Here is a 72,089-nt window from a genome sequence, read left to right as displayed (position 1 = left end):
TTCAATGATTTTTTTTTTTCAGCTGTTACTAATATACCTAGTCACTATCATACTCTATTTATGTATATTTCTGTGTTCCTACCTCACCCTGCTGTCTGGAACTAAGGAAACAGGTGAAATTCATTGTTTGCATCCTTGTTTTTCTATATTTCTTCAGGAGATAAAACCAACTTGAGGACTGTAAAAACTGTTTATTCCCACTAAGGCATCCGTTAAACTGCAGTTGAACTTGCCATTTTATTTAAAATATCTATTACAATTATTTTTCATTATGGACGTAATTTAATACTGACTCCATTACATAATATGGATTTAGAATAGCTTTTCATTAAAAAAAAAAATTAGTTCCAGTGGTTTGAAATTGTTCATCTCTGTCATTCATACATATATCAAAGGTGTCACTAGTGTGTCTAAACACACCATCAGATTCCACAGCTTCCCCTGTGCACCCCAAGAAAAAGTGGCTAAAGATCTCAGAAACACAGCAGTGGTAATGGAACCCCTGAAGTTCATAGGACCTGCATACCTCATTGCATGTAGCAGTTGAATATTTATATTTACCAGTTCACTTCCTGATGCATGTGTTTTTTCCACTCCTTCTCCACTGACTGCTCTCCTTAGGAAAAAAACAATCTGATTTCCAAGGCAGAAGCTAACAGCACTGTGGTCTTCTAGCTGCCAGAATGTAACATAATGGCTATCTGAGCATCTCCTTGGCCATTCCAGCAGGTGTTGATGGTGATCCTGCTTCATTCAACAACTTCGTGTTTCTCTGGAAGAAGCTTACATCTGCTTGTGCAAATTCTGTCATCACTGCCATTTCATTTGCAAATACCATCTGCCTTGGAACTCCCTCAGGAAACAATCTTTCTTATCTGGCTCACAAGAGGCATCCACATCATTTGCACTTTTCGAGCAATGCTTTCTTGCAGCACTATATGTTATGCAAAAGTGTCACCTCCATCCCAAAATTAACAGATACCATTGTAACCAACTTCACCACTCCCTGCTTGCAACTCTGCACATCTGCTTAATTGACATAAAATATCTTTCTAGGGTAGACTTAACAAAACAAAACAAAACAAAACAAAACAAAAAAAAAAAAAAAAAAAAAAAAAAAAAAAAAAAAAAAAAAAAAAACAAAAAAAAAAACCAGAGCTTTCATGCAAAATTTCTCCATTCCTCTGCCTCTGGAAAGACCCTTTCTGAACCCGGCGCCAGATTCAAGCTGAGGGTGGTAGATTTCCCAATCTGTTTTTAGCAACATAGATAAAACCTTGAGAAATAACTTATTCAGTGTGCTCAAACAATAAAATTGCCTTATAGCTGGCACGCACAAGCACCCCTGGATTTTTATTATTTCCTCATCCACGTCTTTGGTCAAAAAAAGAGAAGAGCTTTGTCAAACGCTGATAAAATCTCATGTTCATGTAACTTACATGAAAAGGTCTTCTGTCATCTTCAAGAAAGTGTCACTAACAGTGACAATGAGGCCCTCAGATATCAGAACTTGGCTGTCTTCTAGGCCTATATCTCAAAGACAGCATAAACAGATATCATGTAAGCAAATTGTAAATATGTTTTTGGCAGCACTGTGCTGATCGTTGCAGTTCCTTGCTGCTTTGTAGACATTTCCATAGCTCTCAAGCAGAAACAGGAAAATGTGCATTTGGACTCACTTAAACACTGTGTCAGACAAGATTAAGATTGATTTAGGTTAGCCTGGGATTCTGTAGCTAATGTTCTCCACAGAGTCAGAAATGAGATGACAACCAGTGTACGACTAAACAAAAACAACTGAAATAATGTCTTTATTTCCACTGTGTCAGACTAATCTGTGATAGTACTTGCAAATGCGAAACATTCTTTTCCAGTCTCTGTTGAAAACTAGCACTGAACATCTTCTGGAGTGTACAGGAATGTTTTTCCTTTTCAAACTAGTGTCCACAAGAGCACAATAGGCCTAAATGCCAATCTTATGGCTGAAGATAAAAACTATAACAAATTGCTAATCTTCTGCTGTGCATAAATAATATTTATTAGTCCATATTTTTGCTTTTAAACAGTCAGGATTTTCTGTCTGGGCAGTGGGAAATAACTGAAGGTACAAACTTTTTCAAAAGGAAAGAAGGCAAATTTTGAAAACCTTTGATGCAAATTAAGTTATTTGGTTTAGCAGTAAGAAAAGGTTGCCGATTACTTTGTAATGGGCAGAAAGTAGAAATTATAAAATTATAAATTTATGTTTTTGTAGTTTTTGTTCTTGTACCTTTGTAAATAAAATACCAAATTTCAACTCTAAAATTATACACCCAAAATGAAGTAGCAGAACATATTGAAAATATACCTATATATTCTGTACTATAAATATACTAGACAAAATATAAGGACATTGGCCTGAATCCAAGTTATGCCAGTGATCCCAGGGGCTTGCTTGCAATGAATAAAGTTGCACAAGTGTTTGTTTTGTAGATTCAGCCTTGAGTCCTGAAATAACAATCTACACTTACTTTGGGTCTACGCCACCTTACTAATCATCACCACTTATATACATATGTAGAATTAAAAAAGAAAGGGTAGAGTATTTGCAGTATTTAGTTCAAAATTTCAACTTCTGAATGTATATTTAAAAAATTTTACCCATTCTCTACATGAGAAGACAAACCAGTGCAATTGTAGATAAGCAAGAATCTGACTATTCTCTCTGCACATCACAGAGGTAAAGACAGAATACACCATTGACCCATTCTCAGATATCAAAAGTCATTGAGAATTTTCAGAAGAAGAGGGAAGTTCAAAAGACCAATAGTTACTCTATAAGTCTTTACAGCATCCAACACATTTGTATTGGCATGAAGAAGTTGTACTTTATTAACAGCATGAGTTAAAACCTAAGTTGTTTTTACATACTTTTTCTTAAGTTATTAATGATCTTTATTTAGTTATTTAAAAGCATATAAAATTTAAAACCATAATTGTGACACTAAGTTTTACAAAACTTAGCCCTGTATACCAAATTAATCAACTTAACATTGTCTGATTAGCTCAGAAGACTTCAACTCTGCAGACTTTAAGACAGAGTTAAAATGAAAATTGGAGAACAGAGTAAATAAATCATCAATAAAACAAGTAACAATTTCAGAGGAGAACTGGACTATAAGGTACTGTTATTTATTGCTACAATTTTCTTCATTGCTTTTAATGAAAGATGAGTATTTAGTTGACAGCACATAGTATAGTCAAATAGTGCTCATAATCCTTCCTTTTGATTGTATTTCAAATAAAGTTTTCATCTTGATTAAAAATGTTCTATTTTTGTAAGCACAGTCATAATACTTATTCAGCAGTTTTTCAAATCTTGTGTAATCTCACTAATAGAAGAAACTCTTGATTCTACTTCAATTAGTAATATGTGTGTCTTTTCATAAGAAATTTTAAAGTATTTTTCCATATTTCCTTTTATTTTCAGGTTTGATCAATTTTCATTTGAAAAGATAAAGTCCCATGCGTCTCAAAACCAACACTAATTAGATATTAAAACACACATTCAACGCAAAAGATTTACCAAGGAATGCTAGTGATAAGAACATCTTTCTGTTTCTGAATACATTGATTGTCCTAATTGCAAACTGCAGAAAGTTAAAAGAATCCCACTGTCTGTAATTTAGGGTTTTGTTTGTTTGGTTGGTTTGGTTTGTTTTTTCTTCTGTGTTAATTTTCTCTTTTATGAGCATTGACTGTATTTTAAAAAAAATTCTACTGAGGAATAGGTTAGAATTTATATTTTCAGGATAACTAGAAATTGATTAAACTACAGCCAAATATAATTTATACATTTGTAATCTGTTGAGAACCTCAAACTTTAGCTATTTTGAATTTTCGCCACATGGCTGTGTTTAGCTTTTTCTAATACATCATCATGTTATCCCAGACGTTAGTTAAGATGGGAATCAAGGGCCAGTCTCTAGACTAGGTGCCCCATCAGGCTACTAGGCATAAAACATAATCATTCCTGAAATCAGTGAGCAATAAGAAAACAACATTGAATTCAAACACTTTTGACATTCTGAGGTGGAGAGCAACAGCCTGTTTACAGATAGGTCATCTCAGAGTGTCGACTTTGGCACAAATTAGCCAGGGATTCAAAAACATGCCTATAAATCTGAAATAAAATCCATGAAATACATCACTGCCACAGTCCTGTAAGCATTTGAATGAAAAGAGAAAGGTTTTTTTGGTTGCTTTCATTTGTTTGCTACTTTTCAAATATTTGCTAAATTGTAAATATGAAATCCTAGCACAAAATAAACATAGATACTCTTTTATATGTTTATCTTTCAAGGTTCTTAGGATGAATATATCTTAATCAGCAACACATTTCTCAACAATTATTTATTTGTCACAGTTAAATAGATGTCACAGTTATGTAAATGTTTAGGCAGGCAACACTTACTTTTGTAAATTAATTTTTATCTGTACATGAAAGACAAAGTAGACACCATTGTTAAAAGGAACTCCAGTTGTGATCTTTAAATGAGGCAAATTCCTTTACATAGTCAAGTGAATATTTCCTCAGAATACACAACAGAAATAATAAATGAGTTATTCAGGAAAAAAATATTCTAAACACCAAAGAACGTCTGGCTGTCCACAGACTGCTTAGTAATTTTCCTCATTTTGTCTCTTCTGAAAGCTTTCTCTGTTCTTCATATATAGAGTATAGAGGGTATAGAGTTGCACTTCATGAGCTAAAGAAACTTCTACATATTTATACAGCATTTTTCTTCTTTTTATGTCATGGAAACGAATAACCAAACCATGTCTGCTTTCTGTGGGAATACTTTAGAGATGCAGAACTGCAGGGAATCCCCTTCTGTCCTGTCCTGAAGTTCCTTCCTGCAGAAAATAGGACTGGATTTCTATGCTCCCAGAGGTCAAAGGCAGGGGACGAAGGATGCTGCTGGCAGTGAGGCAGGCATGGAAAGGGCTTGGCCCGAAGCGGGGTGCAGCATCCCCAGGAACCAGCTCTCAATTGTGGAGCCGTAACTGAGAAAGCTTGTCTGTGTGTATTTTACAGAGGGTCATCAGCATTACCCAGCACACAGCCTGCAGTGCCCTTTGAAGTTTACTTAGCGTGCTGAGTTGGCGTGTCCTTGAAATCCAGTAGAAAAATTTAGGTCTAGCTTGCCACTGGACTGGAGTAGCCTCCCATCCAACACTTCCAGCCCACCTCTAGCTCTGCTTAGGCATCAGCCACATTGTGGCTGTTTGTATGTGTGTCTGTTTTCATGCTCACAGGTGGTGCATGCCTGTCTATATGCACACTTATATGCAAAATAATGTATTTTTCTTGAAGTGAACCCTTTTCTAGCCAATATTCCTGTGAGAGGAGATGATAATGAAGTAAGGCTGGTATTTCGCTTCTCTTTTGAAATAATTGCCCAACAAAAACTTGTGATCTAGGAGATTTTGCAGGACTGGTACTCTTCCTATTACTTTGTTGTTAGAAAGAAATTAGGATCCTATTCTAAGAGGAAGAAAAAGGTTTCAATATTATTTTCACTGCTCCAGGATTTTGTCTCTAGTTTTAAAATGCACAGTTAAACAGAACAGGTTTTATTATTTTGTTATTATTAATTTACTGTAATTTCTTTCACTGTATGCTGAACATAAATGCTGAATGTAATTTATGTGAATGCACTTTTACTGATAGCTTCAAATATTCATAACTTGCCTATCATGCATACCTCAATAACCTTGGAATTGAGAGCTCCTTGTTTTCATGTTAGTTCACAGGATTTTCTTATCTCTTTCCTCATTTATGTTGCCCTAAATCTATAATTTTACCACTGGGAAAAATACCGTTAAATATAAAATTGATCATGCAATATTTTTAGTAGCACTTCATTTCAATCTTACTTTCATATATTGGGTGCAATTTCAAGCAACAAAGATAACAAGAAAAGCCTGTCTTCAAAGACAGATTTATCTGAAGAAATATGTTTCTTATGTTCAAGATGGGAATATATTTAAAATGTAATTTTGGATAGATATTTATATTAATTATATTGTTTATAATGTTTATACTGATTAAATTTATCGTCATATTTCTATTGAATACAGACCACCTTCCCCTTACACTATTATCTCAGTCAATTGCAAGCTGATTGAAGCAATGACTCAAATTAAAGTTAGGTATGCCATACTGCAATTTGAAAATTGAAATCATCTTGTATAGAAAATGGTCTAAACTGTTCAATTTATTCAATACTTTAAAGAAAGATATTTTTTAATATAATGTCCTACTTTTTTCATGTGGTTTTCAAGTGAATTGGTGAGTTTAAAGTATTTAATGTGCAGTTCTATATTTATTGCACATATTGTATTTGTAAGAAAAATAGCACATTTTTTCTTGATATGTAATTTTTCTCTAGAGGCTTTCCTGTATTTTTGCACTTTTCCTATCATGTAAGAGGTCTTAAACGATAACACAAGTAACTAACACAGTGTGTTGTCATTTCTTTCTTCCTTTTTTCTAAAGTACACTATCTTCCTTGAGCAGAAAGAACAGAATGAATTTTGAATTCTCTCTGTGTTCCTGAAAATGCTTTTGCATAGTACTTAAATTTTTTGCCCTGAATGCATGATGTGAAAGGCAACAGCAATCTTCTTTCAAGCAAAATGTTGTGATTTGTCCCTTACCAATCCGTGAGGATCTCGAGCAATTTAATCTAAATAGACTCTGCTATTTTCACACATGAGTGGGTAACAATTGCCTCTGAGGTGCAAATGTGATGAACCATTGACCGTGTCATTCAAAAAGAAAAGAAGCCACAAAAGCCATAATATATGCAGTGAACATAAGGCTAAATTGTTATCTTCAGATAATAAGTTATTGAACTTTTTTTAATGTAAACTTTACATACTCTATGATCTTTTCTGTAAACTGGGTAGGTAAAAAGACATAGAGGTAATTATTGAAAACCAATTGCAGTGCGATGCAGAACAAAAGCTATTCCTTTTTATGATGATAATTGAGCAGAGCTCTAGGCTTAGTAGGATAAAATGATTTCAAGCCTCTTTACATTGTTTTGATTAGGAGATTGAAAATGTGATGTCTTAATAAAGAGAAATGTACAGTTCTAAAAACATAGCTCCTTTTCTGCATTATCTTAAATATGGGTATTTTTTCTTTGTGTCTTTCACATAAACTGTGGTGCTAAGTGCCAAATCCCAAAATTACAGGTCCCATTTCCAGGGGATCTTAATAATTGTCCCAGTCTGGCTTTGTTAACACTCAGCCCAGTGAGCGAGATCATGTACCCTCTGCCAAGCTGATCTTCCTTCAGTGGCACACAAAACAATAGCTGCACCTCTTGCCCTTTTTTTATTCTACTCCCACTTCTGCTAAGGCTCATGAGGTAACTTTGGGCCTCAGAAACATCAAACACAAAATTAATGTTTAGGAGAACAAAGTGGCATTTTCCGTGAATGAGTTCTGTGTGCAATCTTAGGCAAAGCATCTGAGACCAAAAAAAAGTAGAACCCCTGAGTCAAGTGCCGGGTGAAGGTGGTTCTTCTGTTATTTCAAGAACATTTCAGATCACTGACACAAGAAATTATTTCCAGTAAATGATGGCCTAAGTCTCCATCCATGTGGTCTCCCTCTTCCCTTTCTCCATCTTAGCTGTGGTTGCTTAGAAAGAAATAATTAAATGTTATAAAGGCAACTTTTTATGTTTAATCATCATGATTCAGTGTGTATAATTGCTCCAAGATGAAAAATTTCTACATTTATAAATATTTTGAAAGCTTTTCTGACAACTATGGATGTCCAGTTGGTGATGTACAGATGTGAAGAGAGATCAGGTTGGAAATACTTCTGCAGTCAGAAAACTATATATTTTTTGTTTCTGCTGTTTTGGTTTGGTTCTTATCTTTCTGTTTGGAATTGGTTGCCTACAGCAATGATTTGGAAATCTGGCTATAGAGATTTTTCTTCCTATGGACTATCCTTAGGGGATTTTTGAACCAGATCCCATTTCATCCCTGCTTAAAAGCTGCTGGTACGTGAGATGTGGAACACCAGTGTCATGTAGGACAGTTCTGCACAGATGTCAGCTGTTGATAAAAGCATACTACAAAGCTTTCAGTAGTCACAGTTAAAATAAAGGGGTTTTTTTTCTGCAAGAGACCTGGCCTTCTGCTTATTCAAACACTAGAAGCTCTCTTTTTTTCTTTTTTTTTTTTTTTCTTTTCTAATGATTTTGTCATTATGAAATAACATCACTTCGTGAATTGCAACAGTTTTTCTTGTCAGAATGCAAGAGGGAATTCCCTCTTCCCATAAATATAAGGCACAACATGGAAGAGAAACATTGTGTTTCAAGTGAAAAAAGGGAGGATAGCTGGCTAAACAACATCCTTCATTTCTCTATGTGACTAAGGGCAAGAAACTTCAGACGTTATGCCATCCAGGAGTATTCAGACAAAATACATATTAATGAAAAATATTGATTTATTCAAAATAAAATTTGCAGAGAAATACATAGATTTCAGTGACTGCATTTTTCTTGGGAAGCTTTCTTTAGTTTTCATTAAAGTTTTTGTTCAAAAATGAGAAAGAGAGAACTCTCCAATTATTATTTGCCTTATGGTCAGTAAACTCACTTGAGATAAAAAATCCTGAATTCAAGTCTGTAATGACCCATAATATGCAGACCTCTAAACCTCATTATTAAAATTTGAATGCCAGAATTACTATTGATTATTTTGGCAATAAATTCACTTTTGAAAGGTCTCATTATAGTGCCACTTATGAAATGTCATCAAGTTATAAATATATTCCAATAAATGGTAAAAATATATATTTTCTTGCTTTCTTATTTTTTTTAAATGACTAGCTATGTTTATTGTATTTTGCCCCAATTCAGAGTCATGAGATTTTCCCAGCATGTCTGTCATCTCATATTGCAGTATTTGATCTTCCATTAAACAAACACAAACTATAACCTTTGTAGTTGCAAAGATAACCTTCAAACAATGAAGTGAATGTATTTGGTTTTATCAGCAATGTCTCATTTGGTCTGAAGCATGTAATGAATGCAAATTTATTTTCATTTATCACACTGTTGAATATTAATACTAATGCAATCCGATTTTTAGTGTCAAGAACTATTTCTATGCTGATCAAAGCTTTCAGGAGAAAAGATGGGAGATCCTGGTGTATGCTCTGGTGCCTCCTGTGAGTGCCCCTTGCCTCCACAGTCTTGGGGAGGTAAAGATTAAGAGGAAGAGACAAAGTTTTAAAGCAAATAGCCTTTCATATCTATCTTAATAGTAACTGAAGATCTGGTCCACTGACATCCATCTAATGTTATGGAGGTTGCACAAACATCAAAATTTCACATACGTTAAAATTGTATATCCAAGCATAGAATTAGTGCAATTCTGTTTCTTACCTTTACTGATGTGATGGAAGTCTAGTGCAAATTCTCTCCAACACATTGTAATCTCAAAAAGAAGCATCTTAAATTAATTATACTAATATCTGAAAGCTACTTCCTATCTGTCTTTTATGAAATTCTTTTGCAATCCAGGTTAGAATCATGATTCAGTTTTCACTACCAAGAAAAATGCAATGACAACCACAGTATCTAGAAAAAAGAATCCATTGAGCCTAAAAGAAGTCAGATTTGTCATCCATCTTGCCCAAATGGACTTAACTGCCAATAGCAATCAAAATAAAAAAAAATATGCCATGAGATAGATGCTCCTAGTGATGCTAAAATAAAATAAATAAATTAAAAATAATACAGATATAGTTCCATGCTTTTTGGTTTGGGGTTTGGGGATTTTGTGTGATCTCTTGGTTTTTGGGTTTTTGCATACTACACTAGACTCTAATTAGAGAAGATTTTTTATGCATTTTACATTTGAGAATTTCAACATTTTGAAAAGACATCATTCATATTAGACTGTTTTGATAAATTTATGCTGATATGAAATACTGGCAGTTCATTATTGAAAAATATAAAATTTTCTAGAGTAGAAAAAAAGATCCCAACCAAACAAACTCAACCAGTTTTTCTTAAAATTTTACGAAAAATTTGCTATTTTCTAGCATAATAGTAAATTGTGCACCTCTTAAAGGTATGAGTGGCTTGAGGGGGTGGGGGTGGTTGTTTGCTGTGGGTTTTTTTGTATGATGAAATCCAAGAGAAAGGAAACATTACCTCAAATAAAATTTTCCTCTTTTGCACTGTAGTATAAAAAATTATGGAAATGAGCACATTATATTTCTATTGTGTGTTAAAGCTGCCCATTATTATTAGGATGAAGGAAGTAAATGGATTTATTTTCATTTCATCTTTTCCTTTTCCATTCCATTGTACTCCACTCCACACATCCACCTCTTCTTCCTTCTCCACACACACACACACACACACACACACACACACACACACAATAACCAGTCTGGAACTGATGATTTAAAGTCCAATATATTTAATTTATTTTTTATTAGTTAATTTTTTTTTTTGGCTGTACAGTGGAGCAACTGAAATTAATCCCTAGTGTAACAACATGAGTTGGTTTGGGGCAGGATGAGGACAGGTGGGAGTGTCATGGTTAAACTGCATTAGCTCTACAAAAACATTGTAATATCTCTTAAAATAGACTTCAAATTTTCCTGCAGACTGGGCTATATTCCCTTTCACAGAGTAACTCATGTTTCTATTATGACGTTGATGAACTTTCATTCCCCTCATTCTATAAAAAACACCTTTTTCTGTATTTCTATATTTAATATCCAGCAGCCTTGATAATCAATTGGGTGATGAAACATTCCCTGGGTGAGTTTAAAGTCCAATATCGCTTTGCTTGGCACACGGCTGCTCCTGCTTCCAGACTGTGGAGGAGCAACTGGTATGGGGAAGGTTTTGGGTGATAGGGTTTTAGGAGAAAGGTATGAAAAATGGGGTGCACCTTCAAGGAGTATGGAAAGTCTAGCAGGGAAGTAATTGGGTACATGAGCTCTCTTTTATAATTGCCTAAACCCTAACTGAGGTCAATTTCACCTGTTTAATGTGAAAAAGGATGTACTTGCCTTTACATAGCCTAGCACATTTTCTTGTTAAGTGTCCCTGCTATAGATAGCCTTCGTTATGCTTCAGTGAGGAGCCTTTGCTTTTATATTATTTTTATCACTGTGGGTGCAACAGTGAATTGAATTAACTCAAATGAGAGTTTAGTAGGGAACTACAGTGGGGCAGGAATTCTCCCCATAATTCTGTGTTAAGTTGTCCCTAAGCTAAAAAAACCTTCCACACCACATCTGCCATTCTGCATTTCCCTTGGACAAAAGCAGAAAATGCTAACACAAAATCATTCCAATTAACAACTCCAATAATTTGCCAGCAACACAAGTTCTTGCAAACTCTCTCTCCCAGTGCCAGAAACAGAACTGTACACACAGAAATTACAGACTTCAGCTTAAGTAGGTAGATTTTCACTGAACATTTCTTTAGGTTCTTTTATTGCTTTCCATGACTATATGAAAATTACTAACAGGCTGGTTTCTTGCAAAACAATCTGTAAGCAAACTACTCGTAACGGTGATAGATTTAAGAACCTTTCTCATATGATTGCTGATTTGCTTTCTCTAGAATATAATTTAAAAATATGTTACCAATAATCTGTGCTTAATAAATGTTTGCTATGAATAAAATGGATTTGTTTTCTTCTATTTTCTCTCTTTTTCTCTTGGTCATACCAATTAGTTCTGTCTTATCATGGCTAATCAGAGCTTTAGCATGGAAGTTATTCTTTTTCATTGTATGGGTAGAGACTGTATAAAATGATGTGGTTCCAGGTTTTGACTGGTATCTCTTGAGCACTACCTAAAGAATAAAAATTGTAATAATTAACTGATATAAAAATCACATCATAGAAAAGACAAGAAATTGTATTTTTTAGAAATTTGTAATTAAAAAATGGAAGACACACCACACCCACGCACACACACACCATTTTTAGATTATAATTTAAGACATTTATGGATCATTTTACCTGACCTAACCAAATTTGCCTGTAAATACTGGCATCCTACAAGGAAGCTGGAGAAGGATTTTTTACAAGCCATGTAGTTATAGGACAAGGGGGAATGGTTTTGAACTGAAATAGGGTAGATTTAAATGTTTTTCACTTCACTGTAAAAATGGTGAGGCACAGGTATGGGTTGCCCAGAGAAGTCATGGATGCCTCAGTCCTGTAAATATTTAAGGGCAGGTTGGATGAGGCTTTGAGCAAACTGGTCTAGTGGAAGGTGCTCCTGACCATGGCAAGGGGATTGGAACTAGATGATCTTGAAAGTTTCTTCCAACCTAAAGCCATTCTATGATTCCATATGAAAAAAAGAATGTGAGAACAGTACATGAACAGAATATGTATTGTACTTCCAGAACAGATGACAAAACACTAAGTGAATTCTTGGTCCTGTGTCAGAGGTATGCTGATGCACACTGCAGGACTTGAATGCCCAGATGTCAGGACCTAGTACTGTGATTGTCTTTATAGCCTATGTGCATGTGTGCATTTTACCCTGCATAAAGACCTGACAGTGGTGTAATGAATAATGTTCTTGTCTGTCCCTGAAGAGCATGGGGCTCTGTCTAGATGCCAGAGAGCAAAAAGCACACCTTACTTCACAATTTCGATGCAGTACAGGCACTGTCTAAGCAAGAAATTCAATATCTCTACAATGAACAAGTGCTTATTTTGAGATGTCTGTAACAATGAAGCCTTTTGTTTGAGCTCTGTTTTACATTTTTTTTTGTTTTACATTTTCTCCTGATAAATAGCTGTTCAGGCAGGAGAAGAAAAAAAGCCCCAAAATTTTACCAACTCAGTTCCGCTTTTCTATAGCTACTGTTTCTTATTAATATATTTGTACTTGAACATCAAATATAGAGGACTAAACAACTTACTAATGCTCCTTGAAGAGACTTTGAAGGAATATTGTTTTGATGGATTCACCCAGTATTTCTTGAAACACCATAAGGGTAACAACATTATATGCTAAACTCAAAAATATTTCATCTTTTCAAAATTTTGAGAGGTGTTGAATAAAATGAAGGTGGAGTGGGTTTTAGTCAGTAAAGTAAGTTTGATCCATTTTACACACCCACCTAGCTACATCAGAAAGCAGATTCTTAGTATCCAGAGCAGAACTGAATGTGAAAAAATCAAGTAAAGTGACACATTTTTGGATCAGATTTGAGGTGTCTTAGTGGTATCCAGAGCAGCTTTCCAATGTAGGAAGGAAATTAAATGGCAAGTTAAACTTGCAGGCTTAGTGTTGATGATGGACAGTGGATGAACTGTGGCAATGCAGGTCAGTCTCAATGAACACAGACATATATTTGCAGCAGTGCTATCAACACATATAAAATATCGTTTCCATTATGGGTTTGCTGTGCAAAATATTGCATAATAGGACTGTGTAAATCCTCCTATTTTGCTCTCTAATCTTTTGTTACTGATGTTAGGAAGCTGACTGTCTCTATACTTTGAGAGAACAAGTGAAAGAAAGAAACTCCTCCAGAGGCGGATTCTACTCCATCTCTTAACTGTTCTGTGCAGAAATTAATTCAGTTTTAGTAAAAGGTAAGGAAATCAGCCTCCTAATTTAGGCACCCAGATGCCTAAATAGCCCAAATATCATCTTTCATCACAACCTTATCCCATAACGGCATAGTTTCTTATTAATATTATGCTATTTTCTGTTAATGCTGTTTGACCAATCTACCAAAAATCTGTCCTGAAACAAACTGTTTAATAAAAATTCCAAGTACTGCATAAAGACAGTAAGTAGTTACATTTGATACAGGACTCAACAAAACTGTTCTTACTTCCCTGTGGAAACTTGGTAGGTATTATCACTATAAAAAGTGATGATAATTAGTCATGGCTATTAAATATGTGCACCAATTGTACAAAATGAAGAACAAAAAAACCCCAAACCACTCCTTTCAAATCAACAGTCTCTTTTTTTTTTTTTTTTTTCAATCAAACTCCTGCAACTGACTGCATTGTGTCACTCAAGTTATAATGAAAGAAGAGACACTAGGAGAAATCAAATGATATGGTTTTATTATGGCACCTCTGATCAAATGATCAGTAAAGAATGGACTTCTCAAACTTAATTTAGATACATTCCTTCTTATTCTCCTTTTTCAAATAACTTCTCTGCCTAGGAAGCAGCAGTGTAACACTGCCACCCACTGCTCCACTTCACACAGGTAAAGCCACCAGGGTGAATAGCTAAATGCTCATGAACAATCAAGTCTTTCCAGGTACAGCCATGACATCTTTATTAACTTCTGAAAGCTCCTCAGGGTAAGCTGGGCAAGCTTTGTTTACCTTGTTTTGAATCAGATGGAGTATGATCTTCACCTGCTGCAGTAAAGTGGCTTTGAGCATGACAGTATCTTGGTGTGTGGGGTTTTGCTTACCCACTTTCAGATGTCACCATCATCTCCAAGGCCAAACACGGTAGTGCTTTGCTGCAGAGAAACTCTTCCCCTCAGTTATCTTCAAATAACAGGCAATCTCTCTGACAGGCACCAACCTTATCTAGCATATTTAGACAAGGAGAGCTTCTGCTGTAAAGCTGTATAGCCACAACAAGCAACATTTCAGTGAAACTGAAATACTTTCCCAAACTTTTCATTCTATCTTTCTGAATCACTACATTTGCATATTTTACAGTCACTTGAAGGAAATAAATACTTTTGCATTTCTTTTATCAAAATGACACTGTTTTCACTGTGCTGAAGCAGAAATTATTAAAATTCTAGACAGAAGCTCATAGATGTTATTTTTTTAGTTATCTATTAGTTGGAAGAAGAGCTAGAACCACTTTAAGCTCCAAACAATATGCTGTTATTTATTTTAAATTGCCATGTTTGTGTGTTGTTTTAAATCATGCATTCACTTCTGTTTAACATTGCTTTCAGACTTGGAGCTTGCAGTATCAAAAGCCAACTAGAAATCTTGCTGATTATATTTTTCGTCTAGTTTCCAAAAACCCTTCAATCACCACTGGCATTCAAAGTACATGAGGTATAGGACATAGGACATGAGGTGCTGCAGTGTCAAGATATTAGAAATTACTGTGAGATTTTCTCATTTGAGCTGACACCACCATGCCAGCTTCAAGACCTTTTGATATTTATAAATACTAAAGAGGAAAATTACTAGTTTTGCTCTCAAATACTCAGCAAATTACTAAGCACTGCTTTCACTCATGTAAAATTAATTCACGGGCGTGCTACCTGGCATTACTTTGCTATAAGAAATTGCATTGTATCTCACATGCATTGAATATAGGACTTAAGGAAAAAAAAATCAATAAAAGAAATTAAATATAGCCAGCCTCCCTCAAACAATAAAAATCAATGCTGTGTTATCAGGTACCTAAGAAGCAGGTTTATTTTCAACATTAATCTGGATAGTAGTTTCATGGTAATTGATTTTTTTATACTTAAGCTGTCAAAAACTATAATAAGCAATGATTACTTGTTATTTTCCAAATTCCTAAAAGAATTGATTCTATGGCGATTGTGGGTTGTTTTTTTTTCTTTCTCTGACTTTCTCTGGAACTTAGTTTTGTCACCAAAGCAATTTCTAATGTTTCTTTTACTGATGAAAAAATTGAAAAATAAATGGCCTTAAATACAACTGATTTACAGCTGTAGTAAATTTCTGTTTGTCAGAAAAAATAAGGCCAGCATGTTTGCATTGTTTTGATTGGTAAACACTCTTGCAGCTGTTGTTTATGGCTGAATTAAATGTTGCATTAATCATTAAATATTATGTTTTCCTTAAATGGAAAATTATGTTTTCTTTAAAAAAGAAAAAAATAGCTTAAAGCTCACCTATTTTGACCAAACATTGTTTGCCTTGCATGAAACAGACTATTTTTTATCATTGAAGAGGTAAAGCAGTAAGATACAGAAGACAGATAAAAGGTTTTTGACTCCATCTCTCTACTCAACTTTGAATGTGCTCTTCAGTATACTTAAATCAACTACTGTCCACTCTTGTTTTAAATGTCTCAAGATTTGTAATTTTCAAGATCTGCCATCCAAAAATGTTCCATATTTCAATACCAAACACTATTAAAATTTTATTCACTCACACTTTTTATTCAGACATGAAGCTTAAATCTTTCCTTTTCTTAAATTTCAAAAGTAATTATTCATAATTTTCCTTTTGTACTGATTACAGACTTATGCTAATAGCAGCTTTTTCCCTGTTTCAGCGAAAACAGAAGAATTCCTATGATGATCTCTCTCATTTAGCTTTGGGAGTCAATTTGTATTTTTATTACATTTTTGATCCCATCTATTTTAAACATTGTTACATTATCACCTTCCTTTTCAATGTTGCTAAGATATAGTATTTATTTTACTATCACTCTATTTTAAGCCTTTCTATTTCCTGATTGTTTCTGACTTCTGTTTGGGTTTTTTGCTTGCTTGTTTGGGTTTTTTTCTTTTTTTTTTTAAATGGTCAAAATAATTCATCACTACCTTTCTAGAAAAAAGATGCCAAAAGACTCAATCAACACTGCAAGCCAAAGATATGATGGAGGTTATAAATACTTGTAGATATTAAAGACAAATAAACAATGCACATTGCCACTGACATATTAAAATATAATACTATTCTAATATTTAAATATTCACTTTATTAAAAGATTGTGGAATAGCCATTAGATATAAACTGTTTTGTTTTTTGTTTTTCTATTTATTTGGACTGTCCAAAGTTCAGGGAAATAAATTTTGACATCACAAGTTAGAAGTCATGGGATTTCTCTTTGAACAGATCACACTTTTTCAGTTGAGATGAGAATGTTTTGCTTTTGACATTATGTTTTCTTGCATTCTTCATGTTAGACATTGCTGCCATTAGTGCACTGTAAGTCAGATTTTTACCCTCTAGAAAGGGCAGTAAGATTTTTTTCTGATGATGACTCACTATATGATATAATAAAATGCACTAGCAGTGCAGAGGTTATAGATTTCAAGTGTTTTAAAATAAAAAGGAAGAAAGAAATCAGAAAATGGGAAATCATTCCTAGGATGAAAGGCATAGATTGTCACAGGCAGATGTGCAGACTTTGCCAGAAACCACAGAAAATCTAAAAGATCTTGCAGAATATTCTCCATTAATCAGTCAACATTCATCATCATCTTAAAACTCAGTGCCTCAAAAGACAGGCCTATGGTCTTTATGAGTAAAAAAAAACAAACCCAAAACAAAAACTGTGGGTGTTTCTGAGTTTATGTACTTTATAGTTTTATGTACCCCAGTTCAAAATGGCCTCCAAGTTTCTTTCCCCTGGCTTCCATTTTGTTGTGTACCCCCCCTGACTATTTTAAGCATACAGTTGATACATTTCTCTCTGCTAGCCCTTGGAGACAACTCTCCATTGGTCAGCTTTTCCCGCCACCCATCCTGTCCATCACCCCTACCCCCCCATGCCAATCACCCTGAGGCCTGGGCCTAGGGATTGGCTGGGTCCTGACCCTCTCTCCTCCCCATTCCTGGTGATTGGTTCTGTTCACATGTTTGCCACTCCTTGTTACAACCTTATTGGCTGTGCTGTTCGTCCCCTCCCCTGGGTTAGCCTGGGATAAAAGTGCATGTTCTGGTCAGCTCGGGGTCTCTCGTTCCGAGGCTCCGGACGGGGAATAAAGTTTTCCCCTGTTCCACCTCCACGAGAGTCCCTTCTCTCATTTACCGACCCTATTGCGATTGTCCTTGAGTGGAGCGTGGGCCAAGACCCCACGGGACACGAGGCTGTTCAGTGCACCGGGGCTGGCCGGGCGAGGAGGTGCACTGCGACAAAAAACAACTACAAAAAACCCCACAACAACAAAACAAACAAAGCCCCCCCTCCAAAAAAAAACCCCAAAACAAAACAAAAAAAACCCAAAACACTTCAGTAGATTCTTCTGTATTTTTTTGTATTTTTACATAGTTATTTGTCACCATGGTATCTTAGGACCACAACCATCAGCAGAGCTCCTTTGTGCTGGGCCCTTTATACCTGCATACAACAATAAGAGCCAGGCTTAGCTCTGAATAAAACTCAAAATGAAGATGTGTTGCAATGTTACCTCCTAAGAGTATTGCACCAACCATGGATAATATAAGCTGTAATGTTCAGTTCATACAAAGGATTAGAACATGGAAGTAAAAGTGTTTCACTACTCTTGAGCAGTGAAACTCCATAAAAATCCAGCATCACCTCATTTGGTTTGACCTCACAGTGCATAAAAAAGTAGAAGCTTTTAGTGTGAACAGGTAGTACTTTCACATAACAGGGGAATCACATATCAGATATACCGAACATTTTCTTTAAATACTTCCAAATTTGAAAGGTTAAGTGATAAGGTTAAGTGTCTAGTTTTGCACTCTTTTTGTTCCTAGTATGCTCTGAGGTTTTCCTTAATGGTAGGATTAAATATGGTTTCCAGCTACAAACAGTTGCTTGTCGTTCCCTGTAGGTTAGCCTCTATATTTTGTGCTTATCACAAACAAAGAGGAAATAACTTTCTCAGTCTTTGAGAGTCTCTTAAAATGCACACACTTTGGGGAAATCATATTTTCTTGAAGGAAATGAGGCATGACCAATCACACAAAACGTGAGAAAATCCCTTGATAGGTGACCTTTGCCATGTGTAAAAGAAGCTGTTCAGTGGCTGAGGTTTCATGGATTTCATGCATGAAAATCAGATTTTCTGGCCACCAGTGCTGTTCAGTAAATAAATAATCCATCATTGTGTCAAACAGTAGAAACACGAAGATACTGGCATTGCTAACTGAATAGGGGTTTTTAGTTAGCAACTTATGCAAACCCTACATTTTGTCTTCAGGAGCTGTACATGTCTTTCTTGCAGTGTTTAGTTTTCATTACTTGAACTTAGGTTATTCATGTTTAGGATAAGTGTGAAGGAAGTCTGTGGCGGGGACTATAGGCCAGTTTGACTGTATATAACCAGATGCACATGTATAAAAAAGAATAACAAATAATGCTAGCATACAATACACTCTGGGAATGCTTTTTGGAGCTTTTCACAGGGGAAGAAATCCTTCTGCATTGTAGTGTTTTATAATAATGATAGATACTTTCCTGAGGTATGCTAGAGCACAGAGAGCAACATCCTTGACACAAAGTCATTTAGCTAGGTATCACTTCAGTGTGCGAAGCCAGTTTGCATGAAATAGTAAAATATAATTTTTGCATCCATATTTCCTAATTCCTGACTGAACTTTTATTTATAAACTACAAATTTTCTCCCTTATATGTAGAAGATAATTTTCTATGTTGACTCTAGTAAAAGTTGGATTTTTTTCTTATTCTTTTCCCCTTTTATTTCCTGTTCCTTCCTTTTTTTTTTTTCTTTTTAATTTGAATATTCTTTTTCATAACAAAATTGTAAGAAAACGGGTATTTAGCGCGAAATGACTGCACAAATGAACTTTAGGAGTCAATAATAACTCATTGTATAGTTTTCTCTTCCTTACACAGGAAATTATATTAGCTTTAACTTTGTTTATCTAAAAAATCTTTAATCTCTTGATAGATTTGATCTAATATCTAGGATTCTAATTCCTTTGTTTATTTTGCACAGTTTTAATTGCCATTCTTATAAAACCAAGAAACTTTAATTATTATATGGCAAAATTTTTAACCCTTTAGAGCTCAATACTGCAATAAACACGTCACTTTTCCCATTCACCTTATGGTTTCTCTGGACAAAGTGCCACCATAATTTCTTTAATCCACCACATAACGGATCCTTATTGCTGATATGAAACAAATAAATAAATATATAAATGAAATTTTAAATTTTTCTCATGACATTTTCCCTTTGCTACTTGTGTGCTTTAGGTCTTGGGAGCAAGACTTATTTATCCAGTTGGCAGCTCCTTTCTATCTATCAAATACTACTGCAGATGGGTTACTGTGCTCACTTATTTTAATATGCTGAGGTTACTGTACTCATTTTAATATGCTGCAGCATGGACTCAGTATGGCTTATCAAGAATAACAGATGTGATCTATGGTCCCATTAAAATGCATTACTAATATAAATCCATTAAAATACATTACTAATATAAATCCATGTAATTAGATATAAAAATTAAGCTAAAATAATACTTTGGTGGTTTTTCATTGTATTTTTCTTAGAACAAATTAAAATTTTTCAGAGTTTCAAACTTGCCCGCATCTTCTTTAAAATTCACACTACTTTAGCACTTCAATATGTAAAGATTTATTAGGCTTGTCCATAGTATGCACCAGACTAAAAATTCACTGCTGTCTTCCATCTCTGGATCAAGTTAAATTATTTTCACAGAAGAAATATTGGTTAATTTGTTTTCATAATCTTATATATCAAAATTTAAAAATGACCTAACCATTCAAATATTTATTGTTACAGTTTGTCTTTTTTATTACTTACTTATACTGAGAGGTTGCATCAGGACAAATGTTAGAATCAATTTGTGCATTTGTGCATGCACACACAAAAACACTGAATGATTTATTGAGATTTGTCCATCCTGGTGTGAAGATCAAGATAAAAGATTTTCTGATACTATCAGTACATATGTTTGCAGAGAAGACAATAACTTCCTGCCTACTTTTTCCCAGTTCTGTCCTCTGGTAGTTCTGGTAGACTTCTACAAGTGCAGAAGTGAGTGACAGATTTCACAGAGATGACTCAGCATTCCCTAGGTGTTTCTTCAGTTTTAAAGGAAACAACTCATGCTTTTTTCTTCCCTTTGTAAAAAAATTCTGAAAAGTATTTCATTATTTGATGGCTGGTTGAGGAAGCTGCTTGATTTTTATTGTGACTGAAAGTAGCAGTGGGCGTACGTTGTATGAATGTAAACAGTGTGACTTTTGTAATGGGAATAAAGAATGCAAACAAGTAAAATAAAACAAACAATGAGAACTCACTCAATGGCATGATCTAGACTTCAAAAGTTGTCACTGCCATAGTGTCATGCTAATAGGATATAATAAGGCAACACTTGAAAATGACTTTTCTGTTATTTTCATCTATTAGTTAGATTTCTAAGAGTTTCTCCATTGGCATGTGGATTGACTCCCTTTTATTTATCAGGCAGCAGAATGAAACCATAGCCTGTTGTTTATTATAGAATATGAAATACATAATAATTTCTTACCAAGCAGCCATAGTTCCCCAAACTTCTGGCTGTACTTGAATATAGCTATTTTATTTATTTAATTATTTGTGGAGAAAAAAAAAAAATCTTGAGTGATTCTATAAGTGTAAACTGGGTGGGGGATTAATTTGACTTAAGTTTCCATGTCTTAAAGTCTGGTTCATGATAGGTCAGTCATGCTAGACCACCCTTATAAAACCAGTGGTGAAAAACAGACCTAAAAGAAAAACGGCACCTCAAATTTTTTTCACAGCTATTTTAGCATGAGGATAATACTAAAATTGCTAAATGTTTATGCCATTTTTGTTGATTAGAGAAAAAACTCAAGTTGACTGCTTTAGACTCAGATGGTTAATTTTAGATAGATTGTCTGAGATGAATCCTATCAAAACTTTAAAGGTCTGAGTGACTTGAAATATCCATTTGATGTGTATGTGCAACTGAGGTGACATTGCAATTTGAACCTTAGTTTTATCTTCCTGATTAAAGATGCTTGCCTTCAGAGTACAGTCATCCTACATTGCTTTAATAACCCAGAGAAATACATACCTCCCCAAAGGAGTAAATACTATATTTTTTATGTGGGCCAAACCTCTCTTTGGAGACATCTTTCTCAATAGCAGCCATGAAAAAGAGAGCTAGAAGAATTAAACTTAATTTAGTTTACAACACGTGGTAAAGTTCAGGGAAATTAATCCCGGCTACATATACAGAACCTGAGCTTTAGCCAAACATGAGGGTGAAGAGAAACCGGCTGTTAACATCCACTCCAGAGTCCCTTCTTTACCCAGCAGTGTCAGCAAAGTTCCTATCACCATTTCACAGGCAACAGTGAGGCATCTACCCCGCCGCAACACTTACTGCCCCTCTCGCCAAATGCACTGGGCCCACACCGTGCTCTGCAAATTCACTGGAATTTGGTGTGAGCTCATGGTGCCTGTGACTGCCACTTTTGCACATCCTCTAAAGGCGTGGAAGCTTTTGGAGATGCAAAATCATTGTTGCACATCCTCTGTGTCCTGCCAAGTCTTCACTCAGCAGCAGTGAGGAAGGTTGTAGCAGATGGGCCAGAGGAGATGAGTGCTGAGAGGCTGCTCCTGACAGAAGCACAGCTTGCTCTGAGCATTGATGCTCTTCCTGCCCCTTTCCTTCATCTCCCCCAGATCAGTGTGGGTAACTGGCAGAAGGATTCACCCACCTACTTCCTCTACGGGTCTAAAGACAGCTAACTGTTGTTGCTGTCAATTGCTGGTGTTTATGTTGTTTTGGTTTTTTTTTTTAATATAAAGGTTCTTAATCTGATTTTAAAAAGTTAATATATATTTTTATTAACTCTTTTTATTAAGATCCTTTGTGAACAAAACAAGACATCAAGTTTTCATTTGGTTTAAATTCTAACAAAATATGTTCATTTTGTGTTGGTAAAAATTTTAAAGCCCCCTTTTTTTTTCTCTATCCTATGACTGTGCTGAAAAATATTTATGTGGAATACATGACATAGGATGACTAAAAGGAAAGGAATTTCATTGCTTACTTTTATCATATATACCTCAAACAATTAACTTGAATTTTCCTGTCAAACTTCCTCCTTTCTCCATGTTGCACAAAGAAACCACCCCCCTGTTCTTATAGAAGTACTTATAAATGAAAAAGAAAAAATTGTGAATATTAGTTTTTGAGTGGATAAAACATTAAAAGAAGAAACAAACTTTCTCCTCTTATAAGCTCTGAGGCACCATCCTTCACAAGGAACAGTTTATAAGATATCTTTCTCCATTTTTGGTAGTTTCCACTTTGAATCCAGTGATGACTATAGTACTAATTTTGGGATTCACATTCAAGCTATTTGAAAATTCTAATTTTAAATTAGAAAAGCATACACTTCCTTATAGCAATGGTAGGATATAGCTCATTCAAATTATACATTTATTTTGGTTATTATGGTCAAATTATATTTACAGATAAACTTGTAACATTTTACTTCTGTGTGGGTTGACTTGATAGAAACCTACGAGAGCAAAGCTTTTGTTATAAGACTTTGTAAGATGTTTTGCCTTAATCAAATATAACCAGATACTGACGCGGGAAGCAAAAATAAAGCACTGATGAGCTCTTAATGTAATTTTCAATGAATATTATGAATTTCAAGATTTAAATTCTGATTATGTTTTATAACATAAATCCAATTTGGTTATCTCTGTAATAGATAAAGAAGTCAGTAAAATTAAACTAACTGAAAAAAATCATAAAATATGCTGAGTTGGGAGGGATCCTCCATATCATTGAGTCCAACTCCTGGTCCTGCAGAGCACCATCAGCAAGAGTCATAGCAGGTACCTGTGAGTGTTGTCTAAAAAATTCCTGAACTCGGACCAGCTTGGTGCTGTGACCATTTCCCTTGGGAAGCTGTTCCAGCTCTCAGCTGCCCTCTAGGTAAAAAAACCTTTTCCTGATATCCAACCTAAACTTCCTCTTACTCAGCTTCATGCTGTTTCCTCAGGTCCTGTCATTGGTATTGAGAGTGAAGAGATCAGTGGCTCCTCCTCTTCCCCTTGTATCTTTAATACCACAATGATGTCTTAATTGCTCCTCTTGCTCCTCTTCCCCAGGCTGAATAGACCAAGTGACCTCAGACACTCCTCAAAAATCTTCCCCTCAAGTCCCTTCATCATTTTTATTGCCCTCCTTTGGATGATCTCTAATGGCTTGATATCTTTTTTATGTTGTGGTGTCCAAAACTTCCCCCAGGACTCGAGGTGAGGCTGTCCCACTGCAGAGTAGAGCGGGACAATTCCCTCCCTTGCCTGGCTGGAGATGCTGTGCCTGATGCTCTCCAGGACACAGCTGGGCTTCATGGCTGCTTTGTCATGACACCAACAAGATCTTTGAGGATTTTTGGATGATTCCTAGCAGGCCCCATAGATTTATAAGTATCCAGCTGGAGCCACAGGTCCCATGGAAGTTCAAGTTTGATTGGAAGTTCATGATTCTTACAGTCATGGCTCTCCATCTGAGGGCACTGAGACCCCCACAGATCTGTCATGTATGTTGAAGACAGAGGAAAAGAATGCCTTATATCCATGTCACAATGTCAGGTGACCATCCTGTAGTAGGTGGATGCTATTTTTACACTCTTTTTTCCCATTAAAATATTTGAAAAACTCTTTATTGTCCCCGACATTTCTGGCCAAGCTAATCTCCAACTATCTTTGGATGTATGATTTTTCTCCCTATAGAACCATTATGCTAAGAAATTCTGCAACATAAAATATTCTCTTATTGAAAAATATTTTGTGTGGATCCAATTTTGGACCAATGAAGGTTCATTTGAAGGACATTGTAACATTATTATAAGAAAGAGAGAAGAAAAAAAGAGTTAATAGAGATATTCTTTTATATTTCATCAGTCCAGCAGTATAGCTGGAATGTTGCCAAGATACAGCATTTTGCAAGCATTTGTACCACAACTGAAATATAATCCAAGTAAATAAACATTTACCTCCCAGGAATGTTAGGAGATGAACAATTAGTCACATAACTGCAGATAGACCCAAGGGTACAATTCAGAGAATCTGCACAGCAATACTCTACTAACAAACTCCTCATCTAAAGGAGAATTTCAGGAATTTCTGCAATTGCACTGCACAGGACTTATGAAAAAGGCTTTGATGAAGACTGTTTGGGGAGGAGATCCTCTTTGTAAATGACTGGGTAAAGGAGTATGAGATATCCTAAAGAGTTTTAGAGGCTCTATATTCAAAATTATTCTCAATCATGAAGGGGATGCAGCTTAAACATATCTGGATGTAGAGCAGTTCTGCCCTACTTCAAGCCTCCTTTTTAGATCTAGGTAGCTGTCTCAGTCTTGTATTTCCTTTCATTTACACTGTCTGATATAATAATTTGTTTATTTTAGCTTTCTAATTCCTCTGGCCAGACAGCTGAGAAAGTAGATTCTATGTTCCTCCTCCTCCCAAAATTCAAGTAATTACTTTGAAATCTTAATCAACAGCTGAAACCTTATGGTTCAGGAAAAAAAAAAACAAAGATCTTTCAGTAAATAGAGATATATTGCCTTCAAGAGTCCTTGAGACTGATATCAGAAATAACAAAATAAATCTTGCCTACTCCTGTCAGCCTTCAGCAGTGGAGCACCGAACTCAGTCTATGCCAATGGGTAGATACGGAAGCAGCAAATCTGGAGCAGTTCAGTTCCTCTGAGACAAGCAGTCATACCTCTTCTCTGAGTACAAAACTATCTGAATGGGCAGGCCCAAAGACTGGTGGTGAATGAAGCTAAATCAGTGAAGCTGAACATTTTTATATACAGGTCTCATATGACCCACCCCTGAAGGTGAGACAACTGAGGGTCTGGTTAATAGATCCTTTGGTGTGGACTACAGTGAAACACACACACATGTATATTTGTACGTATACATATGGATGGCTTATTTTAGAACAATCTAGTAGCAGTGAAAAGGAGGCATGTAGTAATTTTGGTTATTATCTATAGAAATATAACAATATAAAAATATCACTTAAGCAAATATGTGCAGAAAAGAAAGAAAGGGTAAGAGTAGATAGTGGAGAGGAAAAATATGTCCCCGTCCCAGAGATCCAGCAACAAGACTTGATGGTTGCAATTTATGTTTCCATTGGTCATTGAAAACTTGATCTGCTGGGAATGGGGTTGTGAATGGGTTAATATACATTCAAGTTCAGGTGGGAACATCCAGGTGCCTCCCCTTGGAAGGAAATTTACATCTTCTTTTGCAACACTGGGGATCTTGTGCCGTCATCTGGTGGAAGGCCCAGAAGTGTGTCTGAGGACACTTCAGGTGTCTTTGATGGTTTATGAATCTTTTGAGACAAGAGAGTGGCTTCTCATGTCGCTGAGCCAGTTATGCACCATCAGAAGGGATGAACACCTTCAGGCCTGTGTGTGAATGTCCTGATACCTTCCCTGGAGGGGATTTTTACAATTGACCCAGTTGTGTAAGGGAGAACCTTGTCTGGAAGAAAAACATTAACCCATCTCTTCAGGACCTGTTTCTTATCAGTCTTCTTCCCCATCTGGCTCAAAACAGAGCTTGCTGCTAAACAAGTCAGTTTGTCTCTTCACCATCCTCCCATTGTAGATTCAAACACCCTCGAACACCAACCATCTCTTCTTTTGGGGGGTAAAAACCTGGCTTAGCAAAACACCCTGCTTCTTTTGCAAATAGCCAATTGTTTGAGTCATTAACCTTAAGTCACTAACCAGTGACTCCTTTCTCTCTCCATGGGCTTACTTTGAGCTATAATTTTATTTCGCAAACAGTCACAGCCAAAGAATCTTCACTTTCACTGTTTATATTCTGGAAGTTGTTAGTTGTTTTTTTTTTAAGAATGGAGAATTTCAATGTACTTTGATTGACTTACTTTAAAGAAAAGATGAGTAGTTTCAATTTAAGTGTTCAGCCAGCTCAGGATTCATCATAAACACTAAACATTAAAACTGAAATGCTAGTAAGGTGCAAAAGAAAATATTTAAAATTAGTAAATATAAAACATGGGTAAGAACATTTTTATGCATTGTTCAAAAATATATAATATCAAAGTGGTTTCTGAGATCATAGTAGAAGTCCAACCCCCCAAAATTCAATTTCTGATGTCTTCTAATATATAAGTCTCAGTGCTAACTCACAAAAATGTACTAGTGGGTTTTCAAGCCAACATTTGTTTTAGTACAGAAAATCTCTGAATGTCCATAGACCACACAATACCCTTATATTCTTGGACTGATGTAGTTCTGAAGGAAAATGTTTCTATTGAGAGGTGAGAATTTCCTTTGATAGAGTGCTCACCAGCTATTTTTAAAGTACTGAGGAAGTTGTAATGTTACATCAGGATGTGATGACAGGTGACGATATTCTGTTTGTGCTGTATGCTGCACTTATGTTCTGGAGAGTGCACATAAGTGCATAAAGTTATGCATGTAGTAGGTGCAGAACTGATATGTGTACAAGTAGAGTTTTCAGCTGTTCTCATTGCAAAAGGTGCTTTAAATCTAACTGACAGATGTACCAACACATTCTTCCATGACGGCCATCAAGTCACAAGATAGTCTTTAAAAAGTGGTGACTCAAATCCAACAACTTCCATAACAGATAAGAAAGCAGTCACTTCTTAATGTAGGAGGTATTTCAGTGAAGAGGTTAGGGTTTTTGTTACCTTTTATATTTTCCAAAGCTTTTGTGACATTTATTAGTGCATCAAGAAAACAATTCTATAATCAAAAATGTTATGGAACACACAGCTGCAGTACTCTTGACATTAAGGGACAATGAAGGGATACGAAGGAAGAAAATACTTTGAAATTAATCCAGTGTCATGACATTGGAAACTCTGACTGAAAAAAGATTTTAATTTTTTTTTTCATTTTTTTAGACTGCAATGATTTATGAAGCTTCAAATGCCCACACATCTACTACGCCAGACCATTTAAAGAATCTAAATAAGCTTGCATGGTTTTAAGCTCTCTGACTTTGAATATGAGCTTTGAAGTCATGCCAAAAACCATCTGCAGCAGAGCCGCTTTAGAACTGAATTCCTGACACTGGAATTAGTGTTGGGTGTGTGGCATGCCTAATGATAATCTTGACCACGTTTGCTGCAGACAGCCATTGCACATGCTGCCTCTGAGTCAATAATTCTCCTAAGATAAGATTTGGAACTTTTTTAGTTTTTACAGACTGGTGCTTTGGACACTGTCCACTCTGCAAAGCCAGCTTGCCTAATCAAGTGACATTTTTCCATAGGACAGGAAGATTTCTTGAACAATACTTTAGTTAATTCCTGTTGAAAATTTATTGTGGGAGCGTAAGAAAAAAATTAAAAGTGAAAACACCTAATATATAGGTTATTACCACAATTAATTAGATTCTCAAAATTCTTCCATTTCTACATATATTAGAGCTTCAGTATTTTATTTATATAAAAGTTTAATATTTATTTCAGTAAAAACTGTTCACTTCATAAAATAAATAAACTATCATGCCACTTCATCTATGTAGAAGCACACAGTCAACATGTCATAATTGTTTTTGTGCTGCAGTGAAGAGCATATGCTTCTGCCTCTGAAAGCTTTGGGAGCAACATACTATGTCAGAGATAAAAAGTAAACCATACACAAGAAGATTGAGCTTTTTTCTAAAACATGTTCACATGTGTCACTGTATTTCTAATGAAAGTCTCCTATCCTGAACTCAGAAATGTTAACAACAGCATTTCCATTGAATTTAATGAAGCAGAATCAAGTTGTTCTTGTTCCCCAGGAAAAAAAACCCCAAAACTTCTTTCATTCAAACATTAGTCACTATGAAAGAACAGATAATTTACTTGAAATATGGAACTCTTAAAATGCATTCTTCATCCTGGCTAGATGATTTAATTTAACTTTTATGACATGATTAGTCATCCTATCGTGATGCAGCACAATGTAACCGAGCACATCAGGCATTTTAGATAAGAGTTGCCCTCCAGATAGAGATGTTGGCAATGATTTCAAAGCACACTCTGTCTTGAATGTGGGTGTAGATTACACAAAGAAGACAAATATCAAAGAATGGCTTATGTATTCTAGGCATTTCGAGCCCTATATGTGATTTTTCCCGCACCTCAAATGATATTCCAGCCCTGCATTTAGAAAGTATAGAGAGGGAAAAATCCACGATTTAAACATTGAATCTGTCACCAAAGCACATTTTTCAAAAAACTTTGGCCATTATATTTCTAAATTTCCACATTTCTATGAAAATTATTTGTTTGACTTTCTTTACCACTGATTTATATGTTGTGAATTTACTACTGCTTATATGAAGACTGGAAAATATAGTATGTGCAATAAACAAATTTTGTAAAAAACCATTAATCACGTAGAATTCTATATTCTAGCTACAAAAAAAAATCCCACAAAATCCAAAACATAAATTTCAATTTAAGAGGATTAAGCTAGGCATATAAATAAAAAAATTACTCGATACTCAGAAGCTAGGTTGTATTCTGTTCTTTCCACATAACCATAACAACCACTGTCTAAACTTGACTCTGATTTTCTGAAGCAAATGTGGAAGTGCTGTGTTACTACATCTTAGACTATGTGATGGATAAAAAATATGTTGAGAATTAAAGATTCTCCTGAAATAATACTTGTCACATTTTTGAAAAATTATTTAACATTTATGAAATTATTTTTTATAGCTACCCTCGCTAAACTATGTTGTGTTATTTTGTTTTAATTGTGGGGGTGCTGGAATAGTATCATAAGTTTCTTAGTTGTAGGTTTGATGTAAATTGGACTTTAACCCTAGCCAGGTAAAGCTACTGTCTTGGAATGTGCTTATCAGAGGTTGATAAGAGTTGCCAAGGCAACTCTAATCCTCTGCCCTGGGTTTCGATCGTCCTATTGTGTTTTCCCCCATCCCATTGTACTTCTCCCCCACATGTCCACCACCCCCCAGACCCCAGACCTTCAGGAGAGGTGTCTGACAGGGATTGGTGAGCCTCCCAGGGCCACATCCCAAACCCACCTGATTTGTTAATGTTGTGTATTGCATTTTGACCTTACCCACCTGGTTTTGTGTGATTGGTCTCTGTAACTGGTGTCCACCCCTGAGATTTGGGGGAACAAAAACCCCCTGTAACCGAGGCCCAGGGTCACTCCCCAGAGGCACAGGTCTGGAACCAGGGACTTCCCCCTGAGTTACCCGAATAAAACCTTTTCTTCCTGAGCCTGGAGTGTCCCCTCTTTCTAACCACGGCCGAGACAGCTAGGGCAACGGGGCTGCGGAGCCAAAAACCCACGCGAAGGTACTGTTGGCGTATCACAGCTAGCAGGGCGGCCCAGCTGGCGCTGAGCTGACCTGAGAGACAGATACGCAAAGCAACAGATTGGCGCCCATTCGTGGGGCCTGCAGACGCCTTTTGACCCGCTGTGCCGTGGGAGCTGACACGGAGGCCTGAGGAAGACTCGGACCCTGTGACCCAGAGACCTTCTGAGAGGACGTCGCCTTGTCGTGTCCCGAGGTCTTCAGCATTTCACGGAGCCACTGGGGTTGCTAAAAAAGCACCCCTGGTGGAAGAAGGGAACAGCTCCTGCCCAGAGGAGTCCCTTCAGGCTCGTGGTTGCCCCAGCAACGTCTCCAGTGTCCCGAGGGCTTGGTGAGTATATTTCCTCTAAGGGAGGGAAGGATACCCACCACAGAGGCTTGGGAAGCCTCAGGGAACCCTAGGAGGGACGGGACAGGGGGGGACCGGGGGTCCACCCGAAGGAAGCCCTTACCCCTAGGAAAGGACGCCCACAGGGATTTGGGGGGTGGTTTTGCTGGGAAGGGGTGGTGGAAAAGGATAACAGCTAGTCGGAATGGGAAACGGACTAAACACCACCCAGAAAGAGGTTTTTAAAAGTTTAATTGGAGTTTTAATTGTTGCCAAAATTAAATACTCAAAAAAGGAACTGAAAAAGTTTATTAGGTATTTGTTTTTGCATTTTCCGAATGTTAATTCGGACCAAGTGAACAGCATTTGGTTCTGGGAAAATGCTTCTAAAAAGTTGGAAAAATTAGGGAAGTCAGGAGACGTCCTGGCTGCAAAATTTGCATTCTGGCCGTGGCAAATAAAAGCTGCCTTAGAAGAGATCACAGGAATGCAAGATAACAAAGTTGCATTCTCTCAGAGCGTTCTCTCGGTCCCTTCCCCCCATCCTCCTCCCCCTGCCTCTCCCAAGTCCCCCCAGCCCCCCCGGTCCCATCCCCCGGCCTCCCCGAAATCTCCCAAACCCCCCAGGTCTCCCCTTTTCCCCTCCCCGAAATCGCCCAAGCCCCCCAAGTCCCCTAAAACCCCCAAAACCCCCCCAGGTATTTTAAAAAATGCTCCGGCCCCCCACAGTTCCCCCTCGCCAAGCATTTTGAGAATTCCTGGGTCCCCCGCGCCCCGCAGCCACGGCCGGGCTGTTCGGGGCTCCCGGGGCAGTCTGGCTGGCCAGAACGCCCAAACCCCCCCCACGACCCCCCCGATTTCCCCAGCCAACAAACCCAGAGTCCGTTTCTCATTCGCCGAGGAAAACCGCCAGTCCCCAAATACCCCGGGTGGGTCCGGCAGCGAAAACGGCTGTGAGAAACCCCCGAAGGGAGACACAGAGACCCCCCCCTCCCCAGAGAACAAAGGAAAAGGCCTCCATAATGGCGACAGCCACGAGGTGCAGCCTCTTGGTGCCCTTCCCCCTTCTTGTTCCCAGAATCCCTTTCAGCCCCCTCCTACTGGCCCCTCCCTGTACCCGCCCCCTTTTTCCTCACAAGACTTGCCTCCGCCCCTTCCCCCGCCCCTCCCCACGCCCCTTCCCACGCCCCTTCCCCCGCCCCTTCCCACGCCCCCTCAGAGCCAGGGGTGGGGTTTACCCCACTCCTACTGTGAGGGCACCGCCCCAACTCCGCCCAGAACCTTCCCCCTGCCCGCCCCGCCCCCGGAGCGGGCGGTTCCTTCCTCCGGGAAGACTCCTTATCCACCCCACCCCCTTTTTCCTCAGCCTGCTTTTCCGGAACCGATTTATCCCGAGCCTTGTGGTCCCGAAAAAGCCCTGCACCCCCCACCTCCCCCACCCCTGCCCCTGGGACCGGGAAGGGATCATGGCGCGACCTCAACAGCGTGGGGCTCGCCGCTGCCCCCGGGGCTGTCGGCTGCCCCTCCCCCGCCGGCACTGCCGGCCCCTCCTCCCCCGTCGGGGCTGCCGACTGCCCCTCCTCCCCTGCCAGAGCTGCCGGCGCCCTTCCCGGAAACGCAGCCGCCCGCTCCCCTCCCCCCACCGAATGCCGGCGCTGCAGCCGCTTTTGCCGGGTTCCCGGGACAGTGGCTGAAAAGACCGGACTCCGTGGCCCCCCCTCCCTTTCTCCCCCCGCCGCAGCAGCACCCCACAGCGCCGTGGAGCCCCTTCCCTCCCCCCCACGGCGTGAGCGAGGCGCCGCCCCTGCCCCGGCCCGCGTTCCTGCCGCCCCCCCACGGCGCGAGCGAGGCGCCGCCCCTGCCCCAGCCCGCCCCCCCGCAGCCACCTCCCACAGGGGGAGCCCCACCGGCACCGCCCCCGCCCTACCCCCCACTCGGGAACACGGTGTCCCCGACTGCACCTTTTTCGGGAAATGCCTTTCCAAGCTTTCAACGGCCACAGCCGCCCGTGCCACAGGCAGGCTGGGAGCAGCCCCCAGCCTACAACTGGGAACCTGAGGCAGTGGCTGGGGTCCAAGAGGGAGGGAAGCAGGAGCTCGGAGGTGCAAACACAGATGGGGTACCCACAGTTACTCCGGTGACATACCGAAGGAGCAGGGGGCAGGGAACCACAGTAGCCACCTGGAAAGCGTTGTCACAGACGCTTGTTAAAGACCTCATGAAGGCATTAAAGGAATATGGGCGACATAGTCCTTATTTCGAAGGCTTGTTGTTTACTTCTTTTGGTGGAATCACAGTTGTACCTTTTGATTTGAAGCAGATTTTCAAGTGCCTCTCAAGCAAAATGGAATTTGAGCTATGGGAGGTCACTTGGAGAAAACTGCTGAAAGCTGCATTGCCAGGTTTGCTAGAGGACCCAACCACAGCAACTGATAATGCAGGCAATCCTATTACCCTAAACCACCTGTTAGGGGAAGGGGATTGGAAAGCAGCCTCAGACCAGGCTACCAACATTCCCCAAAATGTCCTTGAGTTTGTAGCTAATCAAGCATGCAAAGCCTTTCTGAAAATGCGGCCCGATGGCCCCTCACAATATTACTTAGACATTTTTCAGGAACCACAAGAACCCTATGTCAAATTTGTGGAGCGACTTGCTTCAGCTGTGGAACAGCAATTTAATGGAGAGGAGGCACAGAAACAAGTGATTCAGCAGTTGGCTTTCTCTCATGCGAACGAGGAGTGCACTGCTGCAATAAATCTGATACCCAGAGAACCAGGCTCGACACCTCCTCTCAAGGAGATGCTACAAGCCGTCAGTGCCGTCGTCCCACGCTGCAGGAAACCAGCCCTTAAAGAGGGGAAAACGCGCCATAAAATCACCGCTGCGGCTGTGGAAACACCTAAAGCACCAGAACCACACAAGAAGAACGCTCCTGCACGTGCTAACAGCCAGTGTTTTCTGTGTGGAAGAAGCGGTCACTGGATCAATCAGTGTCCATTGAAGGGACAATTTGACAATTTCTTAAAACAGGAAAGGGAACATGAGGGGAGGGAGAACAAAAAGAACACCAGGGTGTCAAAAAACTGATTCGAGAGCGCGGAACTGCCCAGCGTGACGATCCCAATCGGGCAGCCCAAACAACCCAAAAAGAAAAAAGGTTACCTAAATCAGATTTGTCTCTCTCTTCACAGGACCTGACAAAACAAGGGAAACCGAGGCACATAGTATTGCCTGAGCCATCAGGATCCTTGACAACAGCGGACAGGTATGAGCCATTCAGGCTCCAGTTGGCTGAGCCTCTTCACCTGCGGGACAGTCAGTGGCAAACAGCCATGGTCTCAAAGGAACCCGGCACGTGGCACATGGTGGAGACAAAATTTGTAGTCATTGGGGACTGTAAGTTCACCCCCTCAGACATACAGGTCGCCCCTGGGACAATCACAACTGACCCAGAGCGATTTGTTGTGTGGCTCCGCAGTGAAAACCCACCCACCTTCCTACCAAAAGGGCAAATTATTGCCCAGGCCATCCCTGCAGTGCAAGGACTTGTAGTAAAGACTAGTCCAGAGGAAAGTGCCACAGAGAGTGGCAAAGGAGAAAGCGACAAAGACACCACTGTCGCTGTGGTAAAAAAGATAGGCTCAAACAGGCCAAAAGATTTCTGTAAGCTTTCTATGAGTGGGGAATCCAAACTCCTTAAAGGAGCTTGGGACACAGCTGCTGATGTGACGGTCGTCCCAGAAAGGATGTGGCCATCACATTGGGAACTGCAGGACATTGCCAAACATGTAAATGGTATTGGAGGCTTGCAACTAGCCAAGCAGTCAAAAAAGGCAGTGACAATTGAAGGGCCAAACGGGCAAATAGCCACGCTACGCCCATTTGTTTTGGATTTTGATGAACCTCTGTGGGGAAGAGATTTGATGTCCCAATGGGGAGTCACGATTAACATTCCTGACCCTCCAAAGGTTTTTCAGGCAGTGGTCACTGAGGAGCGCCCTATACAGAAACTGAATTGGCTGTCAGATCAACCAATCTGGATAGAGCAGTGGCCACTTTCTAAACAGAAGTTAAAGGCGCTCAATGAGCTTGTGGAAGAACAGCTGAAAAAGGGCCACATTGAAGAGACCACTTCACCGTGGAACTCTCCAGTGTTTGTCATTCAGAAAGCAGATAAGACCAGGTGGAGGCTCCTCCATGACCTCCGCAAAATTAATGAGGTAATTGAGGACATGGGATCCCTGCAGCCAGGGATGCCTGCCCCAAGCATGCTCCCCGAAAACTGGAGTTTGACTGTAATTGACATAAAGGACTGTTTCTTTCACATTCCCCTCCATCCCGATGATGCCCCAAGGTTTGCATTCTCAGTGCCCACCTTGAACCGAGAGGCTCCACGAAAGAGGTATCAGTGGAGAGTCCTTCCGCAGGGTCTAAAAGTTTCGCCAGTGATCTGTCAAAGGTATGTTGCTTCCCTGCTTGCACCTGTGCGTGCAGCGGTGCCCCAAGTGATAATCCAACATTACTTCGATGACGTGTTGATCTCTGCACCAACAGATGACCTGTTGGCACATGCCCTTGACCTCACCGTGGCTGCACTAGTTGATGCAGGTTTTGAACTACAGGAATCCAAAATTCAAAAGATGCCACCCTGGAAATACCTAGGGCTGGAAATTGGGAAGAGGACTATTGTTCCTCAAAAATTGGAAATCAAAACCCAAATTCAGACCCTTGCAGATGTCCATCAGCTGTGTGGAGCTCTGAATTGGGTGAGACCTTGGCTAGGTCTCTCTACCGAAGACCTGGCCCCCCTTTTCAATTTGTTAAAAGGGGGAGCTGAACTGAGTTCACCCAGGGCCCTCACCCCAGAGGCAAAAATTGCACTGGATAACATTCAACATGCATTGTCCACCAGACAGGCCAACAGATGCAAACCTGACCTGCCTTTTCGTTTCATCATCTTAGGAAAGCTGCCACATCTCCATGGGATGATTTTTCAGTGGAACAACAAAACCCTCAAAAAATCAAGGGAGGTCCAAGGCAAAGAAGATCCTCTCTCTATTATAGAGTGGGTCTTTCTGAGCCACCACAGGACCAAAAGAATGACAAAGCCACAAGAATTGATGGCTGACCTGATTAGGAAAGCCAGAATGCGCCTTAGGGAACTGGCTGGTTGTGACTTTGGGTGCATTCACATGCCAATCAAATTGAAATCTGGTCAAATTACAAAAGCTATGCTAGAGCATCTGCTTCAAGAGAACGAAGCGCTGCAGTTTGCCCTAGATAACTACCCTGGTCAAATTTCTATTCATCGGCCTGCCCACAAAATTTTCAATTCGGATGCCCAATTTCGATTGGAATTAAAAAGTGTCCAAAGCAAGGAGCCTCTTAAGGCTCTAACCGTCTTCACTGACGCGTCCGGAAAGTCCCACAAATCAGTTATGACTTGGCGGGACCCCCTCACCCAGAGGTGGGAATCAGAGGTGGTTGAGGTGGAAGGATCACCTCAGGTTGCCGAGCTGGCCGCAGTCGTTAGAGCATTTGAGACGTTCCCTGGACCTTTCAATTTGGTAACAGATTCAAGTTATGTTGCAGGGATAGTTTCTAGAGCAGAACATTCTGTGCTGCAGGAGGTTTCCAATGTCACTCTATTTAAGTTGCTTTCCAAGCTAGTCAAACTGATTTCCCACAGGAAGCAACCCTTTTATGTGATGCACACCAGGTCGCATACAGAGCTCCCAGGTTTCATAGCAGAGGGGAACAGGAGAGCCGATGCTCTCGCTGCCCCTGTGGAGGTAGCCCCTCTGCCAAACCGTTTTGAGCAAGCCAGAATCAGTCATCAGCTTCACCATCAAAACGCGCCAGGTCTGGTCAGGCAGTTTAACTTAACCCGTGACCAGGCCAAAGCGATTGTGACTGGCTGTCCGCAATGTCACAGGTATGCCATCCCATCCATGCCCACAGGCGTGAATCCCCGTGGTTTGTCCAGTTGTGAAGTGTGGCAGGCAGACGTCACGCACTTTGCCCCCTTTGGGAGGCAGAAATACGTGCACGTCTCTGTGGACACATTCTCAGGAGCGGTTTTTGCTTCTGCCCACACAGGGGAGAAGGCTGGGGATGCTATCAAGCATCTCATCCAGGCTTTCTCTGTCCTGGGCATCCCAAAGTCCCTGAAAACAGACAATGGTCCAGCATACAGGTCCAAAGAATTCTGCAGTTTTCTGCAACAATGGGGAGTGGAACACAAAACTGGGATCCCCCACTCTCCGACAGGCCAGGCGATTGTAGAAAGGACTCACCAGAACCTCAAAAGAGTCCTCAGCCAACAGCAACCGATTCTCAAGATTGAGCCACCGTCTGTAAGATTAGCCCGTGCCTTGTTCACGTTGAACTTTCTTAACTGTTCCTTTGAAACCATGAACCCGCCGGTGACAAGGCATTTCCGTGGGAGCTCACAGTTGGAGCCCCGGGAAAGGCCAAAGGTCCTTGTCAAGGATCCAGAGACCTTGAGGATACAGGGTCCCCATGATTTAGTAACCTGGGGACGTGGATACGCCTGCGTCTCCACTCCCACCGGTTTGCGGTGGATCCCCTCCAGAAATGTGAGACCCTATGTTCCCAAGGGTTCAGAAATGAAAGTACCCCAGGTCACTGTGGCCTCCTGGAGGAGGAGGAAAAAGGAGGAGGAGGATGCGGGCCCAGAGGCAAGTCCTCCCAGCCCAATTACTCTTCCCTCCTGGGTTTTCTGTCATGAAGGGGAAGCAGAAGAGCTGTTTCCCCCAGAGGAGTGTTTTCGATGGTTGTTTAACTGACCCCTTTCTTCTAAGTTACAGAACCGCAGTCCAGATGATCAGCATGGAGGTCCGCAGCACAGCAGTTTGTGCCCTTGCAGTGCTGCTCAGCTTCCTGTCGATAGCCACCCCCTGGATTGTTCCACAGCCCAAAACCAATGTATGGAAAACGCTCGCAAAGAGTCTAGGACAAGATCACATCTGCCTAGCCTCAGCAGCAGCCCAAGATCCCATGTCATCCTGCCTGGTAGGAATCCCTGTGAAAGAGAAGGAGTTTCCATTCTCACTCCTCCAGATACAACAAAAATACAACCGAAAACCTGTTGAAGCTAACCACTTTACAGAAATTGGTGATGCCCCTTCTGCCTTTGTTATAAATCCTCTTGCTTTTTGGAAAGAGTGGTTGCAGACACTCCCGCGTGCCCCCCAAGAGCCCCAAGAATTAGACCTTCTTGGGTCCTCAAAAGCTCCTTTTTGTGTTCACTTTCGTTACACCCCCCAAGACGAACACGCCAGGTCATTTTATCATTTGTTGCAAATTAAGGATTCTTATATAGCAAAAAACTGGTGCACAAAAATTGCACATGTTACCACTCCTTCCACTGATGCTCACAGTCCCTTTCCCCGTTCCCTACCCAAAGGTCTTTTCCTCATTTGTGGTGACAGAGCTTTTACAGGCATTCCTGCTCGGCTGATCGGAGGCCCATGCACCTTAGGCAAGCTGAGCCTGTTTACTCCAAACATGACTCAAATCCTCAATTGGCACAGAAAAAATTCCTCTCTCCATGTACCAATCCAGAAAAGAGACCTAACAAGTCTCGACCCAGATTGTAATTCGGAAATCATCCACTGGTCCAGGGCAAAGGCCACAGCCCTGACAGTTTTTTTACCCTGGGTCTCGATAGCAAAATCCATGGGAGAATTAGGCCGTTTGGAATGTTGGGTGGCCAAACAGGCAAATTTAACAACTCAAGCTATAAGTGACCTCCTATCAGACGAACAGATTACCAGGCAGGCAACCCTTCAGAACCGCGCCGCGATTGATTATTTACTTCTACTGAACCAACATTCATGTGAGGAGTTTGAAGGACTGTGTTGCTTCAACCTGTCATCTAAGGCTGAAAGCGTCAAAAAATCAATCCAGCAGCTGCGAGGAATGGTCGAGTCCATCAAACAAGAAACAGGGGACTGGTTTGATAACCTCTTTAAAGGTGTTGGACTCTCTAACATCGCCAGCTCGTGGATCAAAACCGGACTGTTATTTCTGTTCATCATCTTAATTGTAGCCATTGCTTCTGGTTTGGTCAAAAGCCTGATCATGAATGCAATTTTCCCCACTACTGCCCCCTCAGTGCATTCAGTGACACCTGCCATCGAATTCCCACCGGACTCTGACTCCAGCAGCGAGTGTGAATCAGATATATACACTCCAGACCAGTGACACAAATAAAAGAAAAAGGGGGAGGTGTGGGGGTGCTGGAATAGTATCATAAGTTTCTTAGTTGTAGGTTTGATGTAAATTGGACTTTAACCCTAGCCAGGTAAAGCTACTGTCTTGGAATGTGCTTATCAGAGGTTGATAAGAGTTGCCAAGGCAACTCTAATCCTCTGCCCTGGGTTTCGATCGTCCTATTGTGTTTTCCCCCATCCCATTGTACTTCTCCCCCACATGTCCACCACCCCCCAGACCCCAGACCTTCAGGAGAGGTGTCTGACAGGGATTGGTGAGCCTCCCAGGGCCACATCCCAAACCCACCTGATTTGTTAATGTTGTGTATTGCATTTTGACCTTACCCACCTGGTTTTGTGTGATTGGTCTCTGTAACTGGTGTCCACCCCTGAGATTTGGGGGAACAAAAACCCCCTGTAACCGAGGCCCAGGGTCACTCCCCAGAGGCACAGGTCTGGAACCAGGGACTTCCCCCTGAGTTACCCGAATAAAACCTTTTCTTCCTGAGCCTGGAGTGTCCCCTCTTTCTAACCACGGCCGAGACAGCTAGGGCAACGGGGCTGCGGAGCCAAAAACCCACGCGAAGGTACTGTTGGCGTATCACAACTAGCAGGGCGGCCCAGCTGGCGCTGAGCTGACCTGAGAGACAGATACGCAAAGCAACATTTAATGTTCTGATATTTGCTGATAGAATATGTTGCACGATTTATTTAAAACATGTACTTTTTTTACTACTCGCATTTCCCTGAATTAACTCTCATAGGGAATGTTAGACGTATTAGAACATAAGGCAAAAGCCCCAAAACCTGAAAATATACAAAGCTAAATATTTTTATGCATTATATTTAACATATTAAATATCACTTCCATTTTGCTAAATCAGTGCCATTTGTGCCATGGATTACATTAGTATTTTTGTGTGTGTCTACATTTCCAAAAGCAAAATAGTGTGAAATCCAGAAAAAAAGCACGTTTTCAATAATTTCCTGAAAAAAAGCCCAGAACCTATGGAAAAATAATGATTATAAAAGGCATGTACATTTTATGTTTATAAAAGGTGACAAAAAATTAAGTCTTAAATTAGTTATCTATACCATTTGGTCTGGGTTTTTTCCATTCCATAGTCTTTATGCTATATTGTAGCAAAATATTTATGCGTCTTAATAAAGAATTATTCTGTTTTCATCTTAAAGAAGAAAGGAAGCAGCATTATATTTATAGAATCATAGAATGACTTGGATTGGTAGGGAATTTTAAGATCAACTGTTGCTCCAACCAGCCTGCCATTGGCAGGAACACTTTCCTCTAGACCAGGTTGTTCAAAATCACATCCAGATTGTCCTTGAACTCCTCCAGGGATGGGGCATCCACAGCTTCTCTGAGAAACCCGTTCCAGTGCCTTACCACCCTCGCAGAAAGGAATTTCTTCCCAACATCTAACCTAAACCTGCCCACTTTCAGTTCAAACCCATTCCCTCTCATCCTGTCACCACACACCCTTGTGAATAGTCTCTTTCCATCTTCCTTGTAAGGCTTCCTTCAGGTACTGAAAAGTTGCAGTTTGGTCACTTTGAAGCATCCTCTTCTTCAGACTGAACAACTCCAATTGTCTCAGTCTTTCCTGACAGGAGAGTTGCTCCATCTCTCTAATAATCTTGGTGCCCCTTCTCTAGACTCACTCCAGTGTGTTAATTCCCTACCTTGTGCTGGGGACCCAGAGCTGGACACAGCACAGCAGGTGGGGCCACAAAGAAGTAGCACAGAGGGGCAGAATCTCTCCCTCTCCCTGCTGGCCACACTTCCTCGGCTGCAGCCCAGGATACAGTTGGTTTTCTGGGCTGTGAGTGGACATTGCCAGGTCACATGCAGCCTCTCACCCACCAGCACTCTCAAGTCCTTCTCAGCAGGGCTGGTCTGATCTGTTCATCCCCAGCCTGTCTCAATGGCAGGTCAATGTTCTGACCCAGGTGCAGCACCCTGGGCTTGGTCTTGTTAAACCTCATGAGATCCACATGGGCCCACTCCTTGAGCTTGTTCAGGTTCCTCTGGGGACAGGTATCCTGTCCTTCAGGTGCACAACCACAGCACACGGCTTGGGGTCATCTATATTTAAAAAGAGGATTTTTTTTCTGTAATTATATATCTTACCTTTTCAGTTTATATTGTAGCAGACATTTTAAGGATGTTCTTGGTTTAGTTTTAGTTGTTTTGTATTCTTCTTTGACATGGCTTTCTACCTGCATGAGCAAATTAATATTTTCAAACATATATTGTTTCATGGAGTCATATTATCGTTTTAATTATTATGATACAGGTTGAACAAATGAAAGGAAAGAGACTGTACTGATATGTCACAGATGGAGTAATGAGAAGTAAATATAATTCTAGAAAAACAGGAATTGTATGTAACTGCATAGGTAAGTAATCTCTTCATAAGCAAATAAAGACTTCCTTTTTACTCTCATTTAGCTGTAGTTTTTCTTTTGGCTATTAGATTGCAGTACAGAGAGAAGTTTTAACCCTAGTGGAAAAGAAAAAAAATATATATAAAGAAAACAATTCTCATGGAATTTTGGTAATATAAAAATTGAAAATAAATAGGGTTTTCTTTTCTTAATGCTAATGCTTTGGAAGCGTAACAACATTAATCTCAAAATGTTACTTGTGTTCTGAAAATACTGTCTGCTGAAGTCATAACTCCCACTGACTTCACTGAGATCAAGAGATCACAACTGATCTGTATCAGCATGAGATGAAAATCAGGCTTCAAGATATTGTCTGAAATTTGACAAACCAAAACCAAGCAGCTTCACTCAGGCCTACCTGCAAACAGATGTGTTCGTTCTTCCGAGTCTTACGTGGAAATGCCAAATGTCAGCTGCTTTGTACACTGCTATTCGGACAGGCTAGCATACAGGGTGTCAGAACTTCAGTTTCAGAGTGGAACAAGTGCATTGAGAAAGCAACCAGCTTCTTTCTTCATCAGGAAAATACAATGAATTCATGTAATCTTCCTACATGCACCCTAGACAAAATGACAGTCAAATTAAAAGTTACCATAGATAAGAAATGGGCATCCACCAACTCTACCTGGATAAAATGATTCTGTAAAACTAAAAATTTTCCTTTGGCTGAGGATTTAACACCAAGAAATGGGTAGAGAAATACCATTTGGATTGACTGCAGAAAAAGAGCAATGCTTTATTTGTTCTCAAATTTGCTTGATGTGACAAGAAAAAATTTCCATCAGAACACAAGAATTTTTCACTGAAATGTGGAACTGAAATTTTTACTAAATATTAGTGTGTATGTTAAATTATGAGTAAACACATATGTATGTGTATGCATATATATATATATATATATATATATATATATATACACACTGGCAAATGCAAGGAAGGCTTGTTGAGAGAGAAAATTGTTGAAGGGAAGCTATTTCTTAAGACTTGATTCATTTATTTTTTAAAATCTTGATACAGATTATTTTTTTTCAATACATTATTTTGACTTCAGTTTGCACAGCGGCATTTGTTTTTCTTTCATTCTAATTCTGTAGAGGCCATTTTTTCAGAATCTAGCATTAAAGCCTGAAATATCTGCCTTGCTGGGACCACAATTTTGGATTTCTCAAAAAATCTACCCAAACTCAAACAAAAACCCAATGCTACAACTTAGTTTTCTGAGATTATTACTTGGGATATAGAAATTATCTTTATGTTCATAGTAGGATGATGCCCTGTTTTCTACACACTGTAGCAATATGAATAAATCTCAATTATTTATCTGAGAAAAGAACTTTAAGCATTTTTGAAAGGGTATAAATAAATGTACAGTTTATGCAAATAAAACCTCATTATTTTTTCTGAGGAGGTTATATTTTTTTCAGTGATCTATAGTATTCTTTGGAGTGGAAATTCCTGTAAAAATGCTAAATATATATTTGGTGAATAGTTAAAGTCGTTATGTCAGAAAGAAGATGTGTAACTCTATAAAAGCATGGATCTCACACTCACAAAAAGTCCTCCAAATTACTTTCATGATTTTGAGGGCTGTTTTTATTTATTTTAATGGTAACAGCAATAGAAGCAAAATGGAGAATAAGCCCTATGTTTTCCCCCTTTAAACTTCCAGTTAGATAGGTTGAATCTCTTCCCTCTTAGTTTTTTCTGCAGGTTTTGAAATGGCTGAAAGTAAATCAGACAGCAAGAGCTATCCTTTACCTTCCCAGAGGTATTAGTCTTATGAGAAGTTTTATTTGGGACTCAAGAGCTAAGCATACTAGAAATTACTTCCATTCCTGCATTATCAGTAAAAGCCATAGATGTGCAGACACACAAAAGATTTCTATCAAAGCCTACAAAAAGTAGCTAATCTGCTTTCAAGTTTTGAGCTTAATTCCCTCAAGACGTAGCTCTAGAAAGGATTGTTGTTTTTCAGGTTTTTTAAGTATGTTTAAAACTAAGAAAAAAAAATATCACAGACTACAAAATTTAGAGCAGTTTTCAGTTGTCTTTTAAAGTGCTTCTTTAATTGATTTTTGTTGTTGTTGCAAATGGAGATTTCTCTCTCAAAAACAGCTGCTGTGTTTTTTGTAGAGTCTGGTAAGCATCAACGCTCCAAATGAGCCTGAATCTCAGGAGGAGGAAGCAGGGAATCAGAAAGAGCATTGTGCCTCTTTTGTCATTATTCTGTTAGCAGCCGTGAGTTAATGTATGTCTGCTTCTCAGGCAAACAAAAAGCTTGACAACTTCTCCTTCTTTGAAATGATATTACACCACTGGCTTAATTTTGTAAAATCAGTCTGCTCAGCTGTGAAAACAGACATGGTTTTTCTGTTGTTTGATATATGCAATGAGTTATCATCACAAGCCCAGTACTTGGATGATGGGATTTTAAATGTCAGGAAATAAATGAAAATATCAACAGTTTGGCAACAGGAAGATTTCTGTTTAATATGAACCTGACTTTCTCAGAGTCTTTTTCTGAGTTTCTCCCTGAAACCTAGTTAGTGAAGCTTAATTTTAAATTAAAAAATGACGGTAGACGTGAGTTTTCCTGTGTGTGATGCTTTTCCTTGAGGAAGAACCAGAAAATTGTGAGTGTCTTGTTATGGGTACTATGAGAGGAATTCTTAAGGCAAGATTAAATCTTTTTCATACTTTAATTTCTAAGGGTAACAGACATTACGAAATTTCAGAGTATTTTAAATTTTTTAGATATCTATGGGTATTTAAGAGAAGATGTGTGATAAAATGTTGTCCTGTTTACCCTCCCTAACATTTACACATACATACACTTCTGTTCATTCACTCTTAAAATAAACAGTTTTATTTTTAAGATGTTATTTCAAGAACAAAGAATACCTGGTTCTTCTTTTTTGTTATTAGATTGATCTTATCCCAGAGTTTCCACTGAAATTCAATTCCTCCTCACTTGCAGTACCATCTCCTGATGCCCCAACTTAAGACAGAATGCCTATGAAATGCATTTTTTAATATAAAATATACATGTAGATAATACTCCAGTTTTCTATGTGAAATCTGAGAAAAATTAGGATTACCGTGACAGGTTTTTGAGTTTTATGATGTCATTTGTAGGGAAAAGAGTAAAGAAAAGACATTGAGGACATTTATAATAGAGTATGTAAGTAAGACTTTAGAGAAAATAAAGGTGAGTGTAGTTTGGGTGAACTATAGGCAGGAAGTGAGGTGAATGATAATGCAAGGCCTTGCATGAGAAAAGGAATTCCCCTTTGGAAAGAATTTTGCTTCTGTTTCCACTACAGTCAATGTGAAAATTTATAAGTATCTGTCACCTTCATTGAAAATAGTGAAAGGACTATGAACACATTTCCTTTCACGAGAAATGAAAAAAAATGGCACTACTGACTTCCATTAACCTAGCAAGTTAGTTATTTGCCTCAGTGGTTTTTGTGGGTATAGCAATCTGAACCCTTGTTTTATGTGTATGTATACTTGTACATGTATGTCTGTGAATAAAATTCATTTATACACATACCAGGCAGGAATACAAGCCAACAGTGCTGCAAATATATGCAACCCAGAGATTCCTATGTTAATTTTTTATTCTGAGTTTGAAGCAAATCTGTTGCAATTTTCCCTTCAGCCATCAGCAGTCTCACTCCATTGTAATATAGAGCAGTGAAGGTCAGTGTTGATAGATTCTTAGTGTGTTTTGAAAAAGATTAATGCTTAGCAATGAACTTTATATGAAAGGTTTCCTTTCAAACAACATCTTAGGATCACTGATTCAGCATAAAAGATGAGCTTGTATCATAAAGGTCACAGTTAATACTGTATTTGGCTGCCAGGTCCCTGGTTTAATATAAATTGAATTAGATCCCATCTTTTTTCCCCATAACACAAATTTAGGACTCACCACCACTGAAGTAAGAAGCTTTTTCATTAGTTACTTAAGACATTGACAAGCATTAAATTCCTGGAGGGATCCTCTGCATCCACTACTCAACTGATAAGGAATTGCTTTATTTTTTCAGTCAAATATTTTAAAAAGTGTGATGTGGATAGAATTCAACAAGGACAAAGCATTTGACTCTAGGGTAATGGGGAGCATCTCTCTCCACATGGAGGAAGAAGGACTAAGCTCTCTCCTGTAGTTAGGCTCTGCAGGAAGCTAAAGCTGGAGAAGGGGTGGCTCTTCTCAAACAAAGCTTTCGTTCAAGAACTTTCTTCTTTTTTACAAGACTGGAGTCCAAATCCCTCTGCTGACAAGCTACAGCTGAGTCCCAGTGTGAGTTCCTCATTGCCTAATTAGATATTTGAAAGTAAGACATTTAAATCTGGACTAATCTATCTTGTTTCCCTTTGTAGTAAGTAGTGGTAAGAGGATGGGGCTTCTGCTGATTATCCCAGACAGCTATTCTGGGAGGTATCTCTGGATGCGTCTATTTCACTATGGATTACATAGTCAGCCTAGGGTGAGTACTTTACTCTTATAAATGTTTTTATCTGCCAGAGGTAGGACAGATGAATCTCTCTCCAAGTCTCTAATGATAAAATATTCTAGTACTGTTGGTCTTGGTTAAACCTGTTTCACTTTGCTAAAAAAAAAAAAAAAAAAAAAAAAAAAAAAAGGGACAAACAACAACAACAACAACAAAAGAAAGAAAAGAGGCAGAGGAAAGATTTGCTTAACAATTAAGTCACAGAAAGCTGCAATGTCAGCTCAGTACTTTTATATATAAGAGGTCAGCATGCTGAAGGCTGCAGGTGCCCACAAATCAAATTCAGCAAAGGATGATGGTTTAACCATTATAATTGGTAGTTAAAGGTACATTTTTCTCTAACTATGCACAGATAGATTAGGTCCTAGAGGTCTTCATGATAACAAAATTCTTATATTTTTGTCCAGCTCTGATGATGTTGGGATTTGACTCAGACATCACCTGTCACTGCACTGTCAAGAACATCCTGTCAATGTTCAGGTCGGCAATTAAAGTGCTTCATCCTTGAGATATTTATGCTGCTAGGAGAATCAGGAGTTACAAATATTGTGTTGCACTTTTGCAAATCTAGCAGTGAAGAGGGAGGATGTGATAAAGCAGGTGTACACTAAGACCTTCAAGGACCACCTTGATGTGTGGCACTTTAACAAGACTATTGCACAGAAACTGCAACCATAGGTTTAGCTCAATGATAACAACTTGAATAATACCTTTTTTCCTTAGTCTTTCATGTTCAATATGCAGCACCTTCCCAAAGAGTTAAAATGCTGTACCATTTCTTAACACAAACCTAAAGAAGAATTTCTTATAATCATTAAATAAACATTTATAGTTCTCCAGCTTTACACTGCAGTCAGTGCTGTGAAGTCTATGGATCCACAAGCACCCAAAACCTAGTCACAATTTTTCAAACAGACATGCTTGGTCATTGGTAGAGAGAAAGGTTCCTGCAGAGAGTGATTCATCTACCTCAACTCCAGACAGGTGTCTAAGTTAGTTGGATAAATCAACCTCTGGAGAGTTTTATCTTTTTCACTAAATCACAGAAGCAGTTCAGAGGATGAGCTGAGCTTACATGGCTAGGCCTTCCCATGGGTTAGTGTAAATGAGATTAATCCCACTCAGCCTGTCCAGCACTCTTGCAGTCTCTCTGCAAAGACAGGTCTTCACATTGACTATTTTTTCTTGACATTGCTTGGGAGGATGTTTTGCTTGTTGTTAGGAGGAAGATGGGGAATACAATTACAGTAGTTTCTTGGTTTGTGTTTAAGGTTTTCCCTAGAAAATGTAAGTAAAAACTGCTTTAATAACTTTTTGTCCCTCCATTTACTATGTTTTATGCACAAGTATAACTTTGATTTATTGGCAGTAGATAAATGCTCAGCTGTATCTTCTACCAGCAGCCCTGGTTAAGCGAAGAAGTTCCAGCTAACTGGAAATTAGGAAACATAGCAACCCCAAGAAGGGTTGGAAGGGTGATCCAGGCAATTACAGACCTGCCAACCTATCTTCATTTCTCGGAAGGGTTATGGAAGAGATCATCCTGAGTGCCATGGCACAGCACACCCAGGATAACCAGGGCATCAACCCCAGCCAATGAATTTACAAGAGGCAGGTTCTGTGTGTTCAACCAGATCTCTCTCTTCTCCTTCTCCTTCTCATATGACAAAGGGATACACTCAACAGATGAGGGAAAGGCTGTGGATGTTGTGTAAACTAGACTTCAGTAAAACATTTGACACGATGTCTCACAGCATCTCCTTAGAAAAACTAGCTGCTCACAGCTTGGATAGGTGGACTCCTTGACAATAAGTTGGGTGGGAGCATTGATTTGTTCAAGGGCAGAAAGACTCTCCAGTGGGATGTGGACAGACTCAAGCAATGGGTCAAGGACAACTACATGAGGTTCAGTGAGGTAAAATGCCAGGTCAGGCACTTATGTTACAACAACCCCAGGCAGCATTACAGGCTGGGGGAAGAGTGACTTGAGAGCTGTTTGGCAGAAAGGGACTTAGGGGTGCTGGTGGACAGCCAGCCCGATGTGAGCTGAGAGCTTGTCCAGGTAGAAAAGGCCAATGGCATCTTGGCCTGTATAAAGAATAGTGTATCAGCAAAGAAGGGATCATCCCACTGGAGCCAGCATTAGTGAGGCTGCAACTTGAGTACTGTGCTCCGCTCTGTGCCTTCACTTTAAAAAGGACATTAAAGTGCTGGAGGATGTCCAGAGAAGGGCAACAAGGCTCATGAAAGGACTAGAGAATGTGTTTCATGAGGAACAGCTGAAGGTTTGTTTAGTCTCGAGGAGGCTCAGGGGGACTTCATCACTCTCTACAACTCCATGAAAGGTGGTTGTGTGGGGGCAGTCTCTTCTACTGTGCCTGCAGTGACAAGACTAGAGGAAATGACCTTAAGCTGGCCTTAAGGGAGATTCAGATTAGCTATTAGAATTTATTTTTTTTTAGGGTACTCAAGCATTGGAATAAATTGCCCTGGGAGGTGGTGGTTCCTCCTAACAACCATCAGATGCATCTAGACTACGGAAAGCTTGACTGTTTCCAAATTTTTATTTTTCAAATTTCCAAAATTGAAAAGAAGGTAAGAATCACCTTCCTAGAGAATCCATACAAAATCCAAGAAGCAAATACCATGCTAACAGATTATTAATAAAAATGGGTCCAAGCACAGACTTTGAGTATGTATGTCCACAATAATGTGATCTGGAAAAAAAATAAATTTTGAATCTATGTTTAAATGACTTTTCCACTTACTGTTACAGAAAACCTAAATTTTACACTTTGTAACCATCTGTAATGTCAGTACAGCAGGGGCTCCCAACTACCATATAGTACTATTGTACATATTATTTGCTTTGGAAACTGTTTTCAGTTTCTAGAACTACATCATGATGGTTTAATTTTTCTTTTTTTTTTTAAATGCATACCAACAATTTACAAAGCTACAACTAGTTAGTAGAAATGAGTCTACACTAACAGTGTTTTTGTAGTAGTTATTTCCTTTTTGCCATCTTCTATAAATGTTTATTTGATATGTTAAGTACATGAGAGTGGTGTTTGAGTATGTATATGTGTGCAAATTTACATGCTGGCATAGGCTGACACAGTTGCTTTCCAGACATTTGTGGAAACCGGTTGCTAATCACTGTTGTTTTTCTGACTTCGCATAATTTAGATATCTTATCCTCTTATGATAATTTCCTAACTATGGAAAAGACAGCACAAAAAGGAATAAAAATACTAAAGAGAGCAGATGTAAAGCCTGTATAGAGTACTTCAGGAAAAGTTGTGGAAGAAGGAAAAAATAGTTACATTGCCAAAAAAAAACCCCAAACTTTCAGTGATTTAAATTGTAAACTTCCTCAAAGTTCAGTAACACAGAATTTTTAGGTTTCAGTCATGTTCTCATCTAGTACTTCATGGGAACTTTGTACTCAATGCTAGTATGCAGAAGTATGCTCTGCCCTGATTCCTGGCTGTCACAAGCAAGGAAAACAAGCTCATATTGAGGAAAAGGTTTCCGAGAATTTTTACTGGAACGTTATGTTACTCATAGCTAGTGATGGATAATAAAAGATAATCCTGACTTGGAAATTTAATCAATCGACTCCATTCTTGATCAAGGACTATAGCATTACACTCTCGTTGTCTGACACAAAAGTAATTGATGGACTGGATAAGTATTTAGTTGTTTTCCTGGAACATATCAAGAATGTTCAACAGAAACATATTCTGTATAATGCCAACCTTATACCTTTGTGGCTTTGTGGATTGTAGCTGCTCCAGGCTATTAAATATCAACCTTCACATTCTTTCATTTTGCAGTCAGCAAGAAATGTTGTGCAAAAAGATGCTGTAGTAGATGAGAGAGCCTCAAAAGGTCTCTTTCACTAAACTTTTAGAAAGTTCATGGTTTGAATCATTGGAACATATTCTTAATTTAATAATATCTTCCCTTATACTTTCATTAGGTAAATTCTGTAAATTGGATAATCCATTTTCTTACACAGTGTTCTCCTTCTGCCTCATTTTTCTGTCTTTTTTTCGTTTATTGTCCATATTTAGTATCAGGTTGTTTTGGTGTGGTTGTTTTTTTATTTGGTTTTGTTTTTTGTGTGTTTTTGTTGTTGTTGTTGTTGTTGTTGTTGTTGTTGTTGTTGTTGTTTTTCTTTCATTTTTCTCGCATTTCAAGATTACATTTTACATTCTAATGCTGGGTGGATTTGGAGCTTGGGTACAGTTAAAAAGAATTACTTTGAAGTTATTTGTCATCTAACTAATACAATCATTCATAAATTATCTCATAGAATTTTATAGAAAATAAGTACTTGTTGAGTCAATACTTGAAATCACCATTCTCAGAAGTCTATGAGAGTGTTGTTTGTTAATTTATTTATTTCCTTTCCAATTAATCAAAGCTTACTGAGTAAAATACAAAAATCCACTGACTTTCAATTCTGTTGTGAACTTGGTTTGGCTGGTTTGGAAGTGTTCTTTTTTGTCTCCAAGGTTTCCAAGAAGATACATTTCACAAAGGGTAAAGGTATTACAGAAATAATTGCCCAAAGTAGAAATAAGTGTTAATTATTGCTCTTAAACCAAAATAGAATAATAACAACAGCAATTTTGGGGAAAACAAAACACAAAAATAACGAACAAAACAAAATATCTTGTTCTGAGGGTAGCTGGCATTTGGATTTCCTTTTGCCATTCTCAGCATTTAGTAATTTAAACTAGGTTTCCAGGAGAAACCCAGTTGTTTCTGTCCCTCCTGTATATCCCCTCTGTTTCATATATTATCCAAGGAAGGAAGGAAGGAAAGAAGGAAGGCCTGAAATAAATATTTAGTTGGAATTTTTCTAAATAATTTATATGGTGAAAAATAGTATTTGTTTATTTTGATAAGATGAACATACATTATAAAAGTGACAAAATCTGAGACATAAAATGTCTTTTCTATATTGGTGTTAAATATATAAAGAAAAATGGATATACCAGAAATATTGGCATTCAATTATTACCAGAGGAAAATAAAAAAGAGGTCAAATTAAATCTGAAGTTTCCTTTTATAATTCTGAGTATAAGAATGATATGCCTCACAATGAACATATGTCTGACAGTAACTGGTACTAGGCTGAGAGCCACAGTAGTTCTCGCTATTCCTCCTCTATCCAAGCCTCTCCATGACCTTCAAAGAGCCCTTCATGCTCCCTATCAGCAAAATAGAGACAATTATATTTAGAGAAGAAATCTGCAGCTACAGAACTTCAGCTGTCAATCTCATCCTAAGAAGGATTCCCAGGCAGGAGGTGATTATAACTGTGGGAATACATTTCTAGTAAAGACACTGCTATGATGAGACATTAAGCTCATCTCCTACCTTTAAAGTTTTGGTGCATGTCCCTTTTTGTGAGAGGTGTTAACAGCTGAGTCCTAGCCATGCTCTGTCTCTGTTTAATGCTCTCCCAAATCCACTTGCAGCTGGATAAAGAATTTATTTCCTATGACCCCTGTGGAGGGGGGCAGAGTGTGATACTGAGTTGTCATCATGTTCCTTTCACAGGAGTGTGGTTTCCGGACAGGGTCTTGGCAGTTCTCTTGTGTGCATGTGCAGATGTAGGCATGCTCATCTGCAACATGATTCCTTGATCCTTTACAGCTAATGCAGTCACTTGTTCTATAAAGCAAAAGCAGAGTGGGGAAAAAATTGTTGTGGAAATGTTTTCTATCAATGAAAACAACCATACGCAGGGCATAGCAAAGGTAAAGCCAGGGTAGATACTAGGAAGTGCTTCATGAAGCCAGCCACTGTAGGTGCACAGCATTCGTTTTTTTTCCGTCTGTAACATTTTTTAGCTTATGCATTGATACAAGCCTATGACTGCAAAACACAGCTCCCATTTTGTGTTCTGGAGTGATAAAAAAGACTTATTCCAGGATATCTGCAAGAGACTTCACTGTTCTTTGTAGAACAGTTTATTATTTATTATAATAAATATAAATTAACAGTTTATTATTATCTCTGTTTAATAAAGCTAATCTAAAGCAAGTATTAGAGGTTGCAACATCTTTCATATCCCACTGTGAAGTACTGTCTCCTACAAATGCTGCAAAGATGCAAGGAAGGAGTAAAACAAATGAGACACAGATATAGTTTTGAAAATTAATTATGAGAAAAATTCCAGTATTCTTGACAACTAAGCTAATTAACAAGGGATGGAGAAAAAAGATGACAAGATGGAAAAAGCTCTGTCAGAGACTCAGTAAGTACATTGCTTAGCTAAGGAAAACTGCTCTTTAATGGAACAGTAAACATTAGCACACCTTCAAAGAACAATAATAAAAATTTTTGAAGAACAGGATTGTTCTCAGTAATTAGAATTACAGCTGTCATTTGCTTCAGTCTTCTAATACTCTTTTCAAAGAGTAATTTTTTCAGGTAGCTGAAAGCATTAAGAGTCTGATAGAGCACAAGAGGATTGCTGCCACACAGGTTCTTGTGGATATTCAACGGCTTCATTGAACTGAACTTGAACTAGGAATTCCTAGGAGAGAATGATTAAATGTTCAGAACTAAATATATTCACCTTTCATTTAAATTCTGTGTAATTTTTCCCCCTCCAAAAAAGTGCTTCAGCCTTTCCCCTCTGCATCTCAGTATTTAGTCTGGAATAGGCATCAATCTTGATCATCTTTTTCAGTTTCCATTTAGGCACTAGTGACATTTTTAAACCAATTCTCTGCTGCCTAGACTGTAAGACCCTGCATACACAAGGTGCTGGAGCTGAATCCTGCCAGGAGCTAATTACTTACTTGAAACTCTTGTTCAAGTTAAAATTTCTGAGAATTTCAGACTGTGCCTGGAGAAAAGCTTTCCTATTACATAATCCTTTGGTTTCAGAGCATGCTGATAAGAAGAGTCCCTACCAAACAATAAAAATAAAATAAATAAATAAATGGGAAAAAAAAAAAAAAAAAAAAAAAAAAAAAAAAAAAAAAAAAAAAAAAGAGAGAGATTACACAGCAGTACAGACCTGGACATATACATTATGAGAGTGGTCACTAGACAATGCAGCATATTTGTCTCTTTCCCCCATAGGTAAAACTTATTTGTATATAATGTAGTAGCTCCAAAGGAAATTAGAAAGGCAGATTTTTACCAGAGTTGCAAACAGATCATGGTGAAGATAGAAAAATATAAAATATTCAGGATAAAAAAATTCACCCTTTAGCTTACTCAGGACAGTCTTGTCATAGACATTCTCTTGACGTTCTCTGCATCCACATAAGGAATTTAAGTTTCCTACAGCACTGATGGGTAACCTGCCAAGCTACTGACTATCCCCTCTCTCTGTCTTCAGATTTTTGGTGTTTTTGTACTTTTGTCTTTTCTCAAAGGAGAGTAAAAAAAGTCTTGGCTTAACATGGCATTTTGAACAGGAGCTTAATTCCAGATTATGATTCATAGTTCAAAAACCCAAAAGAAGGAAGCTACATATAATTTGAGAAATGCTTACTCATCTCTGTCTCCTTTTACCAGGTAATTCCCAGCCTTTGCTCTGCACATCAATGATAATTAGCTCAAATAGTGCCTTACTTAGATAGTTTCTAAAAATTCTTTCCTCAGATATATAAATCTTTTCAATTAATCTAGAGTTAACTGAAGGTTAGGCATGAATTATTATTATGAAGTAACTAAATATGGTTGATGATCTGCCTCATAAATCACAAGCTCTAAAATCCTCCACAAAGACTCTCACCTAAGCCCATGAAAATAAAGAAAGGCAACCTAGGGACTTGTCTAAGAACAACTCACCATGCCATAAACACCTCTTCATGTTTTATTTCTCTAGTGCTCAGGGAAATTCAGCTCAGGGAAATTCATCTTTACTCCAAATTCTGCAGCTGTGCTAATGAACTTGGGCATATTGACTGTTTTTGCCTGGCCCTGCTTCTAACAGCACTGGAGTTGGAAGTGTTTACAATCTAAGGGAATCTTCAGTAAATGCTCTAGAAAACAACTCCTTTTTTATCCCTTACAAATATGTAATGGCAGGGCATGATAACACTCTTCTTCTGTTCAGAAAGGAGGCATTCACACTAGAAGGATATGTGGTACAGTTTGACAGACAGGTAAGTACATCACCCTGTTTAAATACTTTATATTTCCTTTGTTGCAAAAGGCTCAAAGGGATCTATATCCAGCCCCTACAATAACAACAGTGTAGTTTAGAGGCTCCTTGCAAGGCAGGCAGAGTCCTGATTTCATTGCCCTGCATGAGTCTAGTGTTCAGTGAGAAAAAAATTGAACCCATTTTCACTTAGAACAGCCAACCTATTTAGTACATGCCAAAGCAAGATAAATATTTCCAAACATGTTCTGAATATGTTTTGGGGTAAGAAAAGACATTTTAAGACAGGAAAAGGTCAGGTAGCTATTCAAAGCATAAATCAAATATGTAACAAAAACCAGAAAGAAAACAGAAATTTAAAATTTTTAGAACACAAGTTATACTAAAATATGTATAGTGTGAAAGAACATTTGCACGTTTTTTCAGTGCAATGTGCAAGAGAGATTTACTAGGAGATGAAAGGAAATGTATACATAATTCTGAAATTAAATTTTCCCCCTAATGATTTGGTCTCACAGAAATGTACTAGCTGCTGAGGCTGGCAGACTTTTAAAACTCCATGCCTGCAGTTCAGAAATAATTTTTTGGAGGGAATAATTGAGAATATGACAGTTTGTCTACAAATATGTCACCATGTGTTTACTTCACCGTGTGTCAATTGGATTAGTTCCTTATTCAGAGAGAAGAAGCTGAATCAGCCGTTGCAGATTGCCTGCTGCCTCGCCTGCCTCTGCAACCTGGAAAGGACCCCTCCTGCTACCAAGGAAAGCAGGGAGTAAAAATCCAAATACCATGCCCTTGACTTGGTTATGGAAAAAAACAGGTTAGTAATGAATTAAATGGGCTTCTATGGAGACAGCTGTTAGCTGTATGCCTCAATTTACCCATTTTCTGCACAATAGTTTGTGTAGGTGTCAGAGGAATCTCAATAGTTCACCAATTACTGGAAAACTCTTTGAGTTAAATGTTTGGCTGAATGATGGCTGGATTTTTTTTAATTCTGCTTTTCCCTTTGCAAACAGCTGATGCCTGCATTAAGCTAAGATCAAATGAAAAATGTATTCAGCATTTCAGAGATACCCAGAAGCAAAATAGCAAAATCAGGAGCTAAGCTTTCTTACGCTTCCTTTGTATATGTCAACTTATATTATCCTGGGTGATGTATCATCCTACCCAGTGAACTTAATATTATAATGAAAGTGGATTGTTAATATGGAAAGTCATGAGACTATAAAGTCATGAGACTATTTCTTTCATATGCAAAATAAATCACATGCAACCAACACCTCTGATGTGAACTTTTGAACGTGGAAGCTGCAAAAATTGCTTTTTGCACAGTCCTGAGAGTTTTGATATGGCCTACTATTTTTTTTCTTTTCCCAACAGATGAAAAATATTCCTGTTCATGGTCAGAAATTGCCACACTAACCTGTGATCGCTGAATTATGGAAGGTATATATGACCCCTTCCTAAAATATTTGTTCTGATTTCTTTTAGTGTGAAGATGCAGCACAGAAGTGGAAAACTCAATAAAAATGTTCACTAATATCCTGAGAGAGATAAATATTTACTGTGAAAAACAATTGTATCTCTCTTACTGTTTCTTTGTCTGTAACTGTCTCTAAGGTAAAAATCCTTTTTTTTTTCTCTAACCGTGACTCCTTTTTTGCCCCTTTTATATTGATATGTCCATGCCATTGTGAGGATTTTTTTCTGCTTTTTTGTCTGTAGGTTTGCCTGTTTTGTATTTATTTGTTTAATATATATTTAAATAAAACTAGAATGGAAACAAAAACAAGCTAAAAATCCAAATAAAGGAGCACAATTAAGCACTGAGTGGACCATGCAGACTCTAGGTAGTGCTACAGGCTCCAAGAGGCTAATTCTTCTTTCTTAAAAGCCAGTTAGCATTATTAGAGATGTCTGTGACAACAGAGTAATCACAGACACATTTTGCTTTTTTTATGATGATTTTAATTTGGAGGGTTTGTTTGGATTTTTGTATGTGGTTTTGTTTGTCTGTTGCCATTTAAATTCTAAATACAATACTCCGAGTATACACACAGGAAGAGCAGTTTTCTTCCTTATGCCAGATATTTTGCCTGAACTATGTGGAGCAGCCACGGTAAGGTTGCCTTCCTCTCAGCTATTTTGTGACAGTCTTTTTAGGAAAACGTTTCACTGTAGTATAGTCTACAAACATTTTAAAGAAAAAATCAACCCAATTATGAAATCTGCTTCATATAACAGTGTAGATTAAAGTTAACATGCTAGGATGTGGCAACAAAATCTTTTGACAATTTGATAAAAAGCAACAAATTTCTGTGAAAGAAAGGAGGGGGGGGGAGGGGAGGGGAGGGGAGGGGAGGGGAGGGGAGGGAGGGGAGGGGAGGGGAGGGGAGGGGAGGGGAGGGGAGGGAGGGGAGGGGAGGGGAGGGGAGGGGAGGGGAGGGGAGGGGAGGGGAGGGGAGGGGAGGGGAGGGGAGGGGAGGGGAGGGGAGGGAGGGGAGGGGAGGGGAGGGGAGGGGAGGGGAGGGGAGGGGAGGGAGGGGAGGGGAGGGGAGGGGAGGGGAGGGGAGGGGAGGGGAGAGAGAGGGAGAGGAGGAGAGGAGAGGAGAGAAGGAGAGAGAGGAGAGGAGAGAGAGGAGAGGAGAGGAGAGGAGAGGAGAGGAGAGAGAGGAAGAGGAGAGGAGAGGAGAGGAGAGGAGAGGAGAGGAGAGAGAGGAGAGGAGAGGAGAGGAGAGGAGAGGAGAGGAGAGGAGAGGAGAGGAGAGGAGAGGAGAGGAGAGGAGAGGAGAGGAGAGGAGAGGGAGAGGAGAGGAGAGGAGAGGAGAGGAGAGGAGAGGAGAGGAGAGGAGAGGAGGAGGAGAGGAGAGGAGAGGAGAGGAGGGAGAGGAGAGGAGAGGAGAGGAGAGGAGAGGGAGGAGAGGAGAGGAGAGGAGAGGGAGAGGAGAGGAGAGGAGAGGAGAGAGAGGAGAGGAGAGGAGAGGAGAGGAGTTAATGGAGCAGTATTCCAGAAGGATCTGCAAATCATGTCTTCAGATCACCCAGCAGAAGAACCACCCTGCATGGACATCACCACTTAGCAAGAGGCTGAAGGCTTCAGTTTTCAGTATAGGCCCTTGACTTACTGCCACTTAGTCAGAAATTGAACAGAGCCTGTAATGTCAGATTTCAGTGTTAATGAACCTGTTTTTTTTACAGCTATGGGAGATTTGGTCCTTCTGACTACCAAGCTGCCCTTCTAAGAGAAAAAGGAGATATACAGCCCAAAAGAAATACAGAACACTGTGTTTAAGGCTGAATTGAATAGAATGTCCTACCAAACTCAGCAAAGTATCTTGTACTGGTGATGAGTTTAGCAGTTTACAAATGTATACTTCAAAAAGGGTCCTTTCTGAATGCCTTAATATTTCCAGCATATCCCATAATAAGCCTAATGGTTTACCACATAATTGCATCATTAGTAAAATGGTGTTCTTGTTCAGTTACAACTTTCTATTGGCTTAGAGAAAGGATTTCAAATTTGCATTTAAATGAAATTGAGCAAAGAGTGATAAAGCTTCAATTAAAAGGCCACCTGTTTTTGTTAATTCATTTTTAATAGGAACAGTAAATATTTTCAGTTGATGCACTTTCTGCTGCAAGATTAGTACATTCTTCTCTTCTTTATCTCCAGTGTCAGACACCCCTCATTAGAGGAGTCTGTCATTTTCTCTGACTAAAGGAACCTGTCTCAAGCTTTATGAATCTGTTGGTACAAGAAAAATAATAAAGTTAACCAAAGAGCTATTTAGAAAATGCAAACAAAAACACCCCAACGTATGATCAAAGTAAATTCTGTAAATAAATTATTTCAAAAAATCAATTAGTTTGAAGTCTGGGGAGGAAGCTGATTCCTCAAACAAAACATTCAAATTCCTTCTTCATTTACACTCTTCTTGGAGGTTACTGATCTCACTTGGGCATACTGGTATGAAACAAAAGTAATCTTCCATGTCAAAATTATGTAATGCAATTAAAACTTAAGGATTACAAATATGTAAACCACAAATCATGACAAGAAGCTTTTGTGGAGTATAAAACCCAACTGGTGTTCACGGAGTGTGAGCTTCAACTGGCATCTGGAAACAATAAATCTTTCTATAAAATGTCTTCCTTCGATGCCAAATTTTTCACTTTTTGGTCTTGTCTTATAGGTTCACAGGTCTAGTTTTATTCAGTTGCCATTAGAAACATAGGAGCTCATCTTGCTTTTCTAATATTTTAAAAATAAATTGTCATAATTGCTTCTGTTTTCCATTTACTGTAACCATAACTACTAATTTGCAAACAACCACTACACATCTGTTACAACTAAAGCTTAAAAATCTAAAATGTCCACAAGAATAACTTGCAGTGGACATCCTTCTCTTTGGGGATGCAGCATAAGCATTAAATAAAGAATTGAAGCATTTCATTAGTTTGTGCTTGTTTCCTGTTAGCAGGAAATCAGAGTAGTAAATAAATGGATTAAGTTTCTTGCAGCATGAGCTGGGTGAGATCTTCGCGATTGCCTTTCACTCTCAGATGCCTATTTAAGGGAAACGCAGGGGTCCAATCCCACTTTTAAAAACTTTATCTTTGGTTTAAATTATGACTGTTCTTTAATGCTATGTGGCTTTCCACAATGAACTTAACAGGGGATTATGTTTTCCATTTCTGGTTGAATAAAGAAAGAAATTAACAGAAATGTAAATAGAAGATACTCGCGTGAAACTGCAGGTTAGGGGATTTACCCCCTATTTGTTAAAAGTTAAACATTTACGAAAGAAAATAAATACTGCACAACTCTCTCTCCTTGCCTTTTCCCCTCTCTTGTTTCCCTTCTCCTGTATGTATTTCTGATTGACATACTCATATAATTTGTTTGTTTTTTGTATTTGCTGGATGAAGGAATATATCAGGAGTTTAAATAATTGATTTTTACTTGACTCAGGTTCTACATTTTAACTGGTACTTGGTGCAGCTGTTTTCTTTTAATGCTTGCAAAGCTGAACTAAAAATATCTCTTGAAGTCAAGTTCAGCATGACACGTTGCAAATGGTTTGGAGCTAATGTTCTGCCATTAAATAAATATTTTAGTACTTTTCTTTAGAGTTAGGCCTATCGGGTTTGCATGGCAAGGCTTTAGTTGTTGGGGGGGGCGGTTACAGGGTAGCCTTTTGGGAGAAGAACATAGAACCTTTCTCCATGTCCAACAGATGAAATCCTCTAGCCAGAAAAACAACAACCTGCACAACTTCAGAAAAAAGAGGGAGTGAGGCTATGCGAGAGAAACTCTTCAGACACCAGGGTCAGTGCAGAAGGAGGGGGAGGAGGTGCTCCAGGTGCCAGAGCTGAGATTCCCTTGCAGCCCCTGGGGCAGACCATGGTGAAGGAGCTCTACTCTTGCAGCCCATGTATCTCCAGAGTGGAGCAGAGCTCCACCTGCAGCCCTGCCGTGGGGGACCCTGTGCCAGAGCAGCTGGGTGCCCAAAGGAGACTGGGACCCTGTAGGATGCCCATGCTGGACATGCTGGAGCAAGCTCCTGGCAGGACTTGTGACCCCACAGAGGACTCTCGCTGAGTGGCTCATGATAAACTGCAGCCTCTGGGAAGGACTCATGCTGGAAAAGTTCATGGAGAACCGTCTCCTGTGGCGCTGACTCCTCACTGGAACAAGGGAGGAGTGGGAGGATTCTGCCCCCCTCAGGAGGGAGTGGCAGAGACAACTTGTGATGAACTGACCAAAACCGTTCCACCTCCCCGTGTGCCATTTTAGGGAAAAAGATAGAGAATTCAGGAGCAAAGCTGAGCCCAGGAAGAAAGGAGGGATGAGGGGAAGGTGGTTTTAAGATTTGTGTTTATTTCTCATTAATCTATTCTGATTTTTTTTTTGCTAATAAACTAAATTAACTTTCCCCAAGTCAAGTCTGTTTTGCCTGTGATGATAATTGGTGAGTGATCACTCCCTGTCCTCACCTTGACCCACAAGCCTTTTGTTGTGTTTTCTGTGCCCTGTCCAGCTGTGGAGGGGAGAAATAGAGTGGCTTTGGTCAGCACCTCGTGTCCAGTCAGAGACCAGCCACCACAGAAAGCTAAAGAAACTGGAAAGAAAAGCATATAAATGACTGATTTCAGTTCAGCTCTAAGGGTCAAAAGACTATAAATAATTACTATGCCTATAGAGAAGACTGTTTTATGCTCTCCAACCCAGTTCAGAGGACTCAGTGTTCTTTCTCTCATTCCCCTGGTAAAGCAGTATATGAGTTAATTATTGCTGTAGCTGTTACAGTTTAAACCAAATGGGGAAAAGAGACAGCATGAAAGTCAAGCTGAAGTAGTGGGAAATAGCAGCTTTTTACTCAACGGCCATCTGCAGCCCTACAATATTGACCTGATCACTGGAAGGGTCACAACACACTCTGTGACTGAAATGTCAAGTGCAGAAGAATGTGTACTCATCTAATTCCTGTAGAATTAAATATCTAGGTATATGCTCCAGTTTTAGAAGTGCCCATTACCTTTATTTAAAGGTATTAAAGAGTGGAGTTATGTTCATTTTTTTCAGTAAAAAACTGAATTCAATAAACAGTTAGGTTTTCTGTAGCATTTACCACCTACCTAAAGGGAAAAGAATCTGTCCTATACAAACATAATTAGGGATATCACCAAGTGGAAAACTTGTGAACCCAAACACAATAAAGTCACATTAAAAAACCAAGAATTCTATTTTCATTTGCATAAATATTTATTAATTTATTTTTTAATTGCTTATACAAATAGATTTTGGCATTTTATCTTTCAGTAGAAATACACAAGTTTTATTGACAAGCATTTTTTTTCCCACAAAGAATGCTTTATAAACCTGTTCTCAGGCATTACTCTACTATCTCAAATTCTAAATATTTCTAAATATTTAATATTCTAAATCTTCATTTTTACCAATAGAAAAACACAAGTATTTCTCAGATTAATCCTCAATTTTTGAGGGGAGAAAAAATTTATGACTATCACATTAAATATTTAGATATTTGGCTAATTGTACATTATTCATGGTGAAGATAGTGAACTGTTTCTCAGGAAAAAATAGCTAGTGATGAACAGAATTCATATACTTCTAATTGTGACACCTGTTGGCCAACAGAGGAACACATTTAAACATCTCATTTTGCTGATTTCTGAAAATAAATCTGAAGGATAACATATAACTGATCATTTAAAACCCTGGAAACTCCTCTTTCAAAGAAGCCTTAAGTAAGTTCAGGGCCCTGTTCCTTGATTTTGGGTTAGGGATTTTTTGGGGGGTTGGTTGGTTTGTTCGTTCATTTATTGCAGTTTTTTATTTGTCTGTTTTGTTGGTTGACTACTGAGGAGTCCTGCCAGTGGATTTGAGCTTGGGCTGAGAGAACTTTTGGGACTGATGTCCCCTAATGTTACAGCAGTGAATTTTTAAGCCTCACCTGAATGACACAATGGGATAGGAATTTGCCTAGTAGGTTGATGGGAGTTTGCAAGGAGCAGTGACGTGACAGATAAATCCACCATTCTGTGGCTCTGCCAACTGCTGCTTACCCCATTCCATGGAAAAGATAAATGCAGATGTAGTAAGCATGCCACTGTCACTGGGTTGAGTTGCACTGTTCCTTTCAGCTTCTCTGACCTGCTCTAAATCAGCACAGAAGCCAGAAAGCTTACATCACGTTTAAACAACCCTTTGGGCCTTTGTCCATCTCAGGAGCAATGCTAACTAGATTGGAAATCTAACCTTACCTTTTTCTACTTCTGATGATTTTTTGATTTATCCTTGTCATGCAGGAGGTTTAAAACATCTGGAGGTTAGTTTAACATACCTTTAAAAGTAGTGGAGGGCAAGGGGGCAGGACAAGAATTTTAATATTTTGTCAAATAGAGGTTAATGATATTTTTTTCTGTGAACTATTTTTCCCTGGAAACCTTATTTTGCCCTGCCGTGCTGTTCCCATTTTAGCTCAGTTCACTGCATATGTACCATTGAAACTCTTCAAATTAATCCAAAACATGGGTGACCCCACACCCTTCTTCATTCGTGTAGTGGGAATAACACACACCAAAAGAGTTATAGTTCAGACTGGTATTGAATTCATCAGAAAACTTTGCAAAGAAATCTCTTGCTCAGCTTTAATTAGGATTAACCAGTCAGAGGTCATAGTCTGTTCTGGTTAATACCACTTCTACCACCTAAATATAAATGAATTATAAGATTAAGCCTAGTTTCTAAATATGTCAAAAACATGTTATACCTGTAGACAGTATTATAGTTTTAAAAAATTATGAGAAAAAGGCTTCACACACTGTTGTGTGTTTTTTTTTTTTTCTTTCTTTTTTTTTTTTTTTTTTTTTTTTTAATACAACTTAGCTCTGCTTTGTTTTTAGCAATAGTTTATTATATCCCAGTTTCACATCATTTGTGCAGGATACATCCAGTATCCTGCACCTCATACATCCAGTTTGGGATTCAAAAATCTCATTATCATTTCCAAATTGTGTTGCTTTCTCAAAAAAAAAAAGAAAAAAAATGAAAAAAAAAAAAAACCAAACCCTAACATTTTTTCTTCAATAACATGGGAAGTAGATAACACAAATTCTTTAAGGTCTGATAAATCTTCAGCAGCCTTTATGATAATAGTAAAGAGAAATGGTCGTCATTTACATGAGCAGTTTAACATTGATGGCAAGTGCAAGACACCGTTCATTTGTACAAAAACACACTGAACTTACTGACATTTGAAAAATTACCTGATGGAAATAAAAGGAGAAGTAAATTTTAAGCATAAAGCCATATTCAAGAAAAATACTTAACCATCTAATCAAAGACAAATGAAGAGTAGGTGAACAAGAGTATGGATGGTGTTGTATGTGCACATAAGACAGAATGTATATATAGACACACAAAAAGATATGTTTTTGTATATAAATATATATATATATTCCATATAGGTGAAAAACTATGTGATTGTCATATTTTATGCTGTCATAATTCCAGCATAATTGCATACATATTTCTTGCAAATCCAGAAAACTTCGCGAGGCTTCAAGTTCAAAGACTCTTATAGGTAGTATAGGGTTTATTCATTACATATACATGATCATAATTGCACAAGAAATTAATTTAATGTCATGATTAAAAACAACTTTGGTAATAAGATTTGCACCTGAGTTCAATGAAAACTTAAAGAGAGTATAAAGATTTTGATGGAGATCTTGCCCTAGTGACTATCATTTTAATGCATTGCAAACAAGTCCCCTTTTCCCGTCAGCTTTCAGAATGGAATATGTACAGCATTAATCAGCTTCCATATTAAACTATCTACTTTTTTCACTTTTGATCAAATTCCCTTCTCCTCAAGATCCTTTTTGAAGTGAAGATGTTTCACTTTAAGCAGCCATGGTGTTAGAAGGGTTGGCCTCTGCCTAATATGAAGGTCAGTTGAAGCTAATGCATTATCCACTCTCCAGCACCATTCATAATATTTGTCCCATGTTGAATAATTTAAATGATTTCTTAACATGACAAATACTTTATTATTAACACATACACGCACACATTTCATGTATTTTTTATCTAACATTTAATGCTAGAGAAACCTCCCTTCTCTTACTCTACAAATAATTTTTTGGATAAAGTAGGTGTTTAAGATTTGGCTACATAAGATTCAGTCTAAAATTACTTGATATGGGTCAACATTTATACCACTTTAGGACCGCACCCAATATAGATCTAAGTCCACAATGCAAGGAGAGATGGATGGAAATTATGTGATCCTGGTTTCATTACCTGCTGTGGAGTGCCTGCTGTGTTGGATATTTTTAATGAAACGGCAAAAAAGCCCCTTAATCTCCATGGTAAATCTCCAGTTTATCTCAGTTGTTGGGGTTGTCACTAATTTTAACATTTTACTTGGGGATGTCTAAAGGTTTGAGTGAACATTCATGTAGAAGAAAATCAAGTGAATTTATTGAAAAAAATGAAATATGTATATGTATATATTTTCTTCAGAGCCATCATTATCGGTCTCTAATAGCAGGAGTTACTAAAAATCTGTACTTTTCCGTGGAAATTCACAGTAAATTTTAAGTGCAAAATTCTGATGTCAACTATAAAGATATCATACTGAATTTCACTGAAAGTATAAGAGGGGTCTTTGTGTCTATTTTTGATCCCTGGTACAGTACTCCTGCCTACTGAAGTTCATTTCCTTTCTTATCTTTATGATTTACAATCATTTAACTTGTTTTCTATTAAGGCTTTTCTAGCAGTTGATCATTTTGTATCTTTAGTTCATGATGAAATAGAACTTATTTTGATCCTCATGAATTTTAATTCAAGCTAAAATAAAATTTTGCCTTGCTAGTTTCCTTCAGTATTCTCCTCTAAGTTTAATTTTAAGATACAATTTTAAAATAAATTAAGTGTAGAAAAGTGATATTTGGAAATTACATACATGTGAAACTGGAAGCTTAAAGAACTGCACAGCCTCTCTGAAACAGATAGGTCTAGGCTCCACCAACTTTCCTATGTCAAAGAAAATACCAAGGAAAATGGATTTCTTTTCAGGGTTGAAAAATATTTTAATCATATTTTATATATTGTTGCTCACCTACTTACTGTTATTATTTCTCTTAAATGCATCTTTATGCTATCATATACTTCCATTTATTGTTTTAAAAGGTATTTTTCAGTTTTACTATATTCCAACCTTTTTTTGAAAATCAGTTCATGTGCATAGGATGTTAATTTGAAAATTGGTCTTAACAGATTCATTACTAAGAAGATACCTGTCAAAATTATTCAAATGATAGGATATTTAAAATCTGGTGAACTTGGCAATGGAGAGATTTTCACCATACTTAAAAAACTTCAAAATACACTGTTTGAGTGTACAAAACTTACTTTGTATTGAAAGCATAGAATACTTTCAATCATGATGATCACTTTGTAAATGCGCTTCAATGTTTCAGCATATTGAATGTTGGTAAAGTAAAATACTTTTCATAATTCTGAAATTGCTGTGGTGGGTGAACATGAAGTAATTGAAAACTTTTGTTACACAGCTTTTAAAGCCAAATAAAAAATTTTCAATAGTGTACTTTACTGCATTATGCAATATATGAGGCAAGCAATTAACTTCAAGCAAATACTCATTTTCATTTTCCATTAACTCTGTAGTCATAGGGATGTTCTCCAAAATTAATCTCAGGGGTACTGGCTACAAATGATGGTATGTTGTCAAAGTTCAAACCAGCTAATTGTAGTATGATTTTTCTTTCTTCAATACTCCTATTTCAGTTGCACTGATATCCTGAAGATAATCAGGCAAACTGTGGTGTTAGTCTCTTTCCAAGTGTGCATCATGGAACAATGATCACAAACTTCATTGTATTTCTGCTAGATATGGGGCAAAATACACAGTTTCCAGCAAATTAACTGGGCTTTTCTTCATATTAGAAAAAAGTTGATACATCTTTTTCAATACACAAATCTTTTGATTTCTTTCATTCTGTGGATGAATCTTGGAAGATGACAGCATCCAACTTTTTAATCCTGAAGTAAACATTATGAAATATTGTAGGCAGATTCTGTTGCTTCTGCTCTCTTTTTTTATTTCTAATTATTAGTAACAAAAAAAGTGAAAATATTCTGTTCCTAGAAAGTGTGGTAGGATTATTGCTATATGGAACTGATTAACCTATTTCCTTGCCTCATTACCTACATCAACTGCCATACACTATTCACTAAACTTTGCAATAAAACATATGAGCAGCATAAACGGAAATAATTTTCTGTTTCTTATAGCTCCTATTATACTTTTTTTGTACTTTTTCTTTAATAGGGGTTTTGTATGTCTGTGTTTTCATTCCAAATATGCAATTTTGGCACACTAAAAATGATAGTGGTAGGGAATTTTTTTGCTTGTTATTTAAGTGGTATCTAATTTTGTTACTGAGTCAGTGTTTATATTAAAGACTACATTAAACACAAGGTATGGATGGCCAGATGCAGAACAAACCTGCCACAGAAGCACAGTCTTGTTCAAATCAGAGCAGGCATTTCTTCAAGCAGTGTGACAAAGTGCGTCTGTGCTTCTGAGACCAACAGCAGAAAATGGGAAGATTTAGCCAGTGTCCCAGCCACCTCAAACTGATGAAGTAATGCCCATGTGCACTGAGAAGGATAGACAGACTCCTTTAGCATAATTTTATGATATAACTTTATTTTAAACCTTTGAGTTCAACCCAAACCCCTTTAAACCTTATGACCTCTCTAGGTCTCTGAGTTGTGTTATAGTAGCAGTTCTGTCTTGTAAAAATTTGAATTTTAACAGCATCTACAGTTTTTATTGTTACTATAAGTATCCTTGAAACTCTGATCACTGTTGGTTTTATATATTTTTATTTTTAAGAGGTTTTCCCATATAAATATTGTTGAGTGAGCAGATACACTCACAAGGCAAATAAAAATCAAACTACTTTCCCTTTTTTCTGGGGTCCTTTACAGTGGAATGAGAAAACCTGACAACAATGCAGGGTCAGATCTCACTGCAGTCTGTGTAGAGAAGAGCAGTAGATTGTCTCAAAGATATCAGAGGGCCAAGAGCCTTTCTCAATGACATGAGATACTGGCAAAGGTATAGTTCCCTTCCTCGTGCCATTGCTCTTTCCCCTGTTCCCATGCAAACAACAGAAACAACTTTTGTTCTGGAGTACTCATTCAAATATAAGGCAAATAAAGACTTCACTGGATAAGGAAATGCCACTGTGGTGATTTTTCAGCCTAGGATTTGTAAGTCATATAGGACATTTGCATATCTTCTGTGTGTTCAGATGAGTCAATATACCAGAAGCACTGGCAAGCTTGCACATGTGAAACCATTACTTTTTTACATCAATACGAGGACAAGAAAGACCAAAATAATAGTCATCTGTGTCACAGGAACTAAATATCCATTAGAATATATATGACTGTGGTTTTTTTAGTACTCATTATCCTGTCCTACTTTTTATCTTTTAAAAATATATTGATTATGAATTATAAATTTTTCTTCTCATTTTCCAAGAATCTTAGCACAAGATCTAGGCTCCAGCTTGGTTTAACTCCAAAATACAAGGATTCAAGTTATAAAGCCCGCAAAAGGGTATTTTTACCCAGGCAGGAATTTCATCCTATATAACTAAATATACTAAATACTAAGAACAGAAAACCATCTTCCATTCTGAATTACCAACAGCAATATTTAGAAATACAGTCATCTTCTGCAAATATAAATATTCCTATCACAATATATTTTAAGTAATCTTTAGGAGTTTTTTAATGTGTACTTTCTCTTTCCCTAAACTTAGATTTTGAGAATTTTAGCTAAAGGAAGAAAGTTATTTCTGTAACTCAATACAATTTTTTTTGTTTTTTCACTTTGTCATATATTTTGTAATTCTATTGTTTTGAGTTGCACATCTTAGATGTCTTCTATCCTCTAGTAACTTATCAATTGTATTAATGACCTATTTATTATTTATCATATTTTTATACCAGTGAAGAAATTTATTTAAGCAAAGAGCATGTCCTTGTGGCCAGGAAGGCCAAAAGTATCCTGGGGTGAATTAGGAAAATCATTGCCAGCCGGTTGAGGGAGGTGATCCTGCCCCTCTACTCAGCCCTGGTGAGGCCACACCTGGAGTGCTGTGTCCAGTTCTGGCTCTCCAGTACAGGAGAGACCTGGAGCTCCTGGAGAAGGTCCAGCACAGGGTCCAGACTGAGGGAAGGATGCCAAGCAATAGGACAAGAGGCACTGAGCAGAAACTGATGCACCGAAATATTCAGGAGATTATGAGACACACCTTCTTAATTGTGTGGGTAACTGAGCACTGGAACAGATTGCCCAGAGAGATTATGGAGTCTCCCTCACTGGAGATATTCAAGAACCACAATCCTGTGCTCTAAAACAACTCTCCTTTAACAGGAAGTTTGGATCAGATGTCCCACTTTGATCCCTTCCAACCAGACCCTTTCTGTAATTCTGTGATTTTTTAAATGACAGTTGCCTGGAGCATGGATAGATTTTCTTAAAATCTGTGAAAAAATCCCAGAACTTTAGGGCCCTGATTTTTAGCACAAAGTACACAGCACTCCTAACTTTTTTGGGAAGTTTCCAAGAAACTGAAATATTCAGAGCTTTTCAAAATCACCATATTGTTGATGTGCTCTAGAATTCTTTTGATCAAATTGACAGTGATGGAGTAGACACTTTGTTGTTGATAACATATTAAGATATGTGTTTTAAATTTAATTACGGCTTGCTGAAAACTACAGATAGTGGGTTACATGAATTTCATGGAAAAAAAAAAAGTAGGAAATAAGGAATTTAAAAAAACCTGTAACACGTTCTCATTCCTTTGTCATGAACAATCACCATAAAAATTTTAGAAGTTAAATTAAAACCAGATAAAGATAAAACTTTACTACCCAAAAAAACCCCAACCAACCCCCCACCCCTAAAAAGACCCAAAAAACTAAGGAAGAGAATGAAATATCTGTCAAATAAACAATCACATGCATTGAGACCTTAGTGCTTAGTTAGGAAATAGTGAAAAACCCTCCTAGAGCATATCAGATAATGTAATGAAGTTCATAATGAAGAGAAAATAAATTATATATTTCAAAAGTAGTGAAACATGTTTCTTCCATAAAAAATACCTTAATAATGCAGGTAATAATTTTTAAAAGCCTAAAAGTCAACATTTACAATACTGGTCAATATTGTACTGTTAAGGACTTGTGTTTTGAAGCTTTGCAGTCAGCCGTAATTTAGATTTTCAGTATATAAAATAATGAAAATGTGATCTAAATTATTTTTCCATATGTAATTTAAATATACGTTTAGAAAAGCACTTAATCCCTTTGTAATTAATTACAGGAGTATAACAGGGATGGTATTTGGTACAAGAAGCAGCAACTTGTATTAAGATTCCACAGTGGTGCCTGGGTGGGGAAAAATCAATTATCTCAGAAAAGAAGTCCCATAAATCATCAGGTTGAGTGAGGTACAGCTTACATGGACTAGAATGGGTGTGAAGACCTGTCTGAAATTCTATGGACAGGTGTTTCTTGGAAGACTTGTCAGCACTTGTTGAACACTCCACTGCTTATTGACAACTCTGTGTCCTTCCTCAAAACATGCTCCTTATCCTATTTGTTAGGGTAGGAAGTGTAGGTTTTAAGTAATCAGTGAAAAGAGAAATTTCAAAACGAATTTGCTCTTTGTGAGTATACTAAGTGTAGGAATATTGCATCAGGAAATGAAACTTTTGCTGTCATTGCTTTTTAAATGGATACTGCCCTAAGAGCTGTGTTTTGAAAATTCAAGGAATAAGTTCCAGGATGGTGAGCTTAGAAATTAGGTGGGGAATGTGTACTTCCAGAGTGTCAGCCGAGGCTGCCCATAAAATAGGATCCAAATTCTTACAGAGAGTAACTATGAAAAAAGCCAACTCTTCCCCAGACAAAAGCAGCACAATTATCCATGCAAAAATGTTTCTAAAGCATACAGAGAAAATGGTAGTATTCATACTGAAACCAGAATACCAGTAGAATCAGAATTTTTTTAAATTAAGCAGTAGTTGAGCACAGGTTTTCAGGACAATCATTAAGCACAGTAAAATGCTTTAGAGATGTGAATCCTTTGGGAAAGATTTCTCCTTTTTTGGACAATTTTGCCCATAACTACTGAGCCAGCCAGATCAGTGAACAGGTAGTCATCAATTATCACTGGTAACAGTTTTAGAATTCCCTTATGTTGTCTCATCAAAGCATTTTAGAAGTAAATCACATGTAGTATGGATGTAGAAAAAATACTTAAGTGCTGCAATTTTCCATGGCTTGATTTCTTCTGAGTCTTGTGTTTGTTGCACCCATGTTCTGCATATTCCTTCTTTTTCCATATGCACAAAAATTCACAGAATCACAAAATGTACTGAGTTTAAAAGGACCCACAAGGATCACCGAGCCCAGATCCTGACTCTGCACAGATCCATCCTCAAGAGTCATACCATGATCCTGAGTGCATGGTCCAAACACTTCCTCAACCTTGTCAGGCTGGTGCAGTGACCGCTTCCCTGATGAGCCTGTTCAAGTGCCCAACCACTCCATGGGTGAAGAATCTTTTTCTAAAATCTAGCCTAAACCTCTCCTGACACAACTTCAGGCCATTGCCTTGGATCACTGGTGACCACAGAAAAGGAATCACTGCCTGCCCCTCCTCTTCCCTTAATGAGGAAACTGTGAACTTCAATGAGGTCTCCGCTCTTGCTCCTCTTCCCCAGGCTGAACAGATCAAGTGACCTCAGCCACTCCTTAAAAAGCTTCCCCTCAAGTCCCTTCACTATTTCTGTTGCCCTCCTTTTTTGGGTGGTCTCCTATAGCTTAATGTGGTTTTTATGTTGTAGCACCCAAAACTGCCCTCAGCACTCGAGGTGAGGCTGCCCCAGTGCAGAGCAGAGTGGGACAATCCCTCCCTTGCCTGGCTGGCACCCCAGCACAGGGTTGTCCCACCTGGCTGCCAGGACACAGTAATTCATCTGGGACTGCTCCTGGTTCTTTTATATACACATTCTTCTTTTCCTTTTCTTTTTTGTTGTCTTTTTATGACTTTGTGTCTCTTGTTGCTTTTCTGTATTTATCACTCCTTCTCCTTCATCCAGACAATTCTTGTGATATTTGTACAACAGTTGACACTAAATGATATACAGCAGTCAAACTTCACTTTAAATTCAACACTGAATACTTCTGAGATGTGCTCTGCTCATACTAACTCGATGTTATTGATCAATGACAGCAAAGAACTGTAGAACAAAAGGAGATGAAGGGATGACAGAAATCACACAGAATCCCAGCAGAACGCTTCCTATAGACGCATGAGACATTTGATCCCAGTGAGCCCAGGTCACTACAGTGTGTATTTCTTCAACTGACTTTTGTATGTATAGGCACAAAATTACAGATCCTTTTAAACAGAAGTCTTAGAAAACAAATATTTACATGGTGGTTATTGCAGTCATCCAGAAGCAGAAAAAAGCATTTTCAGTATTTGTCAGAAAATTCTACTATATTTCATTTCAAAAATTATATTAGTTCTCTAGGGATAAGCATATATTATTAGAGTTTAAATATTTCTGTGAATGTCTTCCTTCTTGTATTACCACTTCTGGTAACTTTATAGGGATTTTTTGAAACAAGTTTAAATGAACCATATGCATTGTGTTCCTACTAGAAAGTGTGTAATATTTTCACATGAAAAATTAGATCCCCATACTGAGATTATTCTGCCTCAGCTCATGGCATGTATTGAATTTATAACTGTTTTGGTTTTGTTTTTTTTTTTCTGTAAGCTTTTTTCCAATAATGAGTATTAAAATGATTATATGAAAATAAATTGCATTACATAGTATTGTAATGTTTTCAAAGATGACATTACATTAGTCTAACACAGGTCAATTTTCTTTGGCCCTCTAATAGCATGGATAATACCTTGCTTTGTGAGTGTTTTTGCTCTAGTTATTTCTGATTTTCTCTTTTTTCCTGGAAGAAATGTGCAACATTTCCCGGCACACATAAATAAGGTCTGTTTTTAGATTGTACTGCGGGCACCATGTCTAGGTTTACTTCAGCCGCTAAATCTAATAAACATCTACTGGGATAGTAATTTTTAAGTTCAAGTTCAATATCAAACATGTCAGCAGTGCACTTAGCAAGAAGCAGGGCAGCAGTTTGAAGAAAATGCAGATCCAGTCACCAGTAATTTTTATCAAATTATAAACCCTTGTTAGAGTGCTGGGATTTCATCAGCTTACATTACCAAAATAAAAGCAATCCTTCTGCAGGAGGTGATTGCTTTTCTTAGGCATAGGTAGATTAAACATCAATTCATTTACATACTTTTGACACATGCTCTGCCATTCACATCTTCATTATCTGCATTTGTAAAATGAATGCTACATTTTGCCTGATATTATCAGGAAGTTTCATGCTGATCAGAAATCGACTGGCATTCATATTTATTTTCTTATACCTACTGATGTAATTTTTCATTCAAATTTTGAGGTTTTTTTCTCCTTGTAAAATAATTGCTGATGACTTAAAAAAAGTTATTTATCATATTTAGACATGTGTAATACTGTGGTAAATTATGCATATG

The sequence above is a fragment of the Zosterops lateralis genome (assembly GCF_965231275.1).
Source record: "Zosterops lateralis genome assembly, chromosome: 3".
NCBI lineage: Eukaryota > Metazoa > Chordata > Aves > Passeriformes > Zosteropidae > Zosterops > Zosterops lateralis.
This window is presented reverse-complemented; position numbering follows the sequence as displayed.